The 69,703-nt window shown below is 51.5% G+C and overlaps 1 protein-coding gene across 6 annotated transcripts; it reads left to right on the top strand.

Moving 5' to 3' along the window:
- Positions 1 to 15,113: 15,113 nt before the first annotated feature.
- On the top strand, positions 15,114 to 64,842 carry IGSF9B (immunoglobulin superfamily member 9B). 6 transcript variants are annotated; one of them, XM_059185398.1, is made up of 21 exons: positions 15,114 to 15,398; positions 26,451 to 26,648; positions 28,474 to 28,620; positions 33,782 to 33,933; positions 34,208 to 34,325; positions 35,682 to 35,823; positions 36,178 to 36,323; positions 38,947 to 39,089; positions 39,407 to 39,547; positions 39,631 to 39,747; positions 40,025 to 40,175; positions 41,278 to 41,401; positions 43,774 to 43,949; positions 44,976 to 45,202; positions 46,092 to 46,176; positions 48,516 to 48,677; positions 49,052 to 49,097; positions 49,674 to 51,323; positions 51,988 to 52,077; positions 52,824 to 52,869; positions 59,035 to 59,147. In XM_059185398.1, exons 1-20 carry the CDS (start codon positions 15,335 to 15,337, stop codon positions 52,867 to 52,869), a joined length of 4,125 nt encoding a protein of 1,374 aa, XP_059041381.1. In that variant the 5' UTR covers positions 15,114 to 15,334; the 3' UTR covers positions 59,035 to 59,147. The 6 variants fall into 6 exon arrangements, with proteins under 6 accessions (XP_059041381.1, XP_059041390.1, XP_059041362.1 ...); XM_059185407.1 differs by lacking the exon at positions 59,035 to 59,147 and adding an exon at positions 58,801 to 59,028; XM_059185379.1 differs by lacking the exons at positions 51,988 to 52,077; positions 52,824 to 52,869 and adding an exon at positions 61,820 to 64,842 and having other exon boundaries at positions 59,035 to 59,156.
- Positions 64,843 to 69,703: the final 4,861 nt, after the last annotated feature.

The raw sequence follows: 69,703 nt of genomic DNA, 5'->3' as shown, positions 1-69,703 counted from the left end.
CAGATTACACGGAGAAGTTTCAAACCATGCACTTGGAGAACATGAGTTTGGAGACTTCCTCGTTACGTGGGAAGGTACAGACTCTGGTGCTGGAGCCAGCAGGCATGCACAGCATGGAAAATTTTCTCCTCAGACCTTAGACACATCATCATTTGTTGTAATCCCATTAACTCATTTTGTTTTGGGGAAGACTGAGCCCAAAAGGTCTCAAGAAAGAATTTTCCTACTGTCACATAGGAAAATTAGTAGACAAAATTGGAGACAAAACAAAACTGGGCTTTCTCCATAGGTTGAAAACTATCTTAACCATTCTGTTTTTTGCTTTTTTTTTTTTTTTTAAGATTTATTTATTTATTTGAGAGAGAGAGGACGAGTGGGAGGGGCAGAGGGAGAAGGAGAGAGTCTGAAGCAGACTCTGCCGAGCGTGAAGCCTGATGTGGGGCTGGATCCAACAACCTTGAGATCGCAACCTAAACCAAAACCAAGAGTCGGTTGCTTAACTGGCTGCGCCAGCCAGTGCCCCTATCTTAGCCATTTTCAAGGTCTTTTTCTTGTATACAGGAGGTTAAGGTCACCTGCACATCCTTCCAAGGGTCAGATTATGCCTAGGGTCTAGGTCTTCAACTTGTGCACACAGTCCCATATTAAGAACTGTGAGTAGAAGTGTAAAACAGTATTCCTTCCTGTAAGCAGGTTCAGTAAGACCACCAACAATCTCCAATTAAGATGGCTTTCCTTCTTCTTCATGCCAATTGGTGGATATTATGGGAAGGAAGATTTTGACTCTGTGTTGAATTTTATAGTTCATCCAGAGAACTGGCTGCTGGATGAACAAGTTCAGTATGATGGATAGTCCCTTGTTGAGAAATTCATTAAGGAAATTTAGGCACTGAGAGGGTGAAGAGGCTAAAAATCTCTAAGGGCTTTTCTACTCCTCATGTTATGTATTTCTGTGATTTGACCTAGACGTGGACATGGCATGAAGCCAGTGGAGAATAGACATGCTTGGCCTCAGGGGCAGGAGGCAGTGTAGTCTGAGGCCTCAGGGGCAGGAGGCAGTATAATCTGAGGCTTTGGGCATGTGCTTGGGCTGTTTTGAATGGGTGGTCCCATTCTGCACTTGACATTCTCTTTGTGTCCCCATATCTGTGCCTGATGAGATCTGGCTGGTGGCTGTCATTCTGCATTGGCTTCTGTAAGGCTTGGCACCTCATTTTCTATTGTTTGGGGCCTCAGGTGCAGATGTGCTCCAAGCTCCTCTGAGGATGGAGGTGCAGAGAAAGCCCAGCTGAGTTATAATGGGCTCTGTCTGGTATAGAAGTGGCTGGGCATTTCTCCAACACCCCCGAAGAGATTAGCAGGCAGGGCATGTCCCATAGGAGTGGGAGCCAAAGTCCTACACAACTGGCAGAAGAGCTTCTGCTGGAGGTGTGTGTCATAAGCGTGTCGGGCTCATCACACCATGACTCACAGGCAGTGCGTGCTCCTGAGTGTGCAGCTCAGAGGGCAGGTGGAAAGGAGGCTGGTGAGGAGCTAGAATTCTGTTCAAAACTTGGCCAAAACATGCTTTTTGTGATTCCAAAAGGGCCCTCTTCTAGTCAATGTGTTAATGTATGTGTGTGTTTGTGTACATATTTGTAGACATATATGAGAGTATCGAGGTCTATATATCAAACTATTTATGTGTTTCCATGTAAATATCTATGTGTGGCCCAGTGCATTTCACGAACATACTCATTCATATGCCTTCTTGTGCATATGTTTGTGTGTGTGTGTGTGTGTGTGTGTGTGTGCACTTGTGTTTTTGCTACCAAAGTTTGGGAAGGCAGATCTCTCTGCTGGGCTTTGCCTTGGGCCATTGGTTTCCTAGAGGGTGAGTTTGGATTCGTCCTCCCTGTTCTGGGTCGATGGCATTGATCCAGGAGGAGTGAAGAATCAATTGTTATTTGGTTGGAAGGCCTGGCGCCAGAGTGTGTGAAAAGTAATTAGAGGGAGAGGAGCTGATGCCAAGGGCTGGGCCCACTGCCCTTGACAAGGCTGCTGGCCTAGGAGCAGACTGGGGCCCTAGGTGGCAGAGCATGGAGGAGAGGAGATTCATTTAAGGGGATCCAGGGCATTCTTCCTTGCACCCATGATGCCAACTCAGCCTTCCTCTTTCTACCAGGCTCAGGACAAGCTCTGAGATGACTGCCTGTGGAGTGGTGGGGACTGGAAGACACACTTGCTTTTCATATCCTCGATATGCAGCATGGGAACAGGATCTCTTGACAAATACAGTATCTTTCACCCTCTTGTATCTCTTGCATAGTTATAAAAACAAATGTCATTTATTCAAGTCTTCTAGCTTTTCAGCAAGCTTTCACTTTTCTCATTGAGCCTTACAACATAATTATGAGGTGAAAACACAAGTATCAGGCCCCATTTTTTGGACAAGGAAATGGAGGCACACGTGCAAAGTGACTTGCCTAAGTTCCCATAGGGAGTTACGTGTGTGTGTGGGGGGGGTCACAATCTAGACCCAGCTGTGGGCTGTAATAGGAGTTCTCTTATACCAGTGATTCTCAGATAAGGCACAGACATACATGTGTATGACCTTAAGTCATCTGGAGTGAAGGCTGATGAGAAAATAAGTAACCCAGATGGCATGGAGGATGGTTCTTGCTACATTAAGGCAGTAGTTCCTCAAACTGTAGCATGCCTGAGGCACAAGAAACATCGTCGAGTGTGGGTTCTCAGCCTCTACCTCCAGACATTCTGATTCAGTAGGTCTGAGGCAGAGCTGAGATGGGGCCTGGATTCTGAGTTTTTTAAAATCATATGCTCTAAATGATCCTACTGCAGGTAACCCAGGAGACATGTCTGGAGAAACATAGCTTTAGGGAGTAGAAGGAGGAGGATGGATGTAAGGAAGCAGCTGGTTCCAACTCAGGTCAGAGAGCAACTACAAGGAAATATAAATGGTGGGGCATCTTGTCTGCCTGTGGCAGTTGGAAGAAGGAAGGGAAGCTGCTGGAGAGAGTGGGATCTTTAAACCATGAACAAAGAGAGAAGGGTAGAATGACAATTCTTTAAAACTCAGGCTATTCTGGGGTTCACTGAGACTTCCTCACAGTTTTTCCAGCTGGACTTAGAGAACAAGATATAGTAGCCTTCTCAGGCAGTGGTGGAGGGTGGTCCAAATTAAGTTGTATGGAAACATGTTAGGAAATGGAAAAGGAGCAAGAACCAAATAGGGAGCCAGGAGTCCGTGTGTGTCCTCACTGCACTGCTAATTGTGTTAGGCTTACAGCCATTCCTATTAAACATCTGGGTTCACTTTGCCTGCTTGAAGGTCTCAAGGAAAGAACTCATCAGCCAGGAGAAGAAGGGAGGAAGAACTAGGCTGGGGAGATTCTAGAAAGAACAGGAGGATTGGGGGAAAGTAAGAGATGAGATAACATAAGGGGTTTAAGCATCCTCCTTCCCTGGCCAGTGACTATTCTATCTTATATGGTAGCCATCCAAGGATCAGGGAAATGGGACTTCAAAAAGATAATCCTCATTGCACATGGAATGATTCTTTTCTGAGGAATAGAGGATCTTCTTCAGAAAGCAGTAGGTCATATCAGCATATGTCAGGTAGGGAACCAAGGAGAGTGTCCAGAGGTTTCTTTTCCTGAAGTAAGTTGCAAACACAGTTCCTGGTCTCCTATACTACTCTTGGAGAGAGCAGAGGGACCTGTTCTGATCCACAGGGGCCACTTGACTTGACTATACTACCCAAGGATCCTCTGGGCAATAACAGCAGTCTTCCATAACCACGATACATCATGGAGTAGGTGACATGTTTTACACTAGGGGCTGTGGCTGAGGAGTAGTAATAAGTGGCGCAGAGGGGAAAGGAGCTGGTGAGACCATGGGTTAGAATTAAGAGGAACACTTCAGGGTGACTTGACAAATGATCTTCTTAATGTACTACAAAGTAGTTTCACCTCCAACCTGGTAATGGGTTAAGAGTGAAAAGCAATACAGAGATGCTTATGGCTGTTTGTCCCTTTTGGTCTATCCTCTACCCATTTCTCTCTTCTTGGTGTGATGTGCCATTCCCAGATGGCACCCATCCCCAACCTGTTTCCTGTATTCATCTTGCTTCTCACTCCTTGTGCAATTACTCACAGCCTGAGCCAGGCTGAGATGCACAACAACATACCTTCGCATTTGTATAATGCTTTGCCATCTTCAAACTACTTTTATCCCCATGATGTCATTTGATGCCCACAACTCACTGTGAAGGAGGCAGTGAAGTTCATGGTTAGGAACATGGATTCTGGAGGCAGGCTATCTGTGTTCCAATCCTGTCTCAGCTCCTACTGCTGGTGTGATGTTAGGCAAGCACTTTCATTTCTTCTTCTATAAAATGAGGATAATAACCAAATTTAATATCACAAGGATCCAATGATTTAATCTTTGTAAGGTATTTATAACAGGGCCTAAAGTGTAAAGCACAATTAGTGTTACTATCATTACTGTTATTATTCCAGGTTGATAAAAGAGAAAACTATGACTTAGGTGGGGTAAGTGATCTGCCCAAGTTTTAGAGCTAAATTTTGGCAATTTTAGGGCTGAACTCAGATCAGCCGGCTCATGGTCGCACAGTACAGCAATGCCACATTACCAAGTCAATCAATATTCTTTGCACAGACCATTCACCTTCTGGGCTGGAAGTTCATGAGGGATGGAACCCCAAACACGTGTGATTTCTAAAGTTTCCTCTGGTGCACGCCAGGCATAGTTCTGGGAGTGTTATGGTCTTCATGTCATTTGATCCTCACAACAGTCCAGAAAGGCAGGTTTTTTTATTCCCTGATCACAAGACTCCAAAGTCAAAAGGACTTAGGACTTCAATGTGTCTGACTTCACTTGCCCTTCTGGATGCCTGACACTGGGAGTGCCAGTGTCCTGAACCTCTGTGAACTGCTCTGGGGATGCAGGACTCTGCCAGCTGAGGCGCTGTCCACAGTGCTGAGGGATCTCAGCAGGAACCAAGGGCCAGGGAGTTACCACTGCAGCTCATGACTCCAGCAGAGGGTGTGTAGAGTGGTTGTTTTGTGTGTTCCCACAATCCTCAGACAAGGGAGTTCTCAGATTTTACACATCTCTTTTTAATCCTCAGAGGCTCAGAAATTAGGATGCTGTACAGGCCAGGAGAGTTATCCTTAATCTCTCTTTCCTTTTCCTGTGAGTGAGATGGGGCACTGAGAATTTGGAGATACAGGACAGAATGTGCAATGCATACATGTGCATGTGTGTGCAGAGCCAATGTGTGCCTGGGTGTCTGTGTGCGTGTTGGCTACATCTGTATGTATTCCTGTGGTTCTGTACAGGGCCCGTATATATGTGTGAAAGTGTGTGGGTGGGCAGGTCTGTACATGGTGGCATAGCACCTGTCTGTGTGGGTGGTGTTAGAGAGAGTGTGTGTGTGTGTGTCCCTGGAGTGTGTGTGTGTGAAAACGTGTGGGAGGGGGCTAACAACTGTGTGTGTGTGGTGCCTGTGGCACTGTAGTTGTGAGGAGTCTAGTCTGCTCAGCTTCATCTTTATTCCTCCCGGGCCATACGATACACAGCAGCATCCACAGATGCACTCACACACCTGCACTCTCAAGCTAATTCACACTTACTTCTTCCATATTCACTGACACACAAGTAACCCATCAGCATTATAATACAGCACTCAAATGTGCATGACAACACTAACACACGTGCACACAAAACAGAAGAACCCATTTGCAAACCTCTGGCAGATCACACAAAAATGCTCTCTGATTTCCCCTTTCTCGTTTCTAGCCCTGATCTTCAGCTTCCCATCCTCCCTGGAACTCTCCATCTTTTGTACTCTTCCTCCCCTTCCTTGGGAGTGGCTTTCCTTGGCCTGGTGCTCTTAGTAGATCCATTTACTGGGCTCATCCCTGGACATAGTAAGGAGGGTTACACACTGGCATGACCACTTTTCCCACCAGAAATGTGGATTTGTTCTCATTAATACAAATCTTGGTTACATGAGGCTCCTGCTGGCGCCACCTGCTGGTAGTTGCTACCCAGTGTCTGTAACAGGTTGGGGATGGGGAGCTGGGTACCCTGGAGACAAAAATTAGAGTGAAGCCTAGGGCAACCTGGACACTGGGCTCAGGATGAGTTTGAGAAGGTGGATTTCATGTGGACAAGTCTCCGTGGGACCTGATTTGGGCAGAAGAAGAGAAGAACTTTCTACAGACATCCATGCTCGGAGCTTTGGTATGGGAAAGCTGGAGATCCCATATACATATAAAAATGGATTAATGTGTGTCAGCCTTGTGATGCACGAGGATATGGCATGGCATCCACTTGCTCATGTGATCAGCTTAAAAGAATGTGGACTTTGTAAATATGTACAGATTTAGACATAGACATAGGTGTGGTTATATGAAATGATGCTACCTGTGAATGTGTGCACACACAGAGCATCCTGCATTCATGTGTGTGATTTTGCATATGTGTATGTGAGTCTTGAGAGCAGTTTGAGCACAGTGTATTGCCTCTGTGTGTGTGTGTGTAGACATGGATTTTAGTTGTATTAACCTACCATATGGCAAAAGCCTTGGCATTTTATACCAAATCTTTCAATCTGGACACAGGGCCCTGAGCTGGGGAAGTGTCAGCATCTCCTACTCCACACTCCTGATCCTCCCTCCCTCTAAAGGTACTGCCTAGTTTCCAGTTAACACTCAGTTTTCTCCCTTTCTCCCTGTCCTTCTTTAAATACCCATAGTTCATGCGGCAGTTAAATTCTGGAATTCCATGCATAGAAATTTCCCAGCTACTGTCATCTCAGAGTCCAAAGGCAGTCAAACTAGCCTCCAACCCCTTCTTGTCTGCCAGGGGTACACCAGTTGCCTGGATGATGAATGGTGAAGCATCCACTCTGCACCCCCCACCCCCACCCCACGTGTTTTTGCAGGGCTCATGCCTCAAAGAACCTTCACAAAGGAACAGCAGCCTAGGGCAGAGAAAGGCCCCTTCTCCCCACAGCAAATGTTCTTTTCAGAATAGCCTCCCTCTTGTTGGAATGTTGCAGTGACTTCTTGGTGTCCCTCCATTAACCTTGGGGAGTTGCCAGGAAAGCAGCCGTCATGGCAGCCTGCCCCCTTCATTCCTTCTCTCCACATTCCTCCTTCTATCAGCTCATTGTCCGGGATTCCCTGTGAGACTCTCTTTTCAGTGCCTGAACCGGCCTCCTCCCACAAAACCCTCCTGCCCTGGGCTTCCCTGGCAGCTGTGACTACCCCCAAGTCCACAAGCTTTTCCAAGTTGGTTTCCTAGAAAGGGATGGAGAGGCAGCTTAGCTTCTAAATTTTCAGAAGTCAGGATTCTGGATGAATTCTTCTCCTTTCCCAAATATCTATTTATATTTACATAAATAAATCACTATTTATTTATTTCTCCCATCCTACCCCCAGGAATACACCCTTCTCAAGCATATCCACCAGAATCTCCCACATATCTGGGCCTTCCCAGGTTGGACAATCTTGTCTCCTATGCAAATAAATCTTCACTATCTCACGTTGTTCTCTAGTTTCTAACTACTTAGAAACAGACACTGAGCTGCAAGCAAGGTTAGAAGTTCAGCACCATCTTCTAATTTTAAATCAGTGTTGTAGCAGCTGCTACATGTATACAGCAGCTCATATCATGGGGACTATGCATCCAGACCACCGTCTTCACTGGGCTTCTGAAATACCTCCTGTGCACAGTGCCTCTTTAACACCTACTATGGGATGGCCACCGCATTAATCCTTTTACTCATTCCGTTCTTCTGAACAATGCTACCGGCTATCAACTGTAAGTTCTATGAAGGGAAGAACCACGTCTGCATTGCTCATCCTGCACCTGTTAGAGTGCTTGGCTCACAATAGGTACTCAATACCTACTTGTGAATGCCAGCTGCTGCTTAAATGGTTGGACATTCGTGGAATTCCCAATGAGGCTTAGGGAAGTTGCACAAGTTGCTTCAGGATACGCTGCTGGTGAGGTAAGGCCGGGGTGGAGCTCGGGTCTTCCGACTCTGAGTCCGGTAATTGCTCCTTCATAGCATATTTACCTTGTGTCCAAGCACCATGGAAACTTGTTGCTGTGGTACCCTCTGCCATGGATGTTTTTTCCAAGAATAAATCCAGTTCTGTCTCTAGGCTTTCCACACCACTCTGAATCCCAACAAGGGGAGGAACAGGGAGGAGAGCATTGAGGAGTGAGGTCTTGTGATAAGGAGGGCAGTGAAGGAAGGATGGGGGTAGGGACAAAAGGGACGGGGTGAGATGGGGGTGCAGCTGATGAGGAGCCGTCGAGGAAGCACCAGAGAGTTAAGGGGGACTGGACCCAGGGAGGGCAGGGATGACATTTCCATCTGACCTCTGGCTCACGTCTGGTCCCCAGCCCCTCTCTTCCTGTTTCCTGCACCTGGCAGAGCAATGCTTGAGCCAAGGCTCTGGGGAAGGAGGGGAGGGGAGGCAAGGGAATAAAGATGCATTTGGCATCTCTTAGCACTTCTACACAAGGCCCTTTTGTGTGGGGGTTGAGAACTAAGTGTGGAGGGGTCCAAGAATGAGAGGTCTGGGGGTCGAATGTGTGCCAGAAATCGACCCCCTAAAGCCCTCCAGCTGTGGCTCCAAAGCTTGTTCTCCTCCCCCATCCCCAGCCCAAAGCAGAAGCACAGGCCTTCCCACATCATTGCTTGGGCTCCTTGTCACTCCCCACCCCCCACCTCCTTACCCCTTGGTTTTATGTGAGCCAAAAGAGATGCTTTCTCCTCATCTTTCGCTTGGGCCCAGACTTGCTTCTCACTGCCTCCCTCCTTTCCTCTCTAATTAACCCCACACTCACTTGTGTTACTCCTCTTTGCCTACTCCTCCTCTCACCTTTCTTAGCTGACCTATTTCCTCATTTCCCCTAAAACAGTCCCCGCTCTAAACAAGGAAGCTTCTTCAGACATGCCAGCCATGTCACTCATTACCACTTCTGTATGTTCATTTCCCAAGAATCTCTATTGAATACCCACTTTGTGGCAGGTACCGGGGGGACACTAGACAGCAGTAAACTAGATAGACCAGTTCTTTGCTCTCAGGGAGTTACAGACTGGCAGTTTCCCAGGACTGCAGGGCCTTATTGGACCCATTCTGTCTCTCATTCTCCTTCATCTGAGGTTTGGCTCACACCTCACTTTCTCCACTCAGCTCTCACTTATTCCTACTGTTTCCACCTTCTTGAGGTTCTATAGCAGTTCCAGCTGGGGCCACCCTCTCTCTCCAGGTTCCATGTTGGCAGTTTATTAAGTGCTGCTCAGGGGGTCATCTTTAGCTTTCCAATCAGATATAAGGTCTCGAGTGATAGGAATCCCAGTCTGTCACTGTTGTGTCCTTCTCAATACTTAGAATACTCAATGCTGTGAATTGGTGTGCAGTGGCTACTCGTTAATTGGAGAATTCCTTCTTCCGGTGTTTCTTGAGCCTAAGCTCTTGATCTCCATTCTAGCATGACCTGCTTCTTGGCTGATTCCCCATATCCTCCTGATCTGCTAATATCAATCTTTTGCCAATAGCAACGATGCCAGCTGTTCTAACCCATGAATCCATACCTCTGTGGAAACTCCTATACCATACTAGAATCCCTGACCATTCAGGACGCTTGGGGATAAAGTCAGGTCCAATTTTCCTCCTATATAATGTAACAGAGGCATGGAATTGGGCTATAGCTTGAGACTGTTGAAGACTGAGACAGAGCAACAATATGTAAGAGCCTTTAGATCGTTCTCCTGCAGTCCTTCATTCCTATCTCTGGTCTGCTGTCCTTCCTGTACAAAGAGAAACTATAACTCAGACAAAAGATTGACACTGATCCCCCCACTTGGTAGAGCCAGAGCTGGGATGGTTCAGAAGAATTCTGATTCCCAGCTGTCTTTTAGACTCCTGAATGCCAGAGTGTATAAGTGGGAACCACCGCTGCCCATCTGTTCTAGTACCTTACTGCTGGGCCTTTGGTCTTATGTAGGCAAGAGCATACTCAGGTGGGCCAGAGTTGCCTGGGAGTCCTACAAATCACATTTTCTATGATGTAGCCCTTGGCAAGGTGAGGGTTGGTAAAGATTGATGGTAACATATTCCTGTGGGGCACTTCATAAGGAGGGCTAACATTAGAGTACCTGGGTTCTGTGGACAAATTTGATCCAAAGCAGAGGCCCTCTTTTCTTCATTCTTAAACTAAGTTATAGAAACATGAACCACACCTTCTTTGAGATTGTTCAGAGCTGTCCTAGAAAGCCAAGAAGAAAGTAGTTGGTATGGCTGAGGGGGATATCTATCTGGTTTTCAAATAAACCTATCTTAAATTGTGGACCCACTTTCTTTCTTGAGCAAGAACTTGTTCCCCTGTCAGCTAGGCAGGAAATGAATATAGTGTGGCTCAAATTCCAGGAAAAGGTAAGTGTGCATACATATATGACCAAAGTAGTTTGTAGGAGAGTGTCATCTCATCTCCTACCCACTCACTGATGGGTATCTATCTATCATAGGCACATGATGGCTAGGGTACAGTTAAGCAATGTCATACTGCACCTCTGTAGTGGTTAGGGTTCTGACAGCCTCTCTTCCGCATGCTTGGAGATTCATCTGGATGAAATATCATAAGATGATCCTATGATAATCAGAACAAGTATATTAAGCCAGAAAGGACTAGATGTGTCTCTGTGCTGGACACCTCCTCCTAACCAAGATATGGGTCTTAGGGTAAACAGGAGCAGAATAGGGAACAGTGGATCCTCTGAAAAATTTGAGTCACAATTCAGTTTGAGTTTTATTAAGACAGAGTCTTCAGGAATTTATTTTTGGAGAGGGAAAAGTAGATTGCTAGAGTAGTTACTTATGTCTGGAAAAACAATATATGACCAGAGGCCAGCTGCCCAAGAGACGAGCAGGGATCTGGGAGAGAAGTAAGCCAAGCAGGATGCCTGTAAAATTCTGTGAGCCTAGATAGAAAATTTTTATGATAAGAAGTTTTGAAAATCCTGTAAAGCTTTCCTCCATTTCTCCTGTATCAGATCTTAAGATTAGATATTTATATTTTGGAAATCCAATTTCCTTTGTTTATTTTCTTCTCTCCTTCCAAGTTCTTTTAAAACATGCTGACTGGTCCCTGGTGTATTAAGAGAGAACGAGGTGAGAGGATTTGCTTCACACATGGGTTAGACTTTTATAAGGGTCGAGCATACATCCTCCTGTGCCTGGGACTTGTGGAAGCAGCTTGAACTGAAGTGAGAAAATCCTAAGATCTAGATGATGTTTGCAAACCCTTTCTTATTAGGGATTTTCTCTAAAGTTTATTTTTGTTTCAAGTTTGGAGATTATTTTTGTGGTAGAGCACATCATCCCCAAGTGGCTACAACATTCCCTCCCATCCCATGAGCTTTCCTTACAATGGAACATGGACATTGCTGCTGTAGGGACCTACATCCTCTGCCTTGAAATTGAGGCAGAGTTTTGACTCTTGCAGAAGTCATGCTAAGCCTCTTCTAAAGCTAGGACATATGGGTAATATATCTTCCATTTGGTTCTATTAGGATGCCATCTTTTGGAACCCAGCCTCCATGTTGTGAGGAAGCCCAAGCAGCCTGTGGAGAAGCCCGTATGGAGAAAACTACAGTTCTGTCTACAGCTTCGTCTAACAGCCAGCATCAACTTGTTAGCCATGTAAGTGAGCCATCTTGAAATACAACCTTCATTCCCTAGTTGGTCAGATATCATATGAAGTAAACAAGAGCGGCCACCACCAAGCTCTGTCTAAATGGCAGATATTTAGCAAATCCATGACTCTTGTTGTTTTCAGTCACTACATTTTGGTATGGTTTTTACAAGGCAAGATAACTGATACAGTTCCTTAGTTATATAAACCCCAAACATGGTTTCTGGTGCTTATTTTGGGTAAGTTGCTTTGACTTAGAGCTGCCTCTCTTTCTCACAAGCAGCTGTCCCAACAAGTGTTCTAACCTAGATTCTACAGAGATGTCTAGATCTGCTGAGGAAGCTAAGTGGTGACAGGTGAGTGGACTGTTGTCTTTGAGTCCTATTTACTCAGTGGATATGAAGAGGGAGTAAGGGTGGTGTCCTCTTCTCCTAGGTTTGAAGCTTCTGTCAGCTCCAAGGCCTATGGAGATGTGGAGGTAGGTAACCAGATATGGTTTTTCATGGAGTAACCAATAAGACTAGCATTTTGTATTTCCAAAAAGAAGAAGGGACGTCATATACCCCTCCTTGATATACATATACTCTGTTTATTAGTGTCATTAATGATTAATCAGGTACACTCCCATGAGCAGCTCCTATTCTTCCCTAATGTCCCTCTTGGACAGCTGGGGTCCATGCTCATCTTGAATACTCCACCATATGTGTCCATGCCAGGGAGGGTCTGCCATCCTTATAGGTCCAGAAATTAGCCATATGCCAAGAAGTGAAGGTTTAATCGGACTGACTCCTCACTGTAACCTGAAATAGTCTAGCTCTTTGAGCTCATGTGAAACCAAACTGAAGCATGTCTGATGATGATGATGATGATGACAGTAATGATGCTAACTTTTCCCTTTGTACCTCAATTTTCTTCCCTTTTCTCTCTGTCTTCACTTTCTTGTTCCTCTTCATCTCCAATAGTCTTATTCAGAAGAAATTTAGTTTTGGGGTGTCTGGGTGGTTCAGTCCGTTGAGCGTCTGACTCTTGGTTTCAGTTCAGGTCATGATATCAGAATTGTGGGAGGGAGTCCCAGGCCTGGCTCTGTGCTCAGTGCAGAGTCGACTTCAGATTCTTTCTCCCTTTTCTCTGCCCCTCCCTGCTTGTGCTCTCTCTCTCAAATGAGTAAATAAAAATCTTTTAAAAAATTAAAAAAGTAGAAAGTTTTTAAGAAAGTTCCTTTGTAGTTCTTCCCAACGCAATTCATGCTTTTAAGCTTTTTATGTTTTTTGTTTTTGTTTTTTTCTGCTGCCAACTTGACAGAGTCTTAATTCTCTAGCAGAAATCTCCACACTGAGTAGGACAAAGCAGATACAATCAGGATGGATGGCAAGAGTGGCTCCATCTTTTTCTTTAACTCTGCAGGTCATTGGAAGAACATTTTCCTGAGCATAGATGATTCCCATTCTGCCTTCTTTATGGAGCTGGGACTAGCCCTTGGGAATTCAGCATTTCTCTCTATGCCAGTTACTTGCTTAGAGGTTTTGGAACAAAAGTATTCAGTTATCACTACTGCTGCAAATGGAGCCCCATAAGGCTTTACAGACCTGGAACCCTGGGAAAGTATGTGTATGTGTGCTTAGATATATGTTGAGAATGAAATTGTCATTTTTGGGTAAGCTAGCTGGAAATTAGCCTGTCAATGGGGGCTCAGAGTTTCTAATCCACTTCATATTTCCAAGAAAAGCATTGAGGCAGACAAAGGGAGCCTAGAGCAAAGACTCATGGAGAGATGTCCTCAGTGTTATGCTCTTGAGTGTGTTTGCATGACTGGAGGGGGTGGGTAAGTAGGGATGTTCTGGTTCTCCAGGTTACATCCAGATGCTAAAACTTTATCAGTGGGTCTGCTACTCTCCTAGGGGTCCCAATTTTTCATCTCCTGGCTGGCTGTGAGCTGAAAAGTCTCAGGTTTCAGGGAAGGCTGTTCCTCCAGCAGTCAAGGCCAGGTTTGATGTGTGGCCATGTTGTGTGGGGATGTGTTTTCCCAGAAGCAAGTCTCCTTCTTGTTCTTTTAGGAGCTTCATGTCCTAGAGTCAGTGCTTTGTGGTCAATGAGTGCTTTGAGAGAGTGAAATTCCTGAGCTCTCCTTTGCTGCCCCTATGTCTTCCTTCCTTGGCCCATAGCCCATCCTAGAGAACTGTGCCACTCTCACATTGCTTTCACTCCTTGAAAGAACAAACATCTTCTCTGCAGCCTCAGAACACTGGTGTGAGGTGATTGTTTATAGTAGATGTTTCCATGACACTCATTTATTTCTTCTGCAGATACAACTGTGTTGGGGGAGGGGATGAGAGGTTAGAGTAGAAAGACTGAGAAATATGGGAACCCTCCAGTTGCCTCATCTATCTTCCTTTGTAGGAATAAGTCCATCTGGCCTTTTCCCTGGGTCCCTCCATCCCAAACCCCTAAACTCTTTCACAAATCCATCTTGCCTTCCTGATGCTGAGATGCAACTAGGTTCCCAGATATGTGGGAAGAGAGGGATTTTGTGCATGAAGAGGCAGGCTTTTTTTAAGAGAAGGAAAAAAAAAAAACTTTTATTGCTCAAAGTAGAGACTTAGTAATGAGCAACGGTGACCTGCACTGGGGGTGGCAGTATGTGTGTATGTACTTGTTTTCCTGAGGAGGGGTCTCTGACACTCCCTCAGCTGGGCCAAATGACTCATTCTACATTGGAGCGACTTTTGGAGGTCATTTTAGTCATCCCCTTGCCTTCAGGCCAGATGGAGTTTGACTTAACATCACGTTTGGGTTGAAGGGGGTGTATTGCGGAGGGAGGAATATCTGTGTGTGGAAAGGAGTGGGGGAGGGTATCCCGTGACCTCTTTGAAAAGATCTCCAGCGAAGGACGTTCACTAGCTTTCCCAGGCTGCCTGTTCCTGGGTTTCCCCATCATGGAAACAGCATCATTCTCCAGGGAACAGCTTTTTGCTGGTTAAAAACCGGATGTTGGGTTTCCTGGGTGGGCGGGGGCGACGTCCCCTCGGACCCGTCTGGGGATAACTGAGATTCCCGGGGTCCCGTTTGCAAGCTCGAGAAGCTACCATTCCGTTCACCAGAAACTTGCCATGCAGTGTGAGCAGAGAACAGAACAGAGCGGAGACGCTACAACGCCTTCTCCCTGGCAATGCGCATGATTCTGCGGCTCTGTGCTCGCCACACTTCAACGCACCTTGAAATGGGCTCGCCTCCTTCGCGCCGCGACGGACAGACATTCGAGCCAATCGGCCCCCAGGTCTGCGAGCAGTGTCCAATGGGAGCACGGCGGGGGCGGTCCCGGAGGCCCGGCCTGGCTAGGCTTCACCGTGGAGCTGGCTGCGCTCTGCCTGGGCTAGTAGTGCAGGTGCCGCTGCGCCGGGGGCCGGGGAGGCTGCGCGCCGAGCCGAGTGGAGCCGGGGAGGGATGGAGAGCGGGCCGCCCGGGCTGCAGGAGCACCGGCTCGGGGCGTAGGCGGGCGCGAGCGGGCGTGAGCAGGCGCTCGGGCGCGAGAAGTGTGCGGGCGCAGGAGCACTTTGCGATAGGATGAGGCTCTTGGCTGGCGCGCGGTAGTACTATGATTTGGTATGTGGCCACTTTGATAGCAAGTGTGATCAGCACCCGAGGTCTTGCGGCTCAAGGTGAGTTGAAGTGCAGCGCCCCTCCTCTGGCCCTCTCCGGCGCTTTCAGCCCCTTCTTTCCCGCTTGGGGCTCCCCGGCCCGGCTGAGCGCTGCGCCCTTCCGCGGGCGAGGCTCCTGTTCCAGCGAGGCGCTCTCCGGGGCACTGCCGGGAAGGGCTAGGGGCCGCGGGCCGGAGGGGCCGGGCGGGTAAGGGGCCCGAGTCCATACGCTGCTGGGAACTTGGGAAAAGATCTTAGGATTCGGGTCGACTTCGCCCACCTTCGGCCCCAGGACTTCATACCAGTGTGCCAAGACAGGTGCTCTGTGCCGGAGCAGCAGCCTCTTCTAGCGCTGGGGAGTCGGCGGCTTTCCTAACTCTGGCTGCCGGGGAGTTTGCGGGTCTTTGGGTAGGCTGCAGCACGCTCGAGCCCCGCGCAGCGCCACCGCTCCGCAGACGAGCCCTTGCAGGGAGGCGCGACCCAAAGCCTTGGGACTCTTGGCACCCACCGCTAGCTAAACGGACAGGTTTCTGGGCTCCGCGGGCGTCTCCCGCTCCAGCTCACACCCCTTCCAATCACACATCTGGCAGCTGGGAGTTGGATCCCCCTCGCGGGGCATGGGGCGCACGGAGCCAGGAGAGGGAAGAGCTGGTTAAGCGCTTGGGTCCCTCCGCCGGCTCGGAGAAGAGGAGTGTTCGCTTTTGCTTACCCCTGCCAGGTGTCCGCGCCTGTCTTAGCCATACCTGGGCCCGGGCCAGGCAAAAGTTCCCTGGGAGCGGGCCGCATCCTGGCAGACCCCACGCCGCCGTTCCCCGCTGTGAGGCAGAACTGGCTCGGGGTGAGGACGGCGGACTAGGGGTCCCCTCTGCTCCGTCTCCTAGCAGAGGGAGGTTTTTCTTTTTCTGATTTTCCCTTTCTGAGCTGGGGGATGAGACAAGACGCGAGCCATCGAGTTGGGTGATGCGTGCGTGAGCGCGCGCGCTTTTGCTTTGGAGACGGGCAAAGCGACCTACGAGCCTCTGGGTGGCACCCCAGGCTCTCGGCCCTTGTATGGAAGTAGGAGCCAGCCTGGAGGGTGCTAGGACTCTGAGCTCACTGTTTTCAGCACACAGACACGACCCAGCTGCAGGCAAGTTCACGAAGCCGGCAGGAGTGGAGAGCTGGGAGAGAGCCGGTTGGTGGGTGGTAATCAGCCGGGAGGACCCCGCGAAGAGAGAACCCGCTCCCAGCCGCCCTAGGGCAGAGGGGGTCGCAGGAGGCGCCTTTTATAGCCAGGGTTCTCTAGTTCTCTTGGTATGTGTAGGGGGAGAGGGGAGTGATTTGAAAAAGTTTCTAGAACGGAGTGTCTTCCAAGCTATTTGAGGAAGGGAGTGAGTCTAAAAACCGAAGCAGAGGAGGGAGAAAGGAAGGGTGATTCTGTTAAATAGTAGGTTGACTTGGGTGGTTTAAAAACTCCATTTGTCAGGTGGGAACACTGAGGCTAAGGAGATTCAGAAGCTTATGGAGTGGGGGTGGGGGTGGGGTGGGTCCAGTTGTGTATGAGAATCTGCCCTTAGTCTCAGCCTCCTCCTTTCCCCTATGTTCTTGTAGTCTTCCAGTGCCCTCGTCCTCCTCCCCTCCAGTTTTTGGTACATTCCTGCTATGGGACTGTCGCTGAAAGCACAAAAGGAGCTGCTGGGATCTTTGAATAAAAAAGAGACACTGAAAGGAGGCTCTGAAATAGCCTTCACCCTAAGTCAGGGTGAGGGTAATGGACTTTGTGCTAGTTTAAATACAGAATAAAGGCAAATGGGTTTATATTGCAGCAACACGCAGAATGGCCAGACAGAAGGAAGGACTTCCCAGCATGGAAGGTTGTTGGGCATGAAGGTTATACCCTCTTTCTGGGTGTGGAGAGGTCCTTCTATCTGGGATGGCTTGATATGCACCCGTGAGCCTGCCACCCCAATTGGTCTTGGGGTCCTTTTAGCTTAAAAAGACTACTTGTATGCTGGTTAAGGGCTTAGGTATAGAGTCAAATGATCTGGTTTCAAATGCTGGCTCTGCCACTTGCTGGCCCTGTGACCTTGGACAAGTTGCTTAACCTTTTGAATGTCACTTGCCTCAGTGGAAAATAGGATGAACAGTATGAGCTTGTAGGGTTTTTTGGTGAACATTAGTGCTGTAAAGAAATGAATGACTACCTGATATATAGTAAGTGCTCAATAAATGTTAACATTATTATTATTATATTCAGTATCTCTGGGGTTCCAGACCCCTTCTCAGTTTCTTTCCCTTGGACCATTCAGGGCATTGGGAGCTAGAAATGTCTTGAGGGAAGCTCAGAAGGCTGACCCTGTCAGGAACCAAGTACCCTTTTGCAGGCTGACCTTGTCTGGGGAGAACCTCTTGTTCCTCTGAATCCCAGGGAGGTGAGCAGAGGGTGTGCAGACCTCAGGACTGCTTGGAAATCCTTTCAAAGATCTGTAGAACTGGGAGTTTGTCAGTGGCCAGAGGCTTGTGGGAAGGATCCCAGGAGGCATGCAGGTCATAGCACTGCAGCACCTGGAGGGAGGGAGGGGAGACCTGTGTGGCAGGGTTTTGCTCACATGGGAAATACCAGCCACTGTTCAAATGCTGGCTCTGTGTGAGAGCTCAGCTGTTTTCTGACTGGCAGAGGAGATTCCTGTGAGGTAGGGACTTGAAGATGCTACCTTTAGGGTTTTGCTGAAGCAGGGGTTGCTCTATCAGAGGGTTAAAAGGAATGGGCTCTTAGGCAGTGTCAGGTTGGGACAGAGTTAGGGATGGGCTCCCCTTTTGACTCTAATCATGTGTGTCTGGAAGGTGATAAAGGTCAGTGGAGAGGTTGGGGAGGGTATGGAGAAGATAGGTATCTGGATTCTGGGAGATGGTAACTGGAGACTCAGCATCCCAGACTGAGCAAGCTTGGGGGAGGACCCTGGGCCCTGCTGGGATGACCCTGGGCCTGGCATAGAGGAGAAGTCTGGGCCTTTATTCCCAAGGCTGCCTCCTGTCCACCACAGAGTCTTTGGTTGGATTATCCCTGACTATAGTGTACCCAAACCAAGAAGGGTTCTGACGCAGATCCTGCTGGTAGAGTGCCCTCTACTCTCAGCCTGGCCTTGACCCTCCGTTTTTCCCTTTGCCGATGAAGATGGGAAGGAGGAGGTGTAGATCAGGAGGCTGCTAGCAAGACCCCATGGGCAGTCCATCAGCAAAGAAGGACTCTGCTCAGCAAGTGGCCAAGTGGTATGTGTGTGTGTGTCCCCTGCACACACACCAAAGGCGGGGGTGTGTCTGGCAGCATGCATCCTGGGAGAAGCTGAGGACGGGATGTGTCTGAAAGGGCATGGCAGAGGGGCAGTGGGAAGAATCAGCTTTCAGCTCCTGGCCCGAGGCCCAACATGCGCCAGACTTGGAGTAGGCAGGTCCCAGAGCTGGGTGGTTTCATGTTTGTGGCTCTGAGACAGAAAGTTGGGATCTGGTTACCCAAGGAGCAGAGATGGGTAGCTGGGGAGATGCTGAAACTCAGAATCTCTCTGCTCCTCCCTCTTTCCTGGCTCCTGGCACTGCTCTCCTGATGCACCCCAGATAGGGTTCAGCTCTCAGAGTCTGGCCTGCTGCTCTGTCTTCTCCCTTGGCCCTGTCTTTCTCAGCCCTGCTGGCTGCTTGCTCCTCTCTCCCAGCCTTCCTGTGTGCTGGGGGCAGGGGTGGGGGGCGCTGTGTGTGAGGGCAGGGAGATAAAGAGGGAGGTAGTGTGGTGGGGAGATAAGGGGGCTGGGCCTGAGATTTAACACACTTGTGTTCCCCTTGAAAGTCTCCTCCCTCCCCAGACACATCCTGTGACCTTCTCAGGCTGGGGCCTAGGGTCTCAGGGGGCAGTTTCCTTCTGTCTGCTGCCTAGGATGGGTTAAGCAGCTTTTATGAAGGGTCGGTCTGAATTATGAAAGGAGCTGTAATTGGTGTGAGCTGTCTACAGATGTGTGCACATGCCTGTATAGGTGTGCACGTTTGCACATGTGTGTATACATGCCTGTGCTTATATGTGTGCATGTGTGTGTGTATATACCCTTATGTGTGTGTATGTGTTTACTTGTGTGTTTGCACGCATATGTGTAGAATGCAGGAGGGCAGGGGGACAGGCTCCAGGCATGACGTGGGGAGCCACTCCCCTCCAAGTGCTGTGGTTGGCAGTGAGACTGCACTCGGAGCAGACACCTGACTTTCCTCATCCCCCCGCTTTGCACCTAAATCTAGGCAGCCCAGAAGTTTTCGAAGTTGGAGGCTAAGCCCAAGGGCTGGATTGAAAGATACCTGAGGTCCTGAGAGGAAGCCTAAAGGGTGGGGGAGGGGGAGACAAAGCCAGGCAGAGCTCTGGGGGACATAGAAAATGGGCCTGTCTTGCTACAGTGGGCTCTGGCATCAGTTCCCTGTTAACCCAGTGCACTCTAGAGTAGAGAAGTGGTTGGATCCCTGGGGAGATGGGAGAGGGTGCTGGGGCTGCAGAGGCAGCTTATAGCCTGGCCCCCTCTGGGGCACTGCCCACGGGTGCCAGCTCGGTCTGCCCGAGGCAGCTGACCTATTTTTCTTAGGAATTTTCCTGCTTTTCTGTTCTCTCTTGCGTGAATAAGCAGGAGACTGGTGAGCAGAGACAGGGCCTCTGTAAGGGTTTTGGAGAACAATTCCATGTGAGCCAAAGCTTGGAGGGGGTGCCAGCCAGCCTAACTGTCCTTCTGAGAAGAGAGGGGACTGGGACAGTCCCTCAGTCTGTCGTATCCCCAGGTCCTCACCACCCTTCTGGTCACAGGCACCCACCCACCCAGAAGGTCGGTGGCAGATAGCTTGCACACAGGCTCGCCTTCACAAATTGTTTGAGGTAAGCCTCTGTCCTCATTTTCTGGCTTCAGTGTAGAGAATGCTGGTGCTTCACTGTGAGTATATATGGGAGCTTCCGTTTCTTACTTCCCTATCTTGTCTTACCTGAGGAGAGGAGGGTGCCTGGTGCAGGCAGAGCCCATAGTGCCCTCACCTGTCTGGGCCTGCCTGCCTGCTGGCTCTGGAGTACACGCGTGCACTTGGCCATGCGTGAGTGTGCAGGGTGCAAGCCTCCACCGCGTGGTGGGGTGTGGGGGTGGGGTGTGGCTTTGCCTTTCTGCCGAGGAGCCATTAAAGGAGCAGAGCGGAGGTTGAATTACTGACTGCTTCCTGTCAGTGGCTCATGGGGAAAAGGCTCTTGGAAATACAATCTAGCTGAGAGCAAATTAAGGTTGCTAATAGCATCGCTGCCTCGTGGGCTGCTGAGGGGAGCCCAGCCAAGAGGGTTAGGAAGGAGAGGCACCCACAGGAGGAAGGAGGCCTGCAATTCCTGCCCCTCCCTCCCCAGTGCCTTGCTCTTTGAAAGATGGGAAGCTTTCCTGGTTAGGGCCCATCTGGGCTCACCTGAACTCCAATTTCCCACCCTGAGAGGTTTGATGGGGAGTGGGACCCGAAAGGGCTGTGAGGACACTGATGGGGAGACCATGGAAGGACTTTTCTGAGAGCCTGCCTAGGCTGAATATGGGGGCCCTTGCTGGAGGCAGAATGATGGCCAGATGACTGCTAGTCCACCTGCCTTCTGGAAGGAACAAGGACATGGCCAGATGTTTTGGTCCTGTGTCCATCACACACTTGTAGTGTTTGTTGCTCTGGGCAGTAGGGAGTCTGTCCTCTGCCTTCCTCAGGCCATCCCTCTGGGTGTGTACTGCTGTGGGAGGCTCCCTGGAAGCCTGAGTCCCGGGCTTCCTGGAATCTCCTGGAGCCTCCTGGCTTGTTGGGGAGGAGCGATTGGGGGACTATTGGGGGCTGTGCCTTTTTTGGACTCAGCAGGGATTATTTTTAGGCTGGCAGATGGAGGTGGCGGTGGCTGTCGCTGGTATTATTAGACAACAGGCCTGTGGTTTGGGAGTCTGGTGCCCAGAGGAGGAGGGGGAGGGGGATGAGGAGGAGGAGGGGGCGGAGGAGGGGGAGGAGGAGGAACAAGAACGGGAGGCTGCAGTAAGAACTTGTGCTCATGAATCATGGAGGCTGCTGCTCACCCCGAGGTTTTCCCTTACCACAGCCACTACCAGACCTAGCCAGAGACTGCAGAGTGATGCTGAGCCCAGAACCAGTCAGACAGCACCAGCTGCGTCCCACAGCAGGTCCACTGTATCTTCCTTCTCTGGTGGAGGACTGAGCAGACTGTGCCTGTGGGGAGGGACTGCCTTCTGACTCAGGGAGGAGAGGGGCAGGGCGCTGTGTCTGGAGTGCAGTGCTGGAGAGGCCTTAGTGCCTGGGCCTGTGGTCCGGCAGGATGGTATCCCTGAATGTGGGCATAAAGGGGACATGGCAGCTGGACCCTGACTCCCCCACCTGTCCCCGAGTGACTGCTGAGCCAGGTAGCCTCCCAGTTTGCTCATTTGTGAAGATGAGCTGGTAGTAGTTCTGTCAGGTGGGCATTGTGAGTATTACGGGAAATTTGTGTTACGTGCCCGCCCGGCCCCGAGCCTGGTATGTGGTAGCTGTTTAGGGGAGGTTGGGTTGCCTGACAGCCAAAGCTCTTCCTCCTCAGGATCTTAGACCTTCTCAGGCATTTAGAGTGTTTCTCATTCTCAGGTGCCCTTCCTCCTGCAGCCCTGCCCTGGTGGAAGAGCCCTAGGCTGTGAGTGTCAGGCACACTGATCCGTGCCAGGGCCTGGATCTTCATGGTTCTATGCCCACGAGGGATCCAATGGCAGCCTGAACTTGGCTGCCCACCGGGCACCACCTGGCATAGAGAGCAGGGGATTTGTACCCTATGGGCTTCCCAAAAGGTCAGCCAGACAGCAGGGGCTACCTCGTTCTTCTTTGCTCTCCTGCTTTCTCTTCCCTATCCTGGTAAAACAAATCCAGAGTGGGTTGGGCAGAGCCCCAAAATGCAGATTTGCTCTGCTCAGGGGACTGCTGTTTCTTGCCTCCTCTAAAACAGGTATGCAGAATCCAGGGCACCTCAGGCCTCCTGCCGCCCTCACCCCTGCAGATGCCACCCTCACCCCTGCAGATGCCGGTTTCCTCTTTGAGGTTGGAGCCTCATCTCTAGGGACTGCTGTAGGCTTCTTTGGTGGGGAAGGGGCCTGGGGGTGTCACCCCTCTCGCAGCCCTTCCTCACCCAGGTCACTATCAGTCCTTCCCTTCCCCTCCTCCCTCCCCCTCTCCCTTCATCTCTCCCTCCCTCCTTCTTGCTCCCTTCAGAACTGGTGGGCAGTTACTCCAGTCAGTCCTGCTGGGGAGAAGTCCACTTGCTCCCCGAAGGAATCCCCTCCATTCTGTCCCCTTCCTGGTTCTGGGGTCCTTTGAAGGCCTGTGTCTCTGTGTCCCCTGTGCCCCAGAGTTCTCTCTCCTGCCCTCGGCTGGGTTCTGCCTGTGTCCAGTTTGCACTGTGCCCATCCCTGCCTCTCTCTCCTTCCTTTCTTGAGTCTTTCACTCCTCGATTTGGGTTTGGTGTCCTCCTGGGTCAGAGTTTATCTCTGCTCCACCAAGCCCCTCTTCCCTTTTTACTGCCTGCTTGTTTACTTTTTCTTTCTTGCTTTGGGCTTTTCTGGGGAATGTGTTTTATTAGACATGCTTTGGCTCAGAAAAGATCAGGCTTAGGAAGAAGTGCTTGTAGGTGACGAGTGTGTGTGCGTGTGTGTTGAAGAACTGAGGAAGCTGATGAATATTTTAGGATTCAGGGGCACCGAGGTGGCTCAGTCAGTGAAGCATCTGCCTTTGACTGAGGTCTTGGTCTTGGGTCCTGGGATGGAGCCCTGGGATCAGCAGGGAGCTTCTTCCTCTCCCTCTGCTGCTCCTGCTTGTGGTCTCACTCTTGCTCTTTCTCTCTCTTGAATAAATATAATCTTAAAACACAATATTTTAGGGTTCCGAAAACCAGGAGGTTTGGACCGAGAGGGGCTCTCACCCCTCTACTTTCTTCTTAGGAAACACCCTCTCTTTTTGCCTTGGTTAGAATCTTTGTGATGCTTATCTCACCGAGTATCGCCCCGAGTCCCCTCTTCTGTTGCCTATCCTTGGTTGAAAGGGTCCTTACACAGAGAGGAGGGGTGGGGTTGACTGGCTCAAGAGGGCCGACCTTGGGTTGGGTGCTCAGTCCTGAGCCCAGGGGCCAGCTAGGGGGTGGGGGTGGAAACCTGGAGCCAACACCAGTGCTGGGGGAGGTGTGAAAGAGGCTGCCTCATTGCCATGCGGTGAGAATGAGGCAGCACTGAGCAGCAGGCATTGTAGGGACCCATTGCAAAGCCGACCCACCTCCTGGCATTGCCCCCCAGAGCCCTGAGCCCTGGGAGCTGGGGAGCTACAGAGTCAAGCTTTGCTGCTGAAGGTGGGCAGCTGCCTGCTCAGCAGTGCTGGCCTTTTCCTCACAGCTTCTTCCTCTTGCCTTGGGCTTTGGGGTGCTATAGCCCCTGGGGAAGAAGCTCCCTGCTGTGGACAGCCTGTCTCCCCCATGCTTCCCCCACACCCAGTAACCAGGCCCTGGAATAACTCCTTCCTCTTCCCTAGGCTCCTGTATTTCACCTCCTGGAAATTCTGCGTGGCACACATTCACATATGCATGCACACAGTCACATACACACATATACATACTCACACATGCACATACACATTCTGCCACATACACACTCATCCTTGTCCTTTTGCTAAGAGCTACACATATGCACATATTACACTCATACACACTCATACATCCTTTTGCCAAGAGCTACTCGCATGCACACAGACTCTCACATGCATACACACGTTGCTCCCCCTGCTCGCTCATGGTGCCCGCTGTTTGCCCATTCTGAGTCCAGGATCAGCCTTTGTGCTCCTGGAGGCTGGGAGGCAGGCTCTGTCCCTCTCTAGGTACCCCTGGGGTTGTGGGGGAGGGGCCAGCTGCAGCTGAGCTCTCTCCTTGCTTTCCCTGAGGGGTTGGAATTCAAACCTAGCCTGAAGCAAGGTTGGGGGTGGGGGAATTGGGAAACCTGCTGGGGCCTCAGGCAGGTGAGTGCAACACTCTGCTCTGCTCCAAAAATACTCTGTGATCTTAGCTCTTTCTCTAGAAAACAGTGATGTCACCAGTAGCCAATCAGCTTCTAGAAGAGCTTGCCTCCTCCTCCTTCCGCAACTTAGGGAGGAGAGGGAAAGGGGGATGGGAGGGAGAGAAGGAGAGACACAGAGATGAACAGACAGCATGTAGGCAGACATGGAGAGAAATGCAAACACAGAAACGTAAGCACACAGAGGTCCCTCCACACAGGAAAGCTGGCAAAACCCCTTCTCGGTGCATAGGCAAGGGAAATCCACATATTTCCCCCAATACACACACACAGACACACATACTGATAGAGACATGAAAACTGAGAAAGACTGACAAGTGGAAGCATTCACATAGAGTGAGAGCTAAAGAGGAAAAGACAGAGACAGAGACTGGAAGAGAGACAGAGTGGCGCAGAGAGACATGGAAAAGGAGTAGGAGAGCGACTTCTGTCTCAGAGCCAGAGAGACAGAGGAGGAATCAGAGAGACAGACACGTAGAAGGAGCCAGAGATGCAGGGGCATGAAGGAAAAGAGAGAGATGAGAGAAGGAGATGGGCGGGAGCACACAGGGGTCCGAGAGGCAGTCAGAGTCAGATGCAGAGGCACCACAACAGATAGGCAGACAGACAGGGATAGAAGGACAGGCAGGTGCTATTCTTCCGGGCATATTTTCTGTGGTGGGAGGACCCTTCAGCTCTTGGCTTTGCGCCTCTAGTAGAGCAGCTGCTGTCCTTGGTGCTGCCTGGAGGGGCCCAGCAGGGACTGGGAAGGGAGGTGAGTTTGGATGGGGAGAGCTGTGGTCTAGTCCGGAGTTGTGTTGGGTAGTGTAAGGGAACGCTGAGAGAGAGGCTTCTCCAGGCTGTCCCTTTCACTGGGAAACAAGCTGGACAAGGTGACTTTGTGGGCATGGAGTCCTTGTGTGGGAGGGAGCAGTTTCAGGCTGAAGGTGGGGATGGCACGCCTCCTGTAGGGGCTCAGGAGGAGGCTGCCAGGCTAGAGAAGCCCTGCCTGGGTTAATCTGTCCTCTATGTCCTCCAGCTTGGGGGTGGGGGTGGGGGTGAGTCTCTCTCCATGTTGCCCTCCCGATGCCAAGAGGATGGGTGCACCCTATCCAGCTGTATGTTTTATCTCTGCCAAAGGTGGGATGATTTCCCCTTAGCTGGCTGAGCTCAGCAGTCCCAAGGGCCCCGCTCTGTCCCAACATCCTGCTATCCTAGTGGTGATGTCTGGGGTTTAAAAATTGGAGGGCTAGAGGCCCCTCCTGCTCCCCTCTCTGCAGCAGGTGCAGTGGGGCAAGGGAGGAGGGGCCTGGAGAGGCCAGTCAGGCCTGCGGGGTTTTCCCTCCGGTGTTGCCATGAGCAGCCTCTGCTCAGCTTGTTAGGGATTCCCCTGCTCCTGTATGGAGTACTCTTGTTTTGTGCTGCGAACATCAGGCTGAGCTGGGGGTGGGGCGTAGGAGGAGGCTGGCTCTGCGGTTCCTACCAGGCTCTGGTAGGAAGCATCCAGTACAGGAAGAGATTCCATATTTATACTCTTGGCTACAGCAGGCCCCTGTAGCCCAGGCTGTGGGTCTCCACAACGAGGTGGAGACCCCCTCCACTTTCTCAGTAGCTAGACCTCTTAGAACTGAGGGCGGGGGCGGGGCTGTGCAGTGGGGGATGATATGGTTACGGCTGTGCTCTTTGGGATTTGGGGAGGGAAGATTTGGCTTGCAGGACTGGAAAGAACTGCTTCCTTCTCTTCCCCCTTTCTTCCCCATCTCAGGTTCATGGATTCCTGGGGCCCCCAGGGCTGTGGAGATATGAGTAGGGAGGGGGGAGAAAGGGGTTCAGGGTGCACTGTGGACCCTCTGGGGAGTGACTGAGTTCCTTTTCAGGAGGATGGCTGGGTGGCCAGCTGCCCTTGGGAATGGGAGTGGATGGGCAGAGGGCTGCCTCTTGGGCTGCTGGGTCAGGATCTCCTTGTCACCTCCCTTTGTGCATCCCGACTTTGCTGACCCACTAGCTGCCCACGGCCTACGAGAGGAGCCCGAGTTTGTGACCGCAAGAGCCGGTGAGAGTGTGGTCCTGCGATGCGACGTGATTCATCCGGTGACGGGACAGCCCCCGCCCTATGTCGTGGAGTGGTTCAAGTTTGGGGTGCCCATCCCTATCTTCATCAAGTTTGGCTACTATCCACCTCATGTGGACCCTGAGTATGCAGGTAAGGTCTAGGCTGCAGGGGCTCCCCCGCCCCACCCTACCATCTCTTCTCCCGGTTTTAACACAGCTGGCCTTCTCTCTCAGTGGTCATGGTCACTGTTCCTCCTGCCTATCTCTCTGTTGCCACTTATCTTTTTACAACTGGTCTGTTATCTGTGCTGCACAGTCTCTGCCTCTTTCCTTCCATCCTTCGGACTTCGGGAGGTTTTAATTAAGTGGTGGGGAGGAGAGGGACGAGGTGATGCAGACACAGAGATCACAGCACAGTTAGGGATGTGCAGGGACAGGAGCAGTGGTAAGGACAGGGAAGCCTACAGAGCCCACCATGTAGGACAGTAGGGCTGTGCTGAAGGGCAGCTCTGTGCAGGAAGAAGCTGAGTCAGAGCCCTGCTGCCCTTGGCCAGGCATGCTGGCTGCAGCTGTGGAGTTTGCTGTGTCTGCCTTGGCCCACTCCCTGCCTCTGGCTCTGAAGTTGGGGCCTCATCCCATCCCTGAGCGGAAGCAAACATTGGGGGCTAGTTCGTGCCATAGCGGTGGGCACCTGCTTTCTGCCTCCTCTGCCACGCCAGCCTCCCTCCTCAGGGCACCCTGGGTGTCTTGCTCTGCAGTTGCTCCTGCCAGCAGGGACCTCGCTCTGAGTCACTGCCAGTGCCTGACCACCAGCCTGCCTGGCTGGAGGAAGAAGAGTGTGGGGTGTGTCTGTGTGCGAGTGTGCTTATGTGAACGTGAGTGTGAGCATGTGTGTGTGTGTGCATGAATGCATGGGTGTGCTGGGACTTTCGAAGGAAGGCAGGAAGCTGGCAGACCTTGCTTTTATCTTTACTTCTGGCTCCTGAGGTCTGAATTGCATTTCTCGCAGAAAGTTCCATTTCTCTCTCTCTCCCTCTTGGACCTATCTCTTATTCTCTTTTTGGTTGCGGTTGGTTTTGACATTCTGGTCTTTAGGCAGATTGCCAGTATTGAGACAGGATGAAAACAGAGACCATGGTGACATTGGAGTGAGGGGTGAGCTAAGGTGCTGGGTGAGGGAGGGGCAGGCCCTGACGGCTGTTCCTCGTCCTGGACTCCCATTCCGCTTGGCTCCTGTTGCATGTCTTACCTTACCACCACCATGAATGAGACAAATACGGCTTCCTAATGGGGGAAGAGGATGGCGTTAAGGGGAGTAGCTGGCGGGGGGAGGGGCTGTGCTCTGCTTGCCGTTCCTATCCTCATTCTCGGGCTTATGGGCCCTAGTGTCTCAGCTCTTGGGGACAATGGGCTCTGGCTAGATGAGCAGTCTGTCCGGCCTGGGAGGGGACCCCACCACTCTGGTCCCTGCGTGCCCTCCCTCTGCTTTATCCTAGGGAAGCCTGGCAGACAGGTGCAGGGGGTGAGGACCCAGCGGGGAGAGGGATGTCACACAACCTGAAATGAGGTTCAGGGGTCTGCTGTGGGGTCCCCTACCTCACCCTCTTCTGTTTGTACCTTTGTTCCCTCTCTTGCTTCCTCCCACCCTCTTTCGTCCCTCATGCCTTTCCTTTGTCCCAAGAGATCTGTAGCAGGACAGGAGTATCCCAAGGGACTGAAGCTCTTCCCAGTGCCAAACCCAGAGTTACAGCTACAGCTGGGTGGGGCCAGCTGAGGCTGGGAGAATGGCTCCATGGCTGGGCTGTGCACCTTTCCCTTTGCCACCTGCTGCCTGGGGTTGGTGCCGGCTGTTACTTTGGGGCCATGCCATGGGAAATGGTCCGAAGGTTACAATGGGTCCTCTGCCTTTGGTGGGTGTTGTGCTGCTCACCCCACCCTGACGGCCTCCTGGGCTTTTGCCCACTGTCTTCCTGCAGGTCGGGCAAGCCTTCATGATAAAGCATCCTTACGGCTGGAACAGGTCCGCTCTGAGGACCAGGGCTGGTACGAGTGCAAAGTGCTCATGCTGGACCAGCAGTATGACACCTTTCACAACGGCAGCTGGGTCCATCTCACCATCAACGGTGCGTATGGGGCTCACTCCTGGGGACGGGTGGGTGGGGAGCCACCTGGAAGGCTATACCCCAAGGACCCGCTTTGGGGAAAGCCTCTTTCCTGACTACCGTATCCCTGCTCCAAATCTCTGCTGCAAAGAAGAGTCAGCAGGGCTGGGCCCCATTGAGTTAGCAGTTCCCACCTCTTGCTTCTCCCTCAGTTGTCTCCCTAGAGCTTCTGGGGTCAGTGGAGGTACATGGGAGGTGCAGCCCCTCAGGTATGAGGCAGGGTTTGCTGCAGGTGTTGGCATCAGAGCTCCTTACAGGGAAGTCAGAATCTGGTTCTTGAAACCAGGAGGGTTAAGGCTTTGTGGAGGCCAAATTTGTATCTGCTGGCTCCATTTCTCAGCCTTGGGAAGACCCTGCTAGCCCAGGAAATGCCTTCCCACTCTAGTGGGATTCCTGGAGTTCCACCATGACAGTTTTCCTTTTTAGGTGAATATTTTGGTTCCTTGTTAAATATGTTCATTTGAGAGACATGCAGTGAGGGTCTGTTGTGTGCCTCTTCCACACTGGTGATGGGAAAACAGTGGTGACGAAGCCTAGACACGGTCCCTGCTTGTACTGGGTTTACTGTCCAAGGAAATGTAAGGATCCTGTGAAGAGTAACCGTTTTAATGGCTATCAGGTGTTGATAGCTCACATGAAGTGAATTGGCACTGTATGTTGATGCTTTTCAAGTGTTTGCAGAGGCCTCAGGTGAGCTGGCCCAGTTCCCAGTGCTGGTGAAGGCTGCAGTCTGGGTCTGAGGCTGTGACCACATCAGGCACTGGACCTTCTGTGTGTCCCCAGATGGAGAGTCTCTTTTGTGTCCCTGGGAGTCCTTACTTGGGAGGAGATACTCTGGAGGAGCCAGAAGAAGCTGGAACCATGGAGAAAAATCTGGAGAAGTGGCATATATGCTTTGGATGTGCCACACACAGCTTGGGTCCTTATGGTTGTGATGTCTATGACTATAGATGCTGTGGGTGGGAGAGAGAAATTGGTGTCATTCCTGGCTTGGAAGCTTCTGATGGTATCGATCTGCTCTGAAGAACGACTCTGTCTGCCCTGTCTTGTGGGGTGGATCATTCCTCCCATAGGAGTCAGGCCATGTTCCATGGCTTGAGAACCTCTCCAGGGTCCTGAAAGAACAGACTATTTTAGCCAGGGCACTGGTCTGTTAGCCATGGCAGTCCTAGAACAGTGTTGGTCCAGACTGCCCAACCCGTTCAATGCAGTTGGCTCCTGTCAGTTAGTCCCAAGAGACTGGAGGCTTATTTTAAGTCTCCGGTGGGCTGTCCCCACCACACAGTAAGCTTTTGAGTCACCTCCTTTTGATGCCAGCTGTTGTGTGTGCCGAGAATGAAAACTCATCTTAATATTAGCCCAAGCAAAACATAATTAGGAAGGTAAATCGGCTGCTAAAAGCTTCACTGACTGAACACTGAGCCAAGAGTGCCCATGTTGGTTTCTGTCTCTCTAACACCCTTCCAAAGCTGGGCTGAAATCTGGATCTCCTTTTCTTTTCACGTTATCCTCGCAGTGTCCATTCGGCGACCTGAGACATCAGGTGCTCAGTAGGTGCTCACATGACAGCAAAGTAGAATTTAGTTAAAAATTGTGTGTTCTGTTATGTCCCTGCATGCATGAGTGGGAGTTGATTCTTTGAGAACTCCTAATTGCTCAGAGTGAAAGGAGCACGGGACAAGACCCTGAGAAGGTTTGGTTTATTTCACGAACTCACTGCATTCATTTCATGAATCCAATAGCTGTAGGATCCCAAGTAAGTCTCTGAGCATCAGCTTCCGGTGCCTGTTTGCGGAGGTGTTGTGAGGATCAGATGAAATGCTGTGTGAGAAAGCATCTTGCACAGTGTCTGGAACGTTAATTACATGTGGGTCAGCTGCTGGCCATCCTCTTTCTCAGGAGAGAAAGAAGATGAAATCAGATGAGCATGTAGTGGCAGGGAGGCAGGAGCACGGGAAGGTCCTCAGACTGGAAGATGCAGAGGACTGTGGTAGTTGGAAAGTAGTTGTCAATTCACAACACATCTGGAATCCTGGCATTTAGTATTTACATGAGTAACGTGTATACCCTGGGCTTGGAGATCAGACTGGAGTGCTCCTTGTAAATCTTGTAAATAAAGAGAAGTAACACACATACACAAACACATCTTGAATGTTTTCTCTGTGGCAGGCTCTGAGGATACAGCAGTGGGCCCAACCCAGACCTAGCTCTTAAGGAGACTTTCAGAGGCGGCAAGTCCAGGGACAATTGCAATATGGGCTTTGGGAGAACAAAGGAGGGAGAGCTTCTCTGAGGGAATGACTCCTGTGCAGACATGTGACTAGGGAGTTAGCCAGGTGCAGGGGTGGGAGGTACAGAAGGGTAGTCCAGGCAGAGGGAACAGCATGCCTGGAAGCCCAGAGAAATGAGAGTCAGTGCAGTCAGGGAGGGCAGGCAGGTCGTTCATAGGGAAGTGTTGGGCAGAATAGCTAAGAATGCTCCCCTCTCTGCCCCAGGCTTCAGAACCAGAGCTTACCATAGAATACTTGGCCCTTACCAAGAAACCTACCTCCCAAATGGGGAGAACAGAACAGACACCTTTCAAGGTGAGAGAGCTCTCCCTTTATTCCCCCCCTCCTTTCACCCCGAGTTCTGGGGTACCTTCCAGCATAAATATTTCCATTATGGAAGGAAAGAGTCTGAATTGCCAACATTCCATTGCTTCCAAACTAGAATGTTTAGTGTCAGGCATTTTCTGACAGAGATCACCTTTGGAAAATGAAAGGCCAGGGAAAATTAGAATTATAAATGGTCTCATTCCCCTTCTGTGTTTTCCTGAAGACCAGTTGGGTGGAAACAAACCCAATTATTCCTTTATCACGTATAAAAGACCCAAAAAGCCCAAGCCAAGTCTTGATTTAGATTGGTGAATTACTTGGAGGAGAGGCCAGCCTGTTTCTAACCTGCACTATTAATTATAGGGCACTTGTAAAAAAGAATTAAGCCTGGAAATGCAGCTGGCAAGCTAACACCTAATTCTGTAAATAATCGAGAGTCAAACCATTATTTTCCTGAAAACTCGAGATTGTTCAAAGTACTTTCCTGATTAGCACCTAAATAACAAAGTAATTATGTAATTAGTAATTAATTTGTCACTTCAGGACGTAATTTAATTTATTATCTTTTCTTTTAAGCTTGACACCAGAGGTAATAGAGTCTGAGGCTGCATTAGCTCAGGGGCAGACTTGGCAAGAGGGGCTCTGTTGGAGATGAGCACACATTCCATTTCAGAAGTTGGGATTTCAGAATCTCCGTATAAGGATTTGGAATGGTTTTTGCCATCATTTTTATTGTATTAGATGTTGGATGAGGATTGCCATGCTTGCAGGTGTCCATTGTGTATTTTTCGTGTGTGATGGAGTGTGCTTCTTAATTCACTCAGTATATCCAGTTCCCCTTGTATGCCCACACTAGGCAAAGGGTGTTGGAAATGATTTAAGAAAGCAGTCTTGTCATGATCTTGCTCCTGGGAAGTTTCGTGTGTTTGAGTTTGTGTTGGTTTGTAGGTGTGTGTATGTGTGTATATTAAGTTCATTCATCCATTCAACATATGTTTGTTGTGTGCTCTGTTACATGCCAGGAACTGGGAGAAAAGCCGGGCATGCAGTGGGATTTACAGAAAAGATCTTTGTTCTCAGGGAAAGTCAGTGCTCACTGCTTTAAAGAAAATAAAGCAGTCCAAGGGGGTAGAGAGTACTGGAAGTGCTATCTTAGATGGGTTGACCACTTACGGCAGAGGTGGCATTTTAGCAAAATTTTGCATGAACCAAAGGAGTGAGGTCTGGGTACAGAGAGGATGGCAAATGCAAAGGCCCTGAAGTTGGACGTTCTTGGCACATTCAAGGAAGACAAAGATGGCCAGTGGGCCTAGAGCACAGTGAAGGAGGTATGTGGTAGCACACGAGGTTGGCAGACTGACCAAATACTGAAGCTCTCTGACTGGTTCTCAGGGCAGCACTGTCTGGAGAGGTGACATCCATCTCAAAGCTTCTCATGGATGCCTCAGAGGTTTCCAGGGAGATGATAATGATAAGAGTAATGACAAAATAACCAGCATTTCACACGTATTTACATTACAAGATCCCTTTCACAAACTATCTTACTTACTCCACACCTCAGTCCCGGAGGGGGGCAGATTTAGGTAAAACTCAGAGAGGCTGAGTGACTTGCCCAGGGTTACCCAACAAGTGACAGGCTAGCACGTTAACTTGGTCTTGACCTTTGGGTACCTTAAGATGAGCTAAAAATGTCCTGCCCCAGCCTGGCATTGTGAACCCCAGGGCTGGCCCCTCCTTGTCACTTCAAAAGCACTGATAGTCCAACGGGTTAAGATTGACCTGATTGCCTATGCAAGCAGCTCAGACTAATGAGGCTGAGTCTCTTAACAGCTGATTATCCAAACAGGATGGGATTTTAGTCAAAACTCCAATCAATGCAAGTCGTGATGTGGGGATAACCTGGCGTAATCAGAAGAGAATTGAGAAGGGAGTAGCCTGCAGAGTGGGCTGTCTTTCTGCCTGGACGCAAGAAAGGGTGGAAGGTTTTCTTTGCAGAATCTGGAAACGTAAGATTCCTTGTAACCATGGCCTGTGGTCTATGTTAGGCCTAGATGACGCTCAGATAGAAGACATCCTGGAAATGGGGGGGCCTGGCTGGGCTGAGGTTAAGGAAATAGGCGTATCAGGGATGATCTTGAGGTGAAAGGGGGGTCACAGAACTGTTCAGAGCTGTTGGCAAGGGTGTGCAGGCCATGAGAAAGCTGTCTTGTTTATTGCTCTGTCCTTAGAGCTAAGCATAGTAGCCTCGTAATAGATGCTCAGCAAACATTTGTTTCTTGGGAATTAGCCAAGTACAGCAGGAGAAGTTTAGAATTTGCACCCAGCCGGGCTGACTTTGAATTTCAGGTCTCTCCTCCCCCGGTCAGACTCATGGGCAGATGATTTTGCCCATCTCCCTCTTCCTTCATTTATCCCAGCACTTCGCAGAGGGTTATCTATGAACACAGCGGATGTGGTGCCTGGTGTGTGTGGGTGCTGTACGTGGGGCAGCAGGCTGGCTAACTCCACCCTGGGTCTCTCTGCAGCTCCTCCCACCTTTACAGAAACACCCCCCCAATACATTGAGGCCAAGGAAGGTGGCAGTGTTACCATGACCTGCACAGCTTTTGGAAACCCCAAGCCCATTGTCACCTGGCTTAAGGAGGGGACACTCCTAGGTGCTAGTGGGAAATACCAGGTAGGTGTGGTTCTCCTTTGGGGCTGCTGTACTTCTTCCTCCTTGCTCACCCTTCCTTTGCCTCCTCCCTCTCCACGGCAGCCTCCCACTTCACGTGACTGGTAACACTCTGCACAGCACACAGCCTGGCTGGTGTCTGGTTGGAGGGAGATGGAACACGAAGTGCCTGGCTCCATATCCCCCTAATGCATGAGCCCTAGGTCCATCTACACCTGGGGGTGGTGCTGGTGGGACCCCAGGGTGGGTGCTGAGCTCTGTCTCTCCTTGGCTCCAGGTGAGTGATGGCAGCCTGACAGTGACATCGGTCAGTAGGGAGGACAGAGGTGCCTACACCTGTCGTGCATACAGCATCCAGGGAGAGGCTGTCCATACCACTCATCTGCTTGTCCAAGGTAAGAGCAGTTTCTCTCCTTTTCATGCCCTGGACCTTTTGCAGGGACTTCCAGCCCATCTGAGCTGTAGAGGGGTTTGCCCTAGGCATGGCTGGCCCAGCTGGGGTGGCTGGGGAGATGGACAGCCTATGAGTAGTGGGGTCGGGCTCCTCCTGAGTATTGTGTGGCTCACAGCCAGAGCCCCCATGGTGGCCTGCTATGGCCATCACCTGGGATGGTGGGAGGCACTATGTTGAGTGGGTTTTGGGTTTCTCTTTCTGTCCACATGGTGTCCTGCCATGCCTCCATCTTCCCCAGGGGAGGGGACCTCTCTCAGGTTCCCACCCCATTAGTGATGGCATCAATAAATAACGACAGGAACTCAGTCCAAACCTCAGACGTTTAAACAACACAGAGGGCATTTGGCAGAGCCAGGGTCTGCCTGGTCAGTCCTGGGAAATGCCGGTCCACCCTGCCTAGGGCCCCAGCGTGCCCCAGAGGGGGCAGCATCTGGGAGGTGGGGTCTCTTTGTGCTTTTATGCTGAGCCCGGCCACCCTTTTGCCTCCCCCCCCCTGCCTGCCGGAGGAAGAGCGAGGGCTGGAGGTGGCTGTCTAGGCTGCCGGGGCTGCTAAGATACATGTTCTTTCTGCCTTCTTCTGACTTGGAGTGTTGAGTGGCAGTGTGGGTCAGAGGTCCCTCTGCAGCTTGGAGAAGAGCTGCCTTCTCAGGAGAGAGCCAGGTGGTAGCTGTGGACTGTCCGGAAAGCCAGCTCAAGGGAGGGCTGGGATTTCACCTGCTGTTGGCTCTGCTTGCCCCCGGCTCTTCGCTCCACATCTGCCCTCCTGACCTCTGGCAGATAAGCAGCACAAGCCTCTCAGCTCCTTCAGAGGCCAGATGACTCCTTGCTCTGGATTGAAAAGATGGCCTTTGTCCCTCTTGCATGTGCCCTGCTTCTGTTCTGCTGGAGAGAGGGATGGGCAGGAAGGGATGTGTGTGTGTGTGTTAGGGAGGTTAGATAGCTGGCTTGGGGTGCCAGGATTTACAGAGGCTGTGTGCATGGAGGCGAGGGGCACACATACACCGAAAAAGGTGTCTGCAGCTGGTTCAAGGGGCTGGGGCACGCTGTGACCACATCCCAGGACCTTTTGCATCTTGGACCTGTAAGGAGAGTAAGACCTGAGCACAGCAGCAGCTAGAAAGATATCTAGGACAGCTGCCCAGCATATGCTGTTCCTCTTGGGCCAGTGCTGCCCTCCAGCTCCCTCCCAGAGTTCTGGGCACACCTTCCTGAGTCATCTCAGAACTTCCTGGGAGGACCCCGAGCTGTTGCTCTCTCCTGCACCAGGTAAGGTCATGTTTATTTCCTCTTTCCCCAGGGCCTCCCTTCATAGTTTCCCCTCCTGAGAACATCACTGTCAACATATCCCAGGATGCTCTGCTCACCTGCCGGGCAGAGGCATATCCCGGCAACCTCACCTACACCTGGTATTGGCAGGATGAAAACGTCTACTTCCAGAAGTAAGTATGCTGCCCCCTCCCTCCCTCCCCCCTCCCCCCGCTCCTGGGGCAGGGGGAGCGGTGGTGGTCCTCATCCACCAGGCCTCCCAGGTGCAAGGCCTTTGAGCAGGGGCTGCCATGGGCTGCCCTTGGGCTGTGGGAGCTTACAGAGAGGCGATCCAGTCTGTCCAGGTGCAAGGCCAATGTTTGCACAGAGCGGCCTTGAAAGGGACCAGGAATGTGAGGAAGTGCTGGCTCTTCTCGCCTTATTGGCAGGGTGAGGGGACTCCTTGCTGCCTTGCTGTGCTGGCTCTTGGAAGACCTTCTCCCCTCCATGCCAACCCCACCCTTCCTTGTCTTCTTGTTTGTTTGCAGCGACCTGAAGTTGAGAGTGCGGATCTTGATTGATGGGACCCTGATCATCTTCCGAGTGAAGCCTGAGGATGCGGGGAAGTACACCTGCGTCCCTAGCAACAGCCTGGGGCGCTCCCCCTCTGCCTCAGCATACTTAACTGTGCAGTGTGAGTAGGGGTGAGGGAGAGCCACACATGGTGGGGGTTCCAGAAGAGACAGGCCTCATTAGCTGGACTGGATGCTGGAGGACAGCAGGAGAGCGAGGGTCATTTGAGGGAACGTGGGCAGAGGAATGACAGGAAGCAGGAATAGCCCAACAGGAGGGCGAGACCTGGACTGGTCAATTGAGGTGAAACTAGCACTTGCCGGGCATCTTTTTTTGGGCCAGGCATTGCTACACGTGTTGGCTGATTCGTTCCATCAGCCAAGTTGGTTTGGATTCAAGGATGGGCAGACCTGAGTAATTGTCCTTGCAGTCAGTGCTAGCCAGTACCTCTCTCTGGACCGTGAGCAAGATGTCTCTGGTGCCTTTTTTCCCTCAGGTATATGAGGGAGGTGACACTGACACAGGGTTAGATTTCTTGTCAGCTCTCCGCCTTCCCCCACTGTGGATAGGTGTGTGAGGTGAAGGGGACAGGACCCTCTTCTGGGGTGACTTGATCTAGTTCTGCCAACACCTGGCTCCCTCCTGGCTTTCTCCTTGCTCTTCTCTAGGGCTGCCAGAGATCCACACGGATGAGCTGCTCCTCATGCCAGCACAATCGAGGGCTTTTGTGCAAGCACAATAATTCAGTTTGCTAATCTTGAATCCGTCAGCGTAGTCAATGCTTTCCCACCCCCTGGCAAGCTGATCATTGTGAGAAAGGGAGAGAAGGATGAGTAATGAGGATTAATTTCTTCCGTTTGGTTTGTGGATGGCCCTGTCACTCAGACAACAAAGACGCTGGGGTGTTACTGGAGGTGACAGGCTCTCCATCACTGGAGGGCTGGTGTGGGAGAGCCGCTCACCCCCAGGGGCGTGCAGCAGCAGGGGGACAAGGAGGACAGGCTGGAGATGGCTGGATCAGCATTTGAGCTGAGAACAAGCAGAAGAACAGTTGGTGACCCCAGGAGGTGGGGCTGGTCTCTGAGGCCATTCTGCAGCTCTGGGTGTTTGCACTTGTCTCCTGTCGAATGGGTGCCAGGGTGACAGAGCCTGGCTGGACCTTTGAGCCCCACTCAGCTGCTAACCTCACGTTCTCATTGTTTTCTTCTCGATGCAGTAATTTTACCGGTGGGGACAAAGGCAACATTTCACCATTTCCATGGTCGTCAACCTAAAAAGGCTTTCAGCACGCTACATTAGGAATTCTCAAGTTTTTAAGGGCTCGAGGCCCCAAAAAAGTGATGTGATGTGACCCAGGACATCAGGCCTGTCCCACCCAGACCTGCAGGAGGAAAAAGCCAGTCAGGAAGCTATTTGAATAGGACTTGCTGGATGTGAAAGGGCCGGGGGAAGGGAAGAGTCCACTTGTCGTAGCGTCTTGTCTGGCTGGCTTTGTCACTTGGGCAAGACGGTGGCAGTGGCAGAGGGAGAAAGCCAACAGGGGTGGTCTTTAGAAGAATGATGAATCTAACCAGGAGGAAGCCCCCCATCGGCGAAGCCCTGGGCCATTTTTCGGTCAAGAGGGGTATGTGGTTTCCCTGTCTGTCCCCGGTGCCCTCACCCACTCCTGCTTGTCCTTTTTTACCTCCTTCTTGCCTTCAAAGACAATCCAGGGGGTGAGATTTTTCAGGTGGGTGAGACAAGGATCTTTATTTCTGCTAAAAAGCAGTGTTCAGAGTATTTCCCATTCATAAACCCTTTGAAAATCTTGGAGAAAAAAAAAAAAAAAACTCTACATACAAAAGTAGGAAGCTATGTCTAAATATATAACTCGGCCTGGTATTTATGTAATGCTGTTCTCTGAAGAGCTCCAAATGCTTAAAAGATACCAGCTCATTCATCCTCACTGCCTCACTGGAAGTTCTGGATCTTTCTCCTTGGTAGTCCTCGGAGGGAATGGGACGAATCGAAAGATTATGAGTCACCCACATCACAGGATGTGCTGCTCTTGCTTCTCTCCTGAGAACCTTTCATCTGTTCTGTGGCCAAGGTTGAGTCTGCATTCCAGCTGCACAGAGGGGAAACTGAGGCTCTGTGGGGGGGGGGGTGTGGAGCTGGGCAACTTGCACAATGGAGAGGAGAGAAAAGAACCACCGGTGGTCATGCCTCTGAACACCTCATGCATAGAACTGACGTTCCTCTTTTGGCTTAGGATGTGGACCGAGTGCTGCTGGGCGTCCAAGAGAGATTTGGGATAAGGAGCCATTGGTGGAGGGTGTGGTCAAGCGTTGACTTCAAGTTTGGAGTCTAGGGGCTGGAGATACAGACATCAAGAGTCCTTGTTCTGCTTGTTCTGCCATTCATCCCATGTGTAGAAGCATTTGAGGAGTGTTATGGATCCGAGCAGGCTTTGGGGTGGCCTGATGTGGCCTCTGGGGTTTGTCCGTCTTGTTCCTCATGGCGATCCCGGCACCTGGCACTATTGTGAGCACCATGGACACATGCAGAGTTTACTGAATGGGTGGGTGGGTGTGACGGGCAGTTCCTTGGAGATAGATAGGGTATCTATAGCAGTTCCTTGGAGATAGGGTATCTATATGAGACCCTGGGGGTGTGTGAGGGGTCTTGGCCCCCTGCCAAGATCTCTCACTCCTCGACTTCCCTCATGCCTTTCTTCTCTCTCACCCCACACGAACCTTGTGCAGACCCAGCCCGTGTCCTCAACATGCCCCCTGTCATCTACGTGCCCGTGGGAATTCACGGCTATATCCGATGCCCTGTGGATGCAGAGCCGCCGGCCACCGTGGTCAAGTGGAACAAGGACGGCCGCCCCCTGCAGGTTGAGCAGGTGCTAGAGGGACGCATGTGGGGTCACAGTGAAATACACTCTCTTGCCACTGAGATGCTGCCTCTGAGGGTTTAGTTCCCTGCCAGGACCCCTCCACTCTCCACCAGAAAACTCTGGGAAAGCAGAGCTGCTTCCGGTGGGGGGTCTGCAGTCTGGTGCAGCTTCTGCCATTCTCCCAGGACACGTAGACAGCCCCTGCCCTAGACTAGCTGGTGCTTTGCCCAGGCCTGCCAACTGAGGTCTGGCCTGGTGGAAGCCAGGACTGAGCTTCTGCCCCCTGACCGTTGCTCCCTGCTCTGCTGTCTGTGCTCCGGCAGAACCTGGGTTGGACCTTGATGGAGGATGGCTCCATTCGGATTGAGGAGGCCACAGAGGAGGCTCTTGGCACTTACACCTGTGTGCCTTACAACACCTTGGGGACCATGGGCCAGTCTGCTCCCGCACGGCTTGTCCTGAAGGTGAGGCCTGGGGCTGAGAGAGGCCCCTGTGGGAGTGGACACCCCAAACCCTCGACTTCATGGCTTTGCTGTGGTCTCCCTAGGATCCCCCGTATTTTACGGTGCTACCAGGCTGGGAATATAGGCAGGAGGCTGGCCGGGAGCTGCTCATTCCCTGCGCTGCTGCAGGGGACCCTTTCCCTGTCATCACGTGGAGAAAGGTACCTCTGGGTTCTGGAGCTCCTGGGAAGTGTGGCGGATGGGCAAGACCTGTGGTGGCTCTGTTCTAACAGAGCCAGGTGCTGAGTAGCAGGGCTGACTTCTAGAGTGATGGGCCCTCTGGAGGAGGGGCGGTGGGGGTGCAGGCCTAGTGCTCGGGTTCTGTTCTCCTGTTCTTGGCCTTCTGATGTGTTGGTGGCTTCTCTTCTTCCCTGTCGACCTGGTTCCTCCTTTGCCATCCTGCTCCCACCTTCCTCTTTGCCCCCTTTTTTGGCCAAGGTAGGGAAGCCCAGCAGAAGCAAGCACAATGCCCTGCCCAGCGGGAGTCTCCAGTTCCGAGCCCTGAGTAAGGAGGACCACGGGGAGTGGGAGTGCATCGCCACCAACGTGGTCACCAGCATCACTGCCAGTACCCACCTGACCGTCATTGGTACGGGGGCTGTGGGCAGGAGGGCTGTGGTCTGGGTGCTGGGCACTGTCCACCCTTTCTGGGCATCTTTCCTGAATCAGCCCACCCCTGAGCCCGGAGCCTGCCCTGTGTAGCCCTAGCCCTCTGTAACACCCTGCCTAAGGGAAGGTGACATGGGGCCTGTCCCGGGGAGGTCTTTTTCTGGCAGAATGTCCCCAGCAACACTGCCACGCAGAAATGGGGCAGGTGTGTGGGCAGGAGCAACTGCTCAGAGGTTTGTGTCTAGGGCCTAGAAGGGGAGCTGGAAGAATGGAATGAGGGGGATCCGGGAGGGGACCTGTGCGCTGAGCTCCATAGGCTGGGCCTGGCATGGAGGTTCCTGGCGTTCCCATTTCCTGGGATGCCAGGCATTATGATTCCACTTCTTCTGCCTGAGGTGTGTGTCCCTATGACCTCAACTTGTACCATTGTAGCCTGCCTCTCTGGGGACTGACAGCCAGTTGTAAGAGTGACCAGCACTTTTCAGCGTTTACCACCAGTTTTAGGCTCTATACCAAGTGGTGCCCCATCATTTATAACCTATGAGGTGAGAACTGGTAAGACCCCAGTGTACATCCATTTGAAACGAAGGCTGGCGTGGATCACACACCTCTCCGAGCATCGCTGATGTGCTGGATCCAGGACTCGAACCCAAGCTGAAGTTCTTAACAGTTGTGTTGTGCTGCCTCTCACTTTGATGTTTGGGAGAAATATGGCTATCTCATGAGGCCAGAGAACTTTACAGGACAGGGGCTTTTTGGCTTTGCCTGTGACCTTCAGGGAGAGTGTCTCTGTGTTTGCCAGGGGAGCACAGGACTTTGGCCTGGGGTGACAAAGGTTCTGGATTCCCTTTGGCCATATTCCTGATGCTCACGCCATGTCTTGCTAGAAGGACTGGACGGCACAGGGGGACGGGTTTCCTTCTACAGCCCGACCGTGCAGGGCGTCTGCTCCTCCGAGCATCCCTCGCCCCTGAGCACTGCATTTGGGGCACTGCATTTTGCTACTGTGCAGTGCCACTGTGGGTGCCCAGCTCCCTGGGCCCAGTTCATTTCAGTCTGAGAGGACTTCACTTGGTCTCCAGGCACCAGCCCCCATGCCCCGGGCAGTGTCCGGGTCCAGGTCTCCATGACAACTGCCAACGTGTCCTGGGAGCCAGGCTATGATGGAGGATTCGAGCAGACATTCTCAGTTTGGTACGGACCTCTGTGAGTCACCCCCGCATGCTTTGCTCTCTGCTTCTCCCTCCCCCCAACCCCCGACTTCAGTCAGTCCCTAGGGTGGGTGGACGTTATGAGAAGGATATGTATGGTTCTTCGCCTGCTAGACCTCCAGGCAGCGAGGTGTGTTGACACAGTGACTAGGTCTTGTGGGGGAGGGGTGTATCTGTCTGAGGGATTTTGGGCGTTCTGCATTCCCAACCTGGAAGGTTTGGGATGCCAGTTCAGGTTGTTGTCTGAAGCGACCATCGCCCTCTGCAACTCTTCCTCAGCTTATCTCACGACCCCTTTTTGTGTCCTTCGTTCATGCTGCTTTTAGGTCCCTCTGTCCTCTGGAGTCTGAAGAGACTCCTAGACTTCAAGGTCATTGTGAAACAGCTCAGCCAGAAGTGTAGAATCTAATTTTTATTGTCACTTCCCCAGTGGTTCTGGGGAAGACACTGCTTTGAAGTGGTGTCTGCCTTCTGGCCTTGTCCTCAGCATTTCCATTTTCTGTAGGACCCTGTGTCTCTAGTATGTTTCTATCTCTGCTGTTAATTTGGCCAGATGTAGTGATTTGAGATCTTTGCCTGAGCCTCAGGGTAGGTAAGGGATCTCAAAGATGCATAAAATCAGGCTGAGGTCAGGAGGCACAGAAAAGGTAGAGAGAGGAACCATAGCTGACCTCCTTCTCATTCCCCAAGGATTTCTCTTCCCACATATTCCTGTCCTGAGCCAGGAACTGGCCACCTGCAGCGTGGGACATCCTTGAGCAGGAAGGATGAGTCCTCCCACTTCCTCCTTTTCAGACCTGCCTCATCTGGGTGTGTATTCCCAGTCAGGCTCAACCAGAGCCTGGGAAGGAGGAAACATCCCTGCAGAGGGCGACTGGTGGAAATTCAGGGAGAACCCTTGGTATGCTTCTCAAAAGCAAGGGAGTTTGAAAGGCAGCTGCCCTCTTTCCCGTCATGGTGATTTGGTGGCTATGTCCTGAATACATGAGGGGTTTTGAGTTCTGGAGAGACACACTGCATCTGGATGGTGAGCATGGAGAGCTCTCTGAGTTGCAACCAGAACATCCTCCAACGCTTATCTCTGGTCCTCCAGAGGAGGGGAGCAGTGGCGGCCTGGGGGAAGGGGGTGCTCCTGATAACCCTGCCAGGGGACCACTGCAAGAATCTTGGTGCTGCCGGGTGGCTGTGTGTTCAGGGAAGTGCATTTGGCATGGCCAAGCCAACTTCGGGGATGTCCGAGTGGCAGGTCTGGGCCTAGACCGGGGTCTCCCTCACTGCTTGCGGTCCTGCTCCACGCTGCTGCTCATTTGCACCGCTTTATTACACTTTGCTCACTTGCTTTGGTGCCCGGGGCTGGGTTGGGGGTACGGGTGGTTGTGAAGTTTGGGGAGGTCTCCTTCCCTCTCATTTTGATTGCCTGACTCTCCCAGTACTGACTCAGACATTTGGCACCAGCTTCTTTCTTGCTGTGCTTTCTGCTGCCTTGGCTCAAACTTCTGAGCATTCATGGTAGTGAGCCTTTAAACAGAGAGGGAACCCGGTGGGCGGGCGTCCGCCAAGTTACAGCTTGAGCTCAGGGCTGCAAGAAGAAAGCTGCCCAGGGTCTAAGTCTCCTAGGCTGATGTCTCCCCCCTGTGGTGATGCAGGGACACTGCACCTATAGATCCCGGCCTCAGTGCCTGCGGAGAGTTAGGTGGGCAGTATAGAACAAGGCCTAACCTTCACTCCTAGTTTCAGGGTTCTCCACGCACAGTGTGACCTTCCCCTTGATGGTGAGTTCTAACCATTGAGGCCTTAAGGACTGTGGTCCTCACTGGGGAAGCCCCTGGTTATTTTTATCATATACCCTAGACTTCCTCAGAAGACTCAAAGCTGGTTGGACAGAGTGAGCCCTCTGGGTTACTTGACATCCCACTTTTGGCTGTCCTGGAGAGGGTGTGCAGCTGAGGTCACCTGGGTTCTTTCCCTATAGGGTCTGCCATTGCTGAGTTGCTCATCCTCACCTTCCCATGATGGTACCTGCCTTGTTCCGTGTGTCCTGACTCTCTCAAGGCAGAGCTGCTCTCAGGGTTGTGACCAGGGTGAGATTCTCCCAGAATGCACTTGGTGGTTTGACCAGAATCTTGGGCGTCACTTCTACCTAAGGGTTCCTCTTAGCAGAGGAGGTATCAGCAGCGGCTGGCAATGTGGCACAGCCGAAGTTGGGTAGGTCATCCCACCTTGGTCATTACCTCTTTCTGTCCTAAAACCTGGGAAGGCCAGGTCTGCCCACTGCCACCTCCTTGAGGACCTTGCATGTACTCTTGTGTCTCCACTGTAACCCACCCCACCCCCTTGTCCCCGATCCTCTCTCTTTCTTTTGGCCAGGATGAAGCGGGCACAGTTTGGGCCCCATGACTGGCTGTCTTTGCCAGTGCCGCCGGGACCCAACTGGTTGCTAGTGGACACCCTGGAGCCTGAGACAGCATACCAGTTCAGCGTCCTGGCCCAGAACAAGCTGGGAACGAGCGCCTTCAGTGAGGTGGTCACTGTGAACACTTTAGGTGAGGGCCCCGGGCCGGGATGTCTTGAGGATATTGCCTGGAGGAGCTGGGTAAGGATGGTAATGGTGGTGATGGTCCTAGCAGCTAACCTTACTGATTACTTCGTGCCTGACACCTTCCTATGTGCTTTACATAATCACGTCATTTGCTCTCCCAGGAAGGATTTGTCATACTGTTCTGTGGGGTTTGCCTGGACCATAGTGCCTTGTCCCACATCAGAGCACTTTTGGACAGATTGCTGTTAAGGAAGAGGCTCAGCATTTATCCTTCCTTGTTAAGCCACATGTTTGTATCTTCCTGTGGCTTCACAGGGCAGCCTGGAAATCCTTCTTCCTTCTGTGCTCTTACCAATTCTTTCCTCTGGCCCTTGGCCTCATTTGGTGGCCGGTGTGTGGCCAGTTCTCCCCGTTGAATCTCCTAGTCATGCCACCTCTTCCTTCCTGGACCCAGTGGCTCGCTCCATCCCACCTCGAGAGCAGCTGTGGACAAGTGGCACCCCTCTAGCCTGTTCCTGGATCCTTTACTGCCAACAAGGGGTGCAGCAGTGTTGGGATGTTTACCCCTACTCTGGAACTTTCCTCCCTGGCCCTGTTTTCCTACCTGGGCCAAGAAGGCAATTGAGAGTAGACTGAGCTAGGGGAAGGCATTCCTACTTCTTTAGAAGTAGATACATATTGTAGTATCTTCTTAAGATACTATCTTATCTAAAAGACTACATTTAATTCTTCCATCTTCCTCCCATGATTCCCCTTTGTTAGCTTTTTTTTTCCCCCTTTCCTTTTGAAGAACTCCATTCCCTCATCTATGTTTTTAGAAGTGCTCAGAAAGTAGGATCATGTGGGCCACTTCCCTTGGGTGAGGAGGGCTCTTTTATGTGACAGTCTTGTCCTGAAATGACTCATGCATGGGAATGTGATACGTTCTGAGGGGCACGTGCTGAGCCAGAAGACAGCATGTAGAGAGTTGAGGGAGCAGGGACCTCAGCACCACCATGTCCCTTCTCTCTCTCTTCCCTCTGTGCTGTAGCATTCCCTATCACAACTCCAGAACCCCTGGTGCTGGTTACCCCACCAAGGTGCCTCACAGCCAATCGGACCCAGCAGGGTGTGCTCCTGTCTTGGCTCCCCCCTGCCAATCACAGCTTTCCCATTGACCGCTACATCATGGAATACCGTGTCGGGGAACACTGGGAGATGTTAGATGGTGCCATCCCAGGCACTGATGGAGAGTTCTTTGCCAAGGATCTGTCACAGGTGAGGTGCCTAGGTTTCCCTGCTGCTATTCCCAAATCCTGAAAGTGACATGACTCTCTGGAGTCACCAGAAGCTTTGAGTGACCCGTGTCAGGTGTATGAGGCACAGCCATGTACTGCCGCCCCACACCAATTTCTTTATTCTCAGATCTGCTACCAAGATCTGGGATCTTCAGGTCATGGCAGCCAAGGTCCCACAGACTCAGGACCAGTGTGTGGCAACATGGGCTTTTATTGCTGTGAGGGCTTTTCCACATAAGCCGAGGCCAGGCAGGGCTGCTGAGGAGCCCTGAATATGTCACTAGACAGTTACCTTAGCTCCCTGCTAGCAGTCTAACTTGGGCTGGGCAAAGAATTTTCCAGAAGGGTAGTCTTCTAGCTTTGTCCAGGGAAGCACCCCTGCCTTAACAATTCAGAGTCCCCAGAGGAAGAGACATTATTTTTTTTTTTCTTAGCAGACCCTCTTTAAACTTTGATCTCTCTCTAGCTGGAGAGAGGAAGCAGCTTATTTCCTGGATATGGACAATCTCATCTGTCTTTCTGTCTTCCTTCCCTGGACACTCATTTAGTGGTAGAATTGGCTCATGGGGCCTCCTGAGAACCCATGTGTGCATCTCTTTCCAACTCTGCTTTCAGGAACTTCTAGTTGTAGATTGAAATCTGCCATGTTGGGAGTATTTTTACCATGGCAATTGGCAAATGCTACAGATCAGGGCTTTTTTTTTTTTTTTTTTTTTAAACTGAGAGCTGTTCATCGCTTCTGGTAGGCCACTGCCTTGGGTACACTGTAACATAAGAGATTGTTGCAGGGTGGGTAGGGGAGGGTCAGCAGTGGGTCATTTGCTGTCTCAGGTCCCTAGGCTGACAGGGTCTTGTCCTGGGGGCTGTAGGACACCTGGTACGAATTCCGGGTTCTGGCCGTCATGCAGGATCTGATCAGCGAACCCAGCAACATCGCCGGCATCTCCAGCACAGGTACTCGAAGTGAGGGGGGGGGGGGTGTCTCTTACAACTGTAGGATATCTCCAGCACAGATACTTGGCGGGGGGAGAGACAACTGTAGGGTGTCTCCAGCACAGGTACTTTGGAGGGGGAGTTCTTGTACAGCTGTAGGGTGTCTCCAGCACTGGTACTTGGGGGGGGGTTCCTTAAAACTATAGGGAGCCTCCAGCTTAGGTAAGGAGGAGGTTCTTTTACAGCTGTAGGGCATCTCCAGCACAGGTACTTTGAGGGGGGAGGTTCGTTCTCTTACAGTTCTAGGACATAAGAGCCATGTGGATGCCCTTTGGGAGAGAGCTAATATGGGGAGGGAGGCTGAAGTGGAAACAACTGAGAGCTCTGGTGGAGACTGAGTCTCGTCATTTCTCAAGGCCCTCCAACCCATCCTTCTTCTCCCTTGATGGACAGGATTTCTCCAACTATAGAGCTGTATTTATGACACTTTCTGTAAGATAGCCATAGGAAGAAATATAGCTAATCTTGTCATGATAGTAGTCATGAAGAACTTGATTTAAGTTCTTTTGTTATGAAATCCCTGTTTCCTCTAGTGCTATCCTCTGTAATGGACTGGGGCGGTGAATTGGAGAGACAACAGGTCAGCACATATTTGTTGAAGGCCTATTATAAGACTGCTTTATAATTATGGTGGTTTTATTTGGAAAATTGCTGTTTGGTGTTGTTTCCTCCACTCCTTCGTCTCCCTAGATTTTTTTCAGGCTAAATAAAGCCAACTCCCTAGCATTTTCCCCATTTATCTTTCTTTCTCTTGGCCCTGGTCCCATTTCTACACATCTTTCTCTAGCTACAGTTCCTGAAACATAGCAGAGCCCCTCCCTCGCCCAGTGAAGTGGCTCCCTTGGTATGGGAAGAGGCTTTTGCTTAGTGATTAAGCAATGGCACCATTTCCATGGGCAGTGAAGGACCTCTGGGACCAGTTGACAAGGAGCTTGGCCAAGAAGCTCATGCAGCAGGACTTCGAGCTACAGAAGCACCAGGGCAGGCAGACTTGGGGAAGGACAGGGGAGGTTCTAAGTGACACCACAGCACTGGGGCCATAGGGTGTGACTTCTGCCTTATGTTAGACACCATGGCACCCTTGGCTTTTGTCTCTTTCTTTCTTCTTTCCTCCTTCCTTCCTTCCTTCCCTCCCTCCCTCTCTCCCTTCTCCTTTTTATTATGAAAATACCCTGTCTTGGCTTGCCTCCATGTAGGGGACTCAGAGAGGAGCAGCAGGGAACAGAGCTTACAGTCAAGGCTAGAATAGAAGACTTGAGGGTTTTCATCAGTGAACTGTTCTGTGTTCAGTGGCTTTATGCCTGGCACCAAAAGGAAGCCCACATACTGGGAAGACTCCCCACGGGTGAATGAAGGCACAGCAACCTCAGCCTCCTGTCCCTAAGCTCCTCCATTACCAAAGGCTATAACATTCCATTTGCCTACTCAACTCATAAACATGATTTGGGTTATTTTCATCCATTGTTATTTTCAGCAGAATGATGAGCTCTGGCCAAATTTATCAGAATCCACAGAATCCACAACTTTATCAGAATCCACAGAATCCAAATTTATCAGAATCCACAGAATCTCTGGCCAAATGAAGTTGGACCTATGTTGAATGTCTCTGCTGGCTCTAGCATTCTGAACCCGGGACGACCCGGACGTGCTCACCCTCCCTGTAGGAATTGCTCAGCTGTGCTGTAAGGACTTAGAAATGGATGGATCTGAATTCTGTAGTCACAACCTCTTCTCTCTGCTGTAGTATTTTACTTTCAAGGTGTCTCCACAGTAGGCTCTAATTTTGTCGAGATGGCATGGCAGAAGGCAGCAAATCCCCAGCAGGAGACCAGAGTTACAGTCTTGTACAGGAACTGATGGGCAATATTTATGCCAACAAGTTGCTCAAATTCTGCCAGCGACGGTTTCTGTACCTTAGGGAATGAAAGCAATAGCATGTGCTCTGTTGGCCTCATACAAGGGTGTCTGGTAGTATGCATGAGAGCCCTTTACAAAAAGCACTAGCCAAGTAGACATAATTATGGAAATTATTACTGCTATGGGGTAAGATACAGATGTGATTCCTTCTTCCTAAGCTCTGTAGCAATCACTTGACTTCCGTAAACTAGTCTCTTCTCTCTCTTCCCCCTCTATCCAAACCTCTCCAAGTGCTAGAGTTGAGCACAGATCCCGAGCCTTAACATTATCTGTTCTGCAGAGGTAGGGAAAAGTACGTGGGGGCTAGGTGTCAGAGCAGGTGGGGGCTTTTATAGGAGGGAGGCAGGGGAGGAGTCATGCGTGTTCCTCGCAACCCCCTACAGACATCTTCCCACAGCCGGACCTGACCGATGACGGGCTAGCTCGGCCTGTGTTGGCTGGAATCGTAGCTACCATCTGCTTCTTGGCAGCTGCCATCCTGTTCAGCACCCTGGCCGCCTGCTTTGTCAACAAGCAGCGCAAGCGTAAGCTCAAGCGCAAAAAAGGTGGGTGTCTGCCCCCACCGCCCTGCTCTACCTGGCCCAGCTCCAAATGCTCCCTGTTGGAAGAGATGGCCCACTTTTAGCATGGGTCCCCTTGAAAACAGGGAAATGGGGTCTTATGGGTGGAATCGCCAGTGGGACTTGATCTGGAAGAGGGAGTAAGGAAGAAGGATGCTGGGGAGGGAGTGAGGGGCCAGAATGGGCGAGAGGACACATGTAGTGGTGGTGAGCCCAGGGCTGGGGACTGGCCCCAGAGATACCAAGCATTGGAAGGAGCGGCTCCCCTCTGTGGCTTTGCTCCGGGACCTGTGGACGCCTGAGACGAGTTTGGGGTCTCTGGCCTCAGTAGGCTCTCCTCCCCTTCTTCTTCCTTCCAGATCCTCCACTCTCCATTACTCACTGCAGAAAGAGCCTGGAGTCTCCGTAAGTGCCTCTGCTGTGCTAGTGTGTGGGCAGAGGTGCAGGGTGGACACAGGCAGGTGGTTGGCCCCGCTCAGCCCCTCGAAACTATTTGTTTTCCGCGGATCTGCGTGGTATTTTTAAGTTGGCCACGTGCACCGAGGGAGCAGTAGTGTGGACAGTCCAAATTAGTGGGCAATCCATTTCTTTTTAGCTTTGGAATGGGTTTCTGTGATGTTTTTTCCATCCTAATGGATGTGCCTTCCTAGTGTGTTTCACTTAAGTTGGTACGAAGGTGGGGTTGCCTTTCTTGAGCACGCTGGGAATGAAGTTAGGGGTGCAACTAGACAGAGTGGGGCAGACAGGAAGGACAGGGCAGAATGAAAGCAGAAATGCGGGTGTTCATTCAGAAATGGCCGGGACATATCTAGACAGCGGAGCGTTGAGCAAAGTATTTCCCGCCAAAATATGCGGCCCATCTGCATCCCTTTTTTTGAGTATTGTCTTAAGTGTTTGTGGTGGTCCGTTAAGAGGAGAAAAAGAAGTGGAGGAGCAGGCGTTTCCCACCTCATGCTCCTGCTCCTTCACTCACCCCTACAGCTTGTCCTCTGGCAAGGTGAGCCCCGAGAGCATCCGCACACTCCGGGCCCCGTCGGAGTCCTCCGATGACCAAGGCCAGCCGGCAGCCAAGAGGATGCTGAGTCCCACCCGGGAGAAGGAGCTGTCATTGTACAAGAAGACCAAGAGGGCCATCAGTAGCAAGAAGTACAGTGTGGCCAAGGCCGAGGCCGAGGCTGAGGCCACGACGCCCATCGAGCTCATCAGCAGAGGCCCCGATGGCCGCTTCGTGATGGATCCGTCCGAGATGGAGCCCTCGATGAAGAGCAGGCGCATTGAGGGCTTCCCCTTTGCCGAGGAGACGGACATGTACCCCGAGTTCCGCCAGTCGGATGAGGAGAACGAGGACCCGCTGGTGCCCACATCTGTGGCTGCCCTGAAGTCCCAGCTGACTCCTCTGTCGTCCAGCCAGGAGTCCTACCTGCCACCACCAGCATACAGCCCTCGGTTCCAGCCCCGTGGGTTGGAGGGCCCCGGCGGCCTGGAAGGTCGGCTCCAGGCCACAGGCCAGGCCAGACCCCCCGCCCCCCGGCCCTTCCACCATGCCCAGTATTATGGGTACCTCAGCAGCAGCAGCCCTGGGGAGGTGGAGCCGCCGCCCTTCTACATGCCAGAAGTGGGCAGCCCCTTGAGCTCGGTCATGTCCTCCCCACCCCTGCACACTGAGGGGCCTTTCGGCCACCCCACCATTCCTGAGGAAAACGGAGAGAATGCTTCCAACAGCACGCTGCCCTTGACTCAGACACCCACAGGAGGGCGCTCCCCTGAGCCCTGGGGCCGACCAGAATTCCCCTTTGGGGGCCTGGAAACCCCGGCCATGATGTTTCCCCACCAGCTGCACCCCTGTGATGTAGCCGAGAGTCTGCAGCCCAAGGCCTGCCTCCCCCGAGGACTGCCCCCCACCTCCCTGCAGGTGCCCGCGGCCTACCCAGGCATCCTGTCTCTGGAGGCGCCAAAGGGTTGGGCAGGCAAATCGCCGGGCAGAGGCCCCGTCCCAGTGCCCACCTCCGCTAAGTGGCAGGACAGACCTATGCAACCTCTGGTGAGCCAAGGGCAGCTAAGACATACCAGCCAAGGTATGGGCATCCCCGTGTTGCCTTACCCCGAGCCGGCCGAGCCCGGGGGGCACAGCGGCCCCAGCACATTTGGCCTGGATACCCGGTGGTACGAGCCCCAGCCCCGGCCCCGGCCCAGCCCCCGGCAGGCCAGGCGCGCCGAGCCCAGTTTACATCAAGTGGTGCTACAGCCCTCCCGGCTCTCGCCTCTGACCCAAAGCCCCCTCAGCTCCCGCACCGGCTCCCCTGAGCTTGCCGCCCGGGCCCGGCCTCGCCCGGGCCTCCTGCAGCAGGCAGAGATGTCGGAGATCACCCTGCAGCCGCCGGCCGCTGTCAGCTTCTCTCGCAAATCCACGCCATCCACGGGCTCCCCTTCCCAGAGCAGCCGCAGCGGGAGCCCCAGCTACCGGCCCACCATGGGCTTCACCACGCTGGCCACAGGCTACCCTTCCCCTCCGCCAGGCCCTGCAGGGCCTGCGGACAACCTGGATGTGTTTGGACAGACGCCTTCCCCTCGAAGGATGGGGGAGGAACTGCTCAGACCAGAGCCCCCCCCACCGCCATTACCTACTTCAGGGTGAGTGTGAGCTGGTTTCTCCTGCCCACCTCCACCTGGTCATCTTCTACCCCCCATTCCTTACCCACCCTCCGCCCCTTCCATCAACCCAAATGACAGGGCTTGTCTGGACATGCTGCAGCATCCCTTCGGGAGAGTTCTGGTCCTGGCATCAGCGGGGTGTGGACATGGGGTTGAGGGTGGGGCTTACCTGCCCAGGTACCCTGCCAGGAGCATGAGGGAGCCTCTCCACCCAGCCCAGAGCTCCCAGGAGGCCCCCAGGGTGATGGGGGAGTAGACGCACATGGGCGGGGGGTTGGGGGGAGTGTGATGTGTCTGAGGGAGAGGTCACCTCAGTTACTCTTGCAATGTAGGGCTCTCTACATCCCTGTGATCCTGGCTTTGGGTGATTCCAGGGTTTACCCAGAGACCTTGTATCCAGCCTCCTTTTCTTTCCCGGCCCATCCTCCCTGCTAGGCAGGACCCTGAAGCCTGATTTCCCTGGACCACCAGGCCTGGGGCTCCTCTTCCCAATCTCCTGGCCTTAGCAGCCTAGTGAGTGGGGTCCCCCCCACCCAACAAACTCTCCAGGGGGCACATCCTGGAGGCTGGGAGAGCAAAATCTCAGGCCTGTGAACTGTGATCCTGGAGCCACATACCCTACCCCAACCTGTGTGCCTCGCAGGAAGCTGCAGACAGACAGACAGACAGACAAGCTCCTGCGATCAGCCTGCCTGAGAGAGCACACTCTAAACTGTAGCAGCTGGTATTCCAGGTACCAGAGTCAGCCTGGACGCCCGTCTGTGCCTCTTTTTCTCTCGTCTTTCTTCCCCTGTCCCCCTCTCCCCTCCACCCCTCTCCCTTCCTTCCTTCTCAAGTCTGGCTTTCTGTCTGTCTTTCTTCCTCCTCGATCTTCTTGGGGTTGGCCCGACTGGCTCCGAAGGGTTTGCAAAGTCTCCGTAGGGCCCCCTGGTCCCTCCTGCCCTCCCTCCCTTTCTCTCTCTCTCTGGTTCCGTCCTTTGGTCTCTCTTCTTGATGTGGCCGCCTGTGCAGGGGAGCAGAGTGTTTCAGAGGAGGCTGGCCTGGTCTTAGGCAGGATGGGAGGCGGTTGGAGAGGAGGGAGCCCAGCGCCCTTCCCTTGCCCCAGGCACTCCCACCCTCTCCGGTACCTGGAAGTACGGGTTCTCCTCCCACTGCCCCTGCTCCTGGCAGGCGGAGAAGGTGGCGGAGAGCTCTAGCTAGGACGCCCGGCGTGGCGCGCCCACGGGACCCCGTGCCTCCGTCTGTGCAGGAGGTGCTGTGCGCCGCAGCCCTGTCGTCTGTGCTTTGTGCAGCGCTCATCTGCCTCGTCCATCGTGCCGTCTGGTTCTCTGTCTCTCTCCTCTCCTTCCCCTCACCCCATTCTCTGGCCTCGCTTGTGGTTCTCTGGCCCCCGTGCTCCTCCCCTCCTCCCCTCTGGGTGTGCGTGGGTGGTTCCCCCACGCCCGTGTTGATAACTGCTTTGTTTCTGATTGATCTCAGCTATCTGGGCAGTGTTGTCGAGACAAGCCTCTCCTCAGCTCAATAGGTAAGGGAGCTCCGCGGCTGGGGCGGGGCGGGGGGCGGACAGGCGGACGGGGCTTCCGCAGGGCCATCGCTTCCTTTACAGGGGAATCCAAACCATGTCCCCTCACCCCCTCTGTGGGCGGCAGCCTCCGCTGCTCTGGACCCCACGGCTTCTGGGTTCCCCACATCATGCTGCTCCCACAGCCTCACCAGGCCACGCTCGGGCACTGCCTAGCTGCAGCTTCTGACTCCCACCTCACATGCCAAGCCTCTCCCAGAGCCTCCCTGCAGTTTTCCTCACTTGGACCCCTGCTGCCCACACACCCAGGGCCTCCCACAGAAGCCCCCTGGGACCCTGCATGCACCCTGAGGGGCTAGAATGCCTAAGAGCCGCTTTGCATCTCTGCACCTCTGGAAACATCAGGCCACACTTAGATCCAGAACCACCCCTGCTTGCCCTGGTTTCCCAGCAACCTCAGGCAGCGTCCACCACCCCTCCCCAGTTCCATGCTAGTCCCCCAGAGACTCAGATCTTCCTCTGGGGTTGCTGGTCCCTCACAGCCTTCTTGAGATCTTTCTAATCTCAAGGAACACACGGTGTGGCCCAGCTCCTTCCCTCAACTGGCAACTCCTTCCCTCAGCTGGGTCATCCTCAGGACCAGGTCACCTGTAGTCCTGTGAGGGCAAGGGCAGGGGACTGTCACCATGTCTCATGTCCCTTGCCTTCGGTAGCCTGTTCTTGGTTGTTACAGGACTGAGATGTGGACCTCGCCCTCAGGTCCAAATTGCTTTCAAGATCCCTGTAGTAGCCACTCCTGATCTCCTTGGGTCACAGCTCTGGGGTCTTGGGAGGAGAGTCCCAGGGGTAGAGGACAGGCTTCCCCCGTGGCAGGAGGAAGCTGAGCAGTGAAGCGCTGTGCTCTTTCCTCTGCTCTCCACAGAGGTTGGTCCTCTTCTGGTGTTCTTCCAGGTGGAGGTCTCAGGAACTTGGGCAGTTTAGACGGTTATCAAGTCTCTTTAAGAGGCTTAGGGTCACCCGAGACTGACTGTCTTTCTGGTGACTAAGATGCTTCTTTTTGCCATGGACACCATTGCCTGTGCCTCTGGGAACAAGCAGAGTGGGAACAGGAGGGCTTCCTGGCTTCTCTAGGTGAGAAGCATCTGCATCCCTTGCACACCTAGAAATGTCAAGGGAGGCTGACTATCCTAACTCAGGACTGTAAGGCTTCGGTCAGAAAAGTGGCCTCCCAGAAGAAGGATTGGACTGCTTTGCCATTTCTTTATGATCTGCAGCTATAAACTCGTTAACAGCCAGGAGGCCGTGGGATTGTGTCTGAGGCTAGTTGGGTACCACACTGCGGCCATTAGCACTGGAGAGCAGGGAGGGTATCAGGAGTTATGGGCCTACCTTCTTGAGGGGCCTCCTCTGGCCTCCTGGGTGCATGCTCCAGAGTGACAATGACTGGGCCATCCCGCACCTTCCTGCTCTCCCTCCCTGAACCCCAGTTAGGACCCTTCTCTCACCCCCAGAGAGGTGATAGCTACAGCACCAGCTGTTACTCCACTCCTGGAAAGTGCCTGGACCCCCATTCCCCGTTGTTACCGCCACTCCCCTCACCAGTCATTGACCCCTCCCTGCACAACCTCCCCACTGCACCAGATCTGAGAGCTGAGCTATCATATTCTCCCTGCTGTGGCAAATCCAGAAACCAAGGGCAGTGATGAGGGCGAATTGGTTCCTTGGGGGCCTGGCCAGCATCCCCAGCCTAGGAGAATTAAGTGCTCCCTGCAGCCTTGGAGTTAGACCTTGATGGTGCTGGGCAGCAAGAGCCACCGCTCACTCCCGCTTGCTGAGAGCCTCCCCCGGGCGCAGTAGCTGCTGGGGCCATTGGGAGGCGTCAGGCTCCTCTTCAGACGCTGTCTTCATGCTGCTCCTTTGCATGTGTCTCCACTTGGTCTTGCTTGGAGAAGGTGTGACACGTCTTGTCTACGTTCGTTCTTGCTCTGTTCCTGTTTCCTTCAGTCTCTCTCCTGTTCCTTCTCCCCTGTACCTGCAGTGGTCTTCCCGCCTCTCCTCCTTTCTCTCTCCCCTTTTTCTCCTCTTGCCAACTCCCATCTCAGAGTGGGGAGTTGTATTGCGTGGACCAGCCCTTTCTGGGGCCCGCTGGGAGGCCGGTGGTTTTCTCGGCTTCCTGTCTCAATACCAGGAGCAGCCCTCTTCTCACCTCCCCCCTCAAGCCCCCTCTCCTGTTAGTGCCAACCTTGGCCTCTCTAATCAGGTGGGTCTGGAAGGGTGAATGGGGCCCCCATTTTACTGGGTGGACTGTAGGAAGGAGCTCCCATTTGGAAACAAGAGTCTCCCAAGCACTGAGGCCAAACACTGGGTTTGTCCCCTGATCCCACTGGAGAAGGTTGCCCTCTGTCATTACTGCTGGGTGGGAGCTGACCTCTGCAATCCTGGCTTTCTGTTTTATAAGTGGAGAGTGGGGAGACCTTTTTCCCGGCCATGCCTTATATACAAGTGGATGTCCTCATCTACCCTCCATGGTCTAAGGTCAGGTGAGCAGAGTCTGCTGTCAGGCAGTTATGAAGAGGAGAAAAACACTCCTTAAATCACTGCCTCTGCCTGCTGACTGGGGACAGCCGACAAATGTTGGAGTGGTCAGCAATTAGGCCAGTAAGAGCAGGAACTGTCCAGTGGATTCTGACTTCTCTGACCTGTGGTTTGCCTATTTTTTGAACCTTTTTGTCTGTGTTTTTTCTCCACTATCCTAGGTAAGCAGAGAGCTAAGCAGCCAAGGCCCTGGGCTAAATGGTTGTGATTTGGGTCTTGTATGGATTTTATGAAAACAGACAGAGAGAGAGAGAGTAAATTCCAGGCAGTTTTTGGTAGTTCTGAACTGCAGAGAAGCATCGCTGGGACAGAGAACTGGGGTTCACGGGGAACTCCATATGACATGGAAGATCCAGAAAAACCTCTGGGCCTTTAGGCCTCATACTCTGACTTCCTGTGAGGAGGAAAGCGCCAGTTTGCTGGATTCCTGTATACTTTAGAAGAATTGAATTTGATTGGGAAGAGAACAGTGACCTCCATTTCTTAGAGAGCCCAGGTTTGGATGCTTTTCTAACAGGGTAACCTGCTGGTCAACCTCGGATTCTCTTACCAACTTTATTCCAGGGATAGGATGAAGTTGCTTAACCCATGCTTTCCACTGTCTGACAGACAGCAGCATCAAAAGCTTCATTATCTGATAGGTCACTGTGGGCTTGATATTGACTGGGGACATGGTCACCCTTCCTAGAAAAGAGAGGCAATTTGATTCCAAAGGGCTTAACATGCTGCAGGTAAAGTCTGTTGGGCCCTGTTTCACGTGTCTTTTCTGTATCATTTGCTAAAAATAAAGATCCATTTTTGCCCCCTCACCCACCCCGTCCTTCCAGACATTTGCTTTTATATTTTTCTCTCCTGCATCGGTGGAGTGTCTTGGTGCCTCCAGGAGCCTTCTGTCATGTTTCTGTGTTTGAGCACTGAGCCCAAGTGAAAACAGGTGAACAGCAGGTGTCCTGGAAGGGCTGGCGCTTGGCTGTTTCACAAGGGAAAATTGGCTTTTCCTCCTCCATGGATCATTACTGTTTGGGAATTTTCGCCTGAAGATATAACTTCAGCCAGCGTTTTCCCATCCCTGGTCTGTCTTACTCTGGCCGTGCCACCGGAGCAGAGAATGTCCGGGACTACTGCGGCACGGCGGAGTGACCTACCGCTCAGGTGAAGTGTGGGAACTCTGTTTTCTTCTAGAGAGCCTCTGGACCATTTTCCTTGAGGAGGAAGTTGGAAGAGCAGTTTAGCCTGATGTTGAGAGTCCTGTCTCTGTTGCATTTTAACTGGATTAAGTAGACAAGCTGCTTAACCCTCTGCATTCATTTTCTCCCTCTGAGAAACAGGATCAGTCTAGTGTTTACCTCTTAGGGGTATTGTAAGGATGAATGCAAACTATTATAGAGAACATAGACCAGTGCTGGGCATGGTAAGTGGTAAATAAATGCTATGTGATAGAAATGATAAATATAATGATATGTTAATTTTAGTAGTAGTATCCTTGGAAGTTTCACCTGGCTTGGAAAAACCCTAGGAGTGTTCTGAACCAGTTTCCCTCATGCCCTCATGGGGCACCCTGGGTTATGTGGTTTAATCACTGCTCCCTGGGGCTGCCTGCTTGTCAGATGCCTCCTTGGACCATGCGTTGCTCACCTTGTGTGGTTCTTTTGAAGAGGCTGGCCAGGGCCAGGAGAGAAGTAAACTGAACAGCTGATTCATACCTTTGATTTTCCTTTTAGGTAGCTGAAGCCCTAGTCAAGGATGAGAAGGGGGTGAGGACATCCTGCCAGCATTGCAGAGTCATACTCCCTCACACCCTAGCCATCGCCACCCTTTGCCCGCCTTCCAGATTCCCTTGAGGCCACCACTGCTGCTATGTAGGATCTCTGTAGTAGAGTCTGAAGGAGGAGGGGACGGGGAATTTGCAGGTTGGGTCTTTGGGGGTGGAAGACCTCATGGTGAGTTGGATTTCTCTCCGAGACCATGTGTTGCTTGTGTGTGTGTGTGTAGGTGGGGCCTCTGAGCTCCGTGCTGTCAGGGCAATGTGGAAAATCTAGAAGCTGTCTCTGACCTGAACTTTGGAGGAGCTTCTTGATACTTCATTTACTAAAAGGCTATGGAGTGATGACATCCATCAAAGAAGATGGGGGTTGCTTCATTGGCAGTTAATGCAGGAAATCCCAGAGACCAGAGGCTTATCAACAATTAGTCTGTAAGTTTTTTCCTCCTTTATCCCCACGAGTGTGATGAGGACTGGGGAGATGGGGCTGCAGACCTCCCATCCTCTGTCATTTGTTGTTCTGCTTGCTCACCACTGGGCACTTCTTTTCCCCTCACAGGGTTGGCTGTCCTCCTTTTAATCAGGATTTACCCAAAACCAATGTGATGGAGGTGGGAGAGGGAGATGCAGGGACTGAGGAAGAATGTGATTCACCTCTGTGCACTGTGGCCCTAGAATGTCTCTGCTCCCCTGATGGCATGCTAAGGCCAGCCCTGGTGGGAAAGAAAGAGCAACTCCTCTCTCTCTGCCTTTATTCCTGGGGCTCCACGTTTGGCTTACTTTGAGAAGAAATGACATTGATCCCTGTCTTCTAGATTTTCTTTTATGACTCTTGGAAAAGTCTCTCCAGTATCTACCGGTTGTCACAGACAGTCCATTCTCTCGGCTCCCTTTGGTCTCCTTTGTCACAGGGGCTGCACAGGCTCCAGCGGAACTGTGGGCTCGGTTCTAATCTCATGGCTGATCCATCAGGCACATGACAGCATCCGTCCCGCAGATGAGGGAGGAGGAGAGACCGACACATGTGGCGTCTTTCCCAACCCATTTCTCTACTGAATCGTAAAATGCAGAGATTCACTGGGAACTTGCTACTGAAGGCAAGGGCTTTGCAAGGCTGCCAAATTGGGCCACTAACTGTCGTAAATCTACTCCCACCTTCTTTTATTCTCGTGCATGACTGGTGACATCTGAGAGCGTCAGGGAGACACCCCCTGTTGAAATGTGGGCAGATGACAAATATTTGTTGCTGTTAGCTGCTGGGGTTCTGCCTAAGTCTGGTGGGCACACGGGAAGAAGCCCAGTGAAGCTGGGTTTTATGTACCCTCCATCTCACTGGATCTGGGGTTTCTCTTTGGCCCTGGCCTTCTCTTTTCCAAAGGAGGATAGTCCGTTCACTGGGATAGGTTTCCTCACCTCCTGCTTTAACCTGCCCTTTTACTTTTCTTTTAAAGGTCTTTGTTATGATGCTTTCGAACAACTTTGGTCACTGAAGCTGCTTTCTTCTCTGACTTTCTTCCTCCTGGTTTGAGTGACATGTGATGAAACTCAAGATTAAAGTCTCTCTTTCCCTTTCTTAGGTCTTCTGGTTGCCCTGCAGATTGGTTTCCATCTGAGGCAGGCCTCCCACCGCTGGAGCTTTCTACTGGCCTTTCTCCCTTCCAGGAGCAATCAAGAGGCAGGTGTCAAGGAACCACTGTGGATGCCTGGGACTCTGTCCTCCTGTGGGTCAGCTGTATGGTTTTCTTCCAGCCCCTCTTCAGAAGCTCCCTCTTCTGGGAGCTGACCTGTGCCTCTCTAATTGTCCCTTCCAGAACACATCCACCTGCACCCGGGAATGCTGCTGCACCTGAGAGGCTGGAGGCTCTGAAATACCAACGGATAAAGAAGCCCAAAAAGTCATCCAAGGGCTCTTCGAAGTCAAAGAAACGATCCGGTAAATGGCGGATCCTCTCTTTCCCCCCTCTCTGCCGATATTGTGAGATTGTTTGGTTCAGGATCCCATCTTTGGGTTTTCTCTAGAATTAAATGCACCAGCTTGTGTTATTGTCTCTTTTTAATATTAATTACCAAGTAATACATAAATATAATTTTCATGTGAAAATTAGAAAGGTAAAGTCTCTGATCATCCTCCTGATTGTTTCTTCCCTTCTGGGAAGTGTCCTTCTTGGCAGGATGCATGCTTTCAGAGACTTTCCATGCATACACCTTGATAAAATACATGTATTTTTTTAATGCATTTTAAAACAACATAAGTAGTATCTTAATTTTTTCCACTCTGCCATATATCTTTTGGAACTATCTCTATTTCTTTATATATTTCTTCTCTATTATTTCAGACCTTCTAGTCGGACGTGGGAATTATGGGGTCCTACTCAGTGCTTAGGGGACATCATGGCATGACGCAGCCTCTGCAGGATGACCAAACTTTTCTTAGAGAGATAGGATGAAATCTCCTTATCATAGAAAGGACATTTCTATTGAAGTATGTCTGATGTTTATATCCAGCATTGATCAGTAGCTGCTAAGATAGTGCAAAAAAAATTCAGCCCTTTTTTACACTTAGAACATTCTTTAGTATTTATTATGTACTCTTTTTTTTCTTTTAATCCATGGTTTTAGGAATCTTGTCACAAGGTGTCAAAAAAAAAAAAAAAAAAAAAAGGCAGCTGAACCGTTTCCTTGCAGATCTTTAATTACTGGAGAGTAACTTTCTTTAGGGACTGGGTTATGGAAAAGAGGTCCTCAGAGGCCCCCGGAATCTTTGGAAGAAGTGAGCACTTGTTTCTCACTTAGCCTTTGGGTGGTGCTCTTATCCTATTTGTTTATAGATGGGAATACTGGGGCAGAAAAGAGGAAAATGATTTTTTTAGGGTTTGGGTGAGAAATTGGAGCCTAAAGCTGAATGTTCAGCCCCCTTAAGCCCATTACATTTGAAGAGCCATGTACCTACCTACCTATGTATTTACGTTTTGTTTTGTTTTAACAGAAAGAGCCACCTCAGATGCCTGTACTCCCTCTTGTTCTGTCTCACCATCCTGTGCCCTGTAACATGTTGATGGCTCTCAAATGTCTGTTTTTAGCTCCAGTCTCTTCCATGAACTCAAATCTCATATTTCCAGTTGCCTGCTGAACATGCACTTAGATGTTTTACAAGCCTCTGCAATGTCCAGAATAGAGTTATTGATCATCCTCTTCAAATCTGTCTCTCCTCGCTTCTTCCCAGCTTCTTAAAGATCACCACTCCCGACCTCGCTGCTGGGGGAGTGAGCCTTGCTCCTTCTCTTGCTCTCACACATCCCGTCCAATCCATTGGTAAGGTCTATGCTCCCAACTCTGATAGCAGATCCTAAATTTGACCACTGTTTTCCACCTCGATGGCTGAAACTGAACTCTGAGTTACTGCCCTCCGCACCCTGACCCTTGCACTCGCCTCCAGGTTGTCCTGCTTCATCCTTTGCTCCTCCGACAGTATGTTCTACACTCAGCAACCGAAGTGATCTTATAAGATGTAACAGCATCCTCTTTCAGTCATGGCAGTGTGCACACTCACACACACACACACACACACACGCATCTGATGAAAACCTTCCAGAAGCTTCCCACTGCAACCAGAGCAGATTTCAAACTCCTTACGATACCCTTTTCCGTCTTCCCTGCCTCACTGACCTCTGCGCGCTCTGCTTCAGCTATGATAGCCTTCCTTCGGTCCCTCGAGTACGGCACATTCGCTCTAAAGCCGTGGGTTTCACTTTTGCCCCTCCTTCTGCTGGGAACCCTTCTCCCTCAGAGCTTTGGAAGGCTTGTCATTCGAGACTCTACTCCTCTTCTGAGACTAGAACTGTGCTGTAGTCCTTTGCCCTCGCGTGGCCCTGTTTGCCTCTTTCTCTGTAGGTCTTTCAGTATCTGGAAATTTCATTTCTGTATTTTTTAAGTCCTTAATGTTTGTCTCTTCCTTCTTACTCCACACTAAAGTATAGTTTTCTAGACACCCAGCACTTAACTGCTGTATCTGCAGAAGAGCCATGCGATAGAAGAGGGGCCCAGGGAGTCTAGGAAGGGCCACATCTGGCTCTGTTGCAAGGATGGAAATCTTGGGTAAAGTCTGTCACTGCTGGGGGACAAGAGGGTGAAGAAAGTGTATTGAGTTCCAACCCACTCTTAGAAGCCCGGATCCTCAAACCTAGAATGATGCTTGGTTCCCAGGAGGCACTAAAAAATAAACAGATATTACTCTAATAACAATTTAAATACTAGAGATACTAGATAAGAGATTTAAATAAAAGTATTTAATATTAAATAAAAGATAAAAAAGAAATGCTGATGGACTAGACCCATCCTGCTTTCTTGACCCTCGGAACGACCAGGGGAGCAGACTCAGGTCATTGGTTCTCAGCACAGATGATTCTAGAACAGGAGGCCCTTTGGCCACCAGGCTCCTGTGCCCTGTTGCACTTGGTGATTCTTATTCTCATACTGGAGAGCCAGGATATATGTCTCAGCAGATGAAAATGGTGAGCGTGTGAGGGGGACCACCTTCCTTTTCACCCACTTGATTTTTTTCCTGTTTGTTTGGTTCACCTGTTCCCTTCTCCCTAGACGGTTCTGCCTCCCAGGCTCAGCAGCTTCCAGATTCCCAGGTTCTGTGGCCCGATGAAGCCGTTTGCCTCCGAAAGAAGAAGAGACATTCCCGGCCTGACCCCTTCGCCCGCCTCTCAGACCTGTGCCACCGCCAGCTTCCGGAAGACCAGACAGCGATTCTTAACAGCGTGGATCATGATGACCCTGGCCACGCCACCTTGCTGTGACGCGACACAACTCTAAGTTGTCCTAGGGTGGTCACGCTGGGCTGAGGGGCGGGGGAGGGAGGATGACGGTGTGCCAGCTGAGGGGTAGTCTGGGGGGCTGCTCCGACCTTTGTTCTGCTCATCCTCTCTCCAGCAGGAGTGCAGCCTCCTCCAAATCCTGGCCAGCTGGTCTCACTTTGGGGACAGCGGGCCAGGGGCAGACCTGTAGGTAGAGATCAGGAAGTGAACTGGGGACAGGGAGAGATCAGCCTCCTTCCCGCCTCTCCCCTCTTCACTGGCTTGATTTTTCTCACCTCTTCAAATACCTTTGGAAGTGAAGAAGGGGAAAGCAATGGCTTTTACTGCTCTCTGCTTCTGTTTCAGTTTTTTCAAGTCCTGGAAGAGGGCTGGACGGCCCACCCCATCTTCCAATTCTACATATATATAGATATAGATACAAATGCATCTGTATGTAGTTTGTGGGTTTCTCTATGTATATATATGTACATTGAAGCAAAGTGCTGTTTATTTCTGTGGTCAGTGAAGGAAGGAAGAGGAGGGCAGCAGACTTGTGCGGTTTGTAAGGAGGATCGGCAGAGAGCCGGCTGGGCGTCCTGATGTCTGTCCAGGGTGTCATTCCTTCTGAAACAGGATTCATGCCTTCTCCGCTGAACTCACCGTTCATCTCTCTACCTTCTCCCTTCCAGAGCAGGAATGGGGCTTCCCATGATGGCCAGCTGCCTGCTCTGGGGGGGAGGTAATAAGTTACCACAGAACTAAATGCAAGCCCTTACTTCTTGGTTCCTAGGTGAAGAGAGGGTGGCCAGCAAAGGGCAGACTGGTGTCTTTCTTTCTTCCACGGGTTGGCTCCTGCTACAGAAGTAGAAGCTGCTTAGCAGGAGGGCCAAGAGGCAGGTCCTGCACAAACGCACGCTCATCTGTCAGGCCCTCTTGGTCCAGCTGGGGCTGGGGGCCCTGTGGCCCAAGGGCCGGCTCCTGTTCTGGAGCCATCTGTGTGGAGCGCCAGGCTGCCGCGGCTCTATTTATATCCTGCCTCTGGCTCGGCACCCTCTGGAGTGCTGTTCCAAAGGCGCTGATTGGATTCCTCCTTTCTTTTTGTGGGAGCTAATTCCCCAGATTGATTAATTGCCACTTGTGGGGAGCCCGCCTGCGGCTCCTTTCCATCTCTGCACGTGCCGCCTGCAGACTCTTCCTTGCCCTGGGCCTTCCTCCAACCCGTGGACCCAAGCTCCAACAGGATGGGATCGGATGAAGCAAGGGTGCCTCAGGCTTCTGGGTTCTGGAGGTCCCCTGGCACCCCTCATTCCCTCGAGGTTTATTTACATGGAGCTGGCTGAGGCGGAGGGTGAAGGTGGAAGGGGCGGTAGGTAGGGGCCTGGGCTCTGATCCTTCTTTCTGCCAAAATCTTGTCCTAGTTCAAGCTCTTAGCACCCAGAAGCTTCTGTGAGGCTGTCCTACAGTGACTAAAGATGGATCTCTCTCTCCCAATGAGATAATGGTGCTGCTCAAGAGCAGGGCAGAAGGTCCTGAAGATATATGGGGGTGTGTCTGCTCTTTCCCCTCTTCTTCTGTTGGAGCCTGCCCCCTGGCTGCCTGGGAATAAAGGTGGCTATCAGGTTCCTTGAAGTATTTCCTTCTTGGTGCTGTTGTCTTGGTGGGTTTGGGGACATCTGCCTCTCCCCTGTTGTCTGCTTGGATGTTGGCCAGGTCAAAGCCCAGGAGGCTTCTGCTGGTCTCACTGCAGTTGCTAGTGGCTTAGCTCTGATGACCTTGGCAGGGGGAGGCTCTGAGAGCTGGGGAGCTGCTCCTTACTGGGAGCTTCCATCTTAGGGGAGTGGATTCTTCTCTGCCACACCAGCCCTGGTGCTTCCTTTCTCTCGCCTAGCGAAGGGGGACCGTTCTGTCACATGTCATACAACCAGAGTTCATTTCTGAGGGCGATGAGTCATTGTGATGGAGGAGGGAGGGGGCAGTTTCTGGCCCTCATCTTGCTGATTGCTCTACTCTTCTGGGCTGGGCCTGCGCCCTTGGGGTGGATCCTGGACCTTCTGGCTAACGCCATTCTCTGGGCATCTAAAACCCCTGACTTTACCACTGGGCAGCAGCTCCAGCGAAACGGGAAAGCAGAGGTTGGGCAACTCCGTCTGCTTTTCCAAGGAAGCACTACCTCTGCTACCGTGCCCGATGGGTGACACGCTGAGTACCTCTCCTAGGGCGTGTGGGGAACGGACACGGGTCTCACACTGGCTCAGTCTGTAGCCTTTCTTGGTGTGTGGCTTGCTGACCAGGGTGGATCCTGGCTGAAATGTGAATGTGGGGTGCCAGAGCTGTAGGACTTCAGGGTGAGTTGGGCCAATCTTCTGATCCCCATGCACTAGGAGTTCCAGGTCCTGAGCTTAGCAAAGAAGAGGGGAAGATGAGGTGGATGGCTTTGCCTCTCTTGGATATCCTACAAGGCTGAGAGCCAGTCTTTGGGCTGAGGTGCCTCAGACTGTGGCTGTGCTTTCCCAGGGGGCCCACCAGCAAGCTATCTCCAGGGCTAACAAAGGTGCTGACTCCTGTCTTCTCTTCTTCCTCTGGCAGTGCCCCTTACCTCAGCACATCAGACCAAATAGTGGGAGCTGGGTTTTTTGCTGGCCACCCAGTGGCAGTTGTGCTGGGGCATCCCCAATGCTAGGCAAAGGACACACAACAAACGTATCTCTCAGTGGCCTCACACTCACTTCTCCTCCCAAGACGGCCTCCTTGTGACAGTGTCCTTGAAGGCTGGCAGCCTTCCTGCACCCCTGGGAGCTATTTCAGTCCTTCCTTGAAGAGCTGCAGTGGAAATTGGCAGAATATAGTCCCCTCTGTCTGTGTGATGGAGGGTAAAGGTCGTAGGTACACACTCCCATGCTGGGTGTGTGCACATATGTGAGGGTGTGGTTGTGCACCTTTGTGTGATGGGGGTGTAGCCATTTCTAGGGACCAAATGTCCTTTGTACTCTGCCCTTGAACAATTGCCATGTGCACTCGTGAGCTTCCTATGACTTTTGTGCTCCACTCTGTGGGCCATCAAATGTCTTCCAGACTTCGTCTTTTATGGTCTGGTACCTTTGCTGTAGAAGCAGCTCGGATAAGAACCTACTCCTGTGTCTCAGACTTTTGCCTGCCCCTTCATTCTGCACCCTGACTAGAAACTGTGACTGTTTCAGGGTTAAGTGATTTGCAGACTGGGACAAGGGTACATGATTCTTGAAAGAGCCTGAAGCTGAAAGCATGTAGGAGGGTCTGAGACTGCAATTGCTTGGGGAATAAATGAGCAATAAGGAGAAGGCGAATCCTGTTCCTTGATTGCTGGCTGACCACACTGAGTGGGTTTCATGGCTTGCGTGGGGTCATGTGTGTGGATCATCATTTGTGACCAAGTTCAGCATGTGCTGGTGAGCCCTACCACTGTGTCTCCCCACCTGCCTCCCTAGCTTCTTTCCTTGAGAGATGGGGTGGGGGGTGGTATGAGAGATCTTTGGAGATTCTACTTTCTCTATAGGAAGGAAGGAAGGGTGCTTCATCCCACAGGCCTGGTGGGGTCTGTGCCCCACTTTGAAGAGCCTGTGTCCAATGATCATGCTCTTAGGGGCATCTCAAACAGGGGTGGATTGGGGTGAGTAATTATTTAATATTTTTCAATGCTCTCTGTCTTTATTTTGATTTGGGATCGAAAATATTTAGGGTTGTACTGATTCCAGTTGTTTTCCTATGTCTTTTACACAGAGGAAACTGGGTAGGGTTCAGATGTGGAATTTTCTGACAAGCTTTTTTTAAAAAAAAAAAAAAAAATCTTGAGTTTTTTTTTGTTGTTGTTTGGTTGGCTTTTTTTGCTGAGTTGACAAAACAATAGCTTCAAGGGAGAAACAGACTTCACAAAGCATCAGGGTGACTTTGCCACTTGCCGGGATTAGAATCCAGGGCCAAGGGATGCGTGGCTGTAGCTGTTTCTTCCAGTTTTGTTAGAAAAGCCTTCTGGGGGGTTGGGGTGGGCTGGGGGAAAATTGTACATAAAGTACATTTTATTACTACATAGAAACATAAGAAAAGAGAAGCTAATGGTTAATCTTGGGCTTGCTTTGCTTGCATGTAAAGCTTTGGGCGCCATCACAGGGATTTCCAGGGAGCAGTAGGAAGGAGTCAAAGGGGAGAGATGGGTAGGAGTGAAAGGCAGCTCCCCTGAGTGCATCCCCACTGCTCCTCCTGGGGAAGAGTGTGCATTTTCACCAGCCCTTTTGGGCAAGCTCTGCCTTCATATCTTCTCCAAAATAAAGGGAGACAGGCTCTGGCAGGCCAGAGGGCTGGAGCCCTATAGAGCTGCACTTATTGCTTTGGGGAGAAGGTCCAGATCTAAACTGAATAAGGGAATTGATCGGGTGGGGTACTTCAAGAAAGGGAGAGAGTTGGAGCACAGAAAGGAGGTCAGATTCTTTGACGTAGTGTCTGTAAGGCTGGAAAGGGAATATAGAGCTAGGTCAATCGCAAAGTAGAAAGAAGGTGGGGATTCTGAGATATGACAGGCCAAAGCGGAGGGACATTAAGCCTTACCTTTCTCTATGGGGCATGTGATAACTTAGTTACCCCTAAGGGTGCAGTGTACAAGTCGGGGGGGGGGGGTCAACCCAAGAAAAGAAAGAGGAGCAGTTGTCTGGGGTGGGGCAGGCTGGAGAGTAGTAGCAGTGAAGGTCATTTGGGGGGACAGGTGTGGGAGGGTGATATAGTCATTAAAAAAAGAGTAAGGTGTCTTGGCACATAGGCCCAGACTGGATCTTGTAAGAGGTCTTGCTGCTTAGCCGGACTTCCTTGCTTCCTCTAGAATTAGCCTATAACACTAAGTGCCCAAACCAAACATGGTCATATTCTCTGTGATGTCTTTCAGCTTCTTGTGTTTGTTTTTAAGAGTTCCTCAGGCCCAAAGCTAGACTTGTCTTGAGATCCCCATCGTATTGCCCCCTCTGTGTCGTTAGAGAAGCAGGACCCATTCTCATAAGCTTCATTCGTCTGTTTTCATAAGTGGAAGCGGCGGATGGCCTTTTCCCTGTCTCCCATGATCTTAAACCGCTTATAAGATGTTGCTGGTGATGGAGAGGAAGGACTGGGGTTTGCTTTTTTATTTGTCACCTTTTCTTCTTGAGGCACAGAGACTGCCTTCAGACCACGAAGCCACACGGTGGCTTTATACCTAGAGGTTTGATTCTCACTTTCTCCTCCTTTGACAGGGTATGGCCACAGTCTGATTGACACAGAAGGACAAACGAGTTTCTCCCTAAGCTTAGACCAACTGTTCCACTGTCCTTTTTGATGTCTCCAACCCTGCCTCTTTTCAGATCGAGAGGTAGAATTAAAAATCTCTTCTTTAGAAGAAGTCCATAAAAATCAAGCCCAGGTGGGACTTTAGCCCTCCTACCAGCTTGATGCTGGGTTAGGGAGGGGACCCATTACCACCCCTCCTTCCAACTGGTTGTAAAACCAAACTGGCCCAGTGCTTTATTTCTGGGCCCCCTGTCTATACTTTCAAGTAAGTCTTTCATGAACAAATATCCTCACCATGTGCTCGGTGTTTTGGGTTGCTGAGAGGGTAGAAGTATTTTCATAACCTTGTTTTAAGCTGATCAAATAATTTCCAATAGATTGGGTCTGAATTAAAGACCCTCCTTACCCCAAAGATTTCTGGGTAGGATAAAGAAAAAGTAGGCATTAGTACAAATATCATTAATAGCTCGTCATACCTTATAAAAGGAAAAATTGCAATATCTTGATTAATAAATACGTTGGTAGGACAACAACCAGCAATTGAAATCACTTAGGTATTCTTTTCTGTGATGGGTCTATACTAGTAGCTGGGGTTTCTGAAGAGGGCTGAAGAAGTGATTGCTAGCTCTGGACGCCTGGCTGGGAGAGCCAGATTGGGGAGAATCGGGTACGGATTCTCAGTCCCTGTCCCTGGTACCTTGGCTCTTTGCCTTTCCTGTCTCCCTAGACAGGGACGTGAATGTCTGTCTGGGCCTCTTCCTTTTAGTCTCGAAATGTGCTCTACCATCCCCACCTCTCCCTGGCACTGGATTTCCTGGATTTATTTTAGGAACTAGGGCAAGCTCTCCACCTCCACTCCATATACACACCAGTTAGGCCTTTCCTTTCTTACCCCACTTCTTTATGGCTCCAGGGATCTTGAACTTGTGCATGGTTTATGATGGGGAGATGGTTGGGTGGGGCAGGGAATCTGGGAGGGGAGTCGGGTGGGGCTGGGATAGGGGACTTACATTTTTCAGCCTTAGAAATACTGTGAGCATGCTTTTGGGTGATGTGTGGGGTTTTTCCATAGTAGTGGAAGGGGCAAATGCTGACCCCCCTCATGGGTGATGAGGACTTAGAGGCTTTTTGCTTCCTTTTGGCTTCGGTCATCTAGAAATCTCATCTGTGATGGAGAGGAATAAACCTCCTCATGGTCATCCTGCAACCCTTGGAAGGCAATTTTCATTCTGTCAATGAATATCTCTCTTGCCTACATGAACCATCAGAGGTCTGTCATGAGTAGACAGCATCCTAGCTGGTCAGAGAAATGGGGCTGTCTCACATGCCCCTCTAAAGTTGCCAGGTCATGTCCCCGGCCTCCAGTCCCAGCCAGCTGTCTAGTCTGTGTTCCTTTCCTGGGCTCAGGAAGTGAGAATGTGTGCGCTGTGTGGGTGTGAGGGTGTCCGGTTTGTCTGCGTGTGTGAATGTGTGGGGTGTGAGAGTATGTAGTGTGTGGATGTGAGTGGTTATGGTGTGTATGTGGTGTTTGGGGGCACGTGTGTTGTGGTGCGATGTGGGTGTTTTTGTTTGGCGTGTTTGTGGTATGTGTATATCAGAGTGTGGTATGTGTGTTTGTGGAATGCGGGTGTTTGTGTCTGGCACATTTGTTGTGTGTTGGTATGGGGTGTGTTTGTGGTTTGGGGTGTTTGTGTGTGTGTGTGTGTGTGTGTGTGTGTGTAGGGTTTATAAGGACACACTAATTTGCCTGAGTAGCATCAGGCAGGCCTAGACGACCCTCTTTCTGGTTGACTCTTTGATAGGCAACTTCTGTTTAGGTAGGAGGGTGAAATTAGGAGTATACCATCTTTAGTGTATTTTTTATGGAGATTGTATATAAAATTATATAAGTACATATAATTTGTTCTATTTTAAGGAGAGAGGGGAACTTATGTAAAGGTGGGTGGGTGCAAGGATCAGATGCAGTCGTCAAGAGTGGGAGGCTTCAGGCAAACGGGGCATCTGGGGAGTGGGAAGTGGGAGGACAGGAGACTCAAGCTAGGCAGGAGGAGTGGGGCTCACGCCCTTGGTGCACATATATAAATATACAGAAAACCTATATAAAGTCTATCTAGCTAGCTTATCTATATATCTATATATCTATATGAAGTCATAGTTTGCTTTATTTTTGTACCTGTGCTTAGAGATGTTTTGAGCAGGACTGCCTTCCGCAGGTGGTCTAGAATACTAGCTCATGCCTTGATGTCCCCACCTCCCCTGTCCTTTCTCCATGCCTTTCTTCCTCTGAGATACTCTCTCTTCAGAGCTGCTTGGGTCTTTCTGATAGAAATGTGTGTATATGAAATTTTAAAAAAATAGCAAAACAAATAATACACTTGCAGAAAGGACAAGTGAG

This window comes from Mustela lutreola, chromosome 1 (genome assembly GCF_030435805.1).
Source record: "Mustela lutreola isolate mMusLut2 chromosome 1, mMusLut2.pri, whole genome shotgun sequence".
Classification (NCBI taxonomy): domain Eukaryota; kingdom Metazoa; phylum Chordata; class Mammalia; order Carnivora; family Mustelidae; genus Mustela; species Mustela lutreola.
Note: the sequence above shows the minus strand (reverse complement) of the source record. Positions and strands in the feature narration are given on the sequence as shown.

Coding starts and splice junctions, on each gene's coding strand:
- IGSF9B (XM_059185379.1), top strand. CDS start 15,335: ATGATTTGGTATGTGGCCACTTTGATAGCAAGTGTGATCAGCACCCGA. Junction 35,824..36,177: donor GAAAACGTCTACTTCCAGAA/GTAAGTATGCTG, acceptor GTTTGTTTGCAG/CGACCTGAAGTTGAGAGTGC. Junction 51,324..59,034: donor CCGCCATTACCTACTTCAGG/GTGAGTGTGAGC, acceptor TGTCCCTTCCAG/AACACATCCACCTGCACCCG.